Below are 55,362 nucleotides of genomic sequence, written 5' to 3'. Positions count from 1 at the left end.
AAACACCAGAAGCACACACCAAATCTGCAAAACCACACACTAATTCTCTAATTTTCAAACTTTTAGCAAATAACAACACACAATTATAGGTATACCATACATAAATCTAACAGGAATTCATATTATGACAAAGGTGTTTGCAAATATTTGCCTTTGAGATGTGTTTGTTATATTTTGAATGCAGTACTTTTTGTGGAATTTTGCATTTTGTGTGTGCAATTCTTGGATTTGTGTGTAAAGTTTTTTTTTTAAAAAGAGGCAAAGTTTTGAACCGTTTGTAAGCAGTAGAAAAAAAATTTAATCTATATTTTCTATATTAAATCTATTTCTTAACAGTTTCAGATGGAATATTGTTTAAGATGTGAATAATACATGCTGTGCTACAAACAGACAGTTCAAATTTTATGTTTGTTAAAAAAAAATTTGGTTTTCGTGACAGAAGCTCCGCAGTGCAACAGAATGACAGCGATAGAACAAAAAACGCATAATAAAAGAATAAAAAATACAAATAAGTAGATAAGAATGACAATATACAAATGACAGTTGTATGGCAGGTATATTACAATAAGCAGTTATGTATGTATATTATGTGCAAAAGATTTAAGTGTACAGTAAGTATGTGTGTTAGATAAATAAGTGTATGTGTATATAAATATAGTGTGTAGTGTGTTCCACAGTTATTATCAATTGTTCATAAGATGGATTGCCTGAGGGAAGAAACTGTTCCTGTGTCTGGTCGTTCTGTTGCTCAGTGCTCTGTATCGTCGACCAGATGGCAACAGTTCAAAGAGGGAGTGTGCTGGATGTGAGGGGTCCAGAGTGATTTTAACAGCCCTTTTGCTCACTCTGGATAAGTACAGTTCTTGAATAGATGGGAGGGTTGTACCGATAATTCGCTCAGCAGTCCGGACTACCCTCTGTAGTCTTCTGAGGTCAGATTTAGAAGCTGAGCTGAACCAGACAGTTACTGAAGTGCAGAGGATGGATTTGATGATGGTGGAGTAGAACTGTTTCAGCAGATCCTGTGGCAGGTTAAACTTCCTCAGCTGGCGAAGGAAGTACAACCTCTGCTGGGCCTTTTTCACAATGGAGTCAATGTGAATGTCCCACTTCAGGTCCTGAGAGATAGTGGTGCCCAGGAACCTGAATGACTCCACTGCAGTCACAGTGCTGTTCATGATGGTGAGTGGGGGGAGTGCAGGGGGGTTTCTCCTTAAGTCCACAGTCATCTCCACTGTTTAGAGTGTTAATCTCCAGGTTGTTGAGAGTGCACCAGACAGCCAGCTCTTTAACCTCCTGTCTGTAAGCAGACTCGTCACTGTCCTGAATGAGGCCGATGAGTGTGGTGTCATCTGCAAACTTCAGGAGCTTGACAGAGGGGTCCTTAGATGTGCAGTCATTAGTGTACAGGGAGAAGAGCAGTGGGGAGAGAACACAGCCCTGGGGAGCTCCGGTGCTGATTGTACGGGTGCTGGATGTGTATTTTCCCAGCCTCACTAGCTGCTGCCGGTCTGTCAGGAAGCTGTTGATCCACTGACAGACGGAGGTGGGCACGGAGAGCTGAGTTAGATTGGACAGGAGGAGGTTTGGGATGATCGTGTTAAAGGCCGAGCTGAAGTCCACAAACTCACATAAGTCCCCGGTCTGTCTAGGTGTTGCAGAACATAATGCAGTCCAGACCTGTTTGCTCTTTAGGAAAACTGAAGAGGATCCAGCAAGCGTCCAGTGGTGTCCTTCAGGTGGGCCAGCACCAGTTTTTCAAATTACTTCATGACCACAGATGTTAGAGCCACAGGCCTGTAGTCATTTAGTCCTGTAATTTTGGATTTCTTTGGGATGGGATGATGGTGAAGCATGAAGCATGAAGGGACTTCACTAGGAGTGACCCCAAATAGTCGACGATTCAGTGCTTTGATTCAAGGAGCCTGATTCGGCTACCAATCTCACAGTAAAATATTCATGGGCTGTTATGATTATGCCATTCTGACTATATGTAAGTGCTCAAATGTCTGATTTCAGATAGAACTTGCAGTTTTCTCCCAATAGGTTAATATGCAGCCTATTATGATAAAGGCGTGAATAAGAATCTGAAAAGATAGAAGCTTCAAATAAATATATTAAAGTGCGTGAATAAATCCAAACACCCCTATAGATTTATGTTTCACTTTCCATAATCCGTGACCGACAGAGGAGCATCTTGGCGGCAGGGTTTTAAAACTTTACCAAGACTCAATATGACACAGGCAGAGACTGGATTTTTCAGCCGGTGTATGTATATTAAGTATATATTATTAACCTGATATAACATGCATTTGGTTTTGAGTCAAGCACTTCATTGTAGTACTACAGTGATATCTCTTCAGCGCTCAGCGCAAGCAGGTCAAACTACAATGCAGAATATTAATAAGTATGACTGGACTGTCACATTATAATGAGAACACCATTATAATAAAACGCTGTGAATTTTTAGAGTTTAGCTGCCGTGTTTCTGCACATTGTTTCATGAAGAATGCGTCCACAAAAGGAGTTCGCATTCAGAGCCGTGTAGATATGTTCATTTGCATTCTGGCTTTTTTTGCAGATAGCCTATAAGTCTTAATATTAATGTTTTGTTGTATAAATAACAAAGTGTATTCTATATGAAATTATGAGTTGAATCCCATTGATTAAAACCTTTCTATCAAATGCTCACTCTACTGGTCATCTTCAGCGATCACAGCTCAAAACAGAAATGCAGAACATTAATAACTACTGTCATATAGGCTAACTGTCACGATATCCACACACAAGAACGGAAGACAGGTAGATCCAAGTGCAGGTATGTTTTTATTGGGGTAATCCAAATCGTAATCCAGTCCAGGCAGGGGTCAAAACCAAAATAGCAAATCAAACATAAACAGACACAAAACAAATGGGCAAGAACAAGACTAAGAAGTGGCGTGGTAACTACAAAGACTCCGTGACACATACTAAAACAGACAGGGTATAAATACACAGGGAAATGACAATGCTAATGGGGAATTGGCTGAGTGCAAAGATTTATGACCAGTGACAGCTGAGTGCAATGAGGAGACAGAGATCGTGGGGAATGTGGTTCAGGAAGTGACAGACACCGTGGGGAAGGAGGACATCTAGTGGTTAACCAGGGAACACAAACCAGACACTGTGACAATACCCCCCCTCTATGGAGCGTCTACCAGACGTGACTGACAAAACAAGAGACCAGGAGGGAGGTGGATAGGTGGAGGCTCAGGGGGAGGGACGGAGGGCCAGGTAAAATGGGGAAAACAGAGACAAGAGGAACATGTAAATTGGGGAAACAGAGACCAGAAGGGCAAACTCAAAAACAGGGAGCCCAGGAGGGAGGTGAACCGGCGGAGGATCAGGGGGAGGGATGGAGGGCCAGGCTCACAGAGGGGAACAGAGACAGGAAGTGAACAAAAAAACAACAACACCACATGAGACCAGGGTGGGTCAGGGTTTTCAGGGACCCAGGACAGTGCCGACCGGGCAGGATTCCAGGGTGGAGCAGAAGACCACCATATCCGTGTGGTCGAGACAGAGGCCCACCAGGGGGGCGCAGAAGACCACCACATCCGTGCGGTCAAGACCGAAGCCCACCAGGGCGGCGCAGAAGACCACCACATCTGTGTGGTCAAGACCAAAGCCCACCAGGGCGGAGCAGAAGACCACCACATCCGTGTGGTCGAGACCGAAGCCCACCAGGGCGGAGCAGAAGACCACCACATCCGTGTGGTCGAGACCGAAGCCCACCAGGGCGGAGCAGAAGACCACCACATCCGTGTGGTCGAGACCGAAGCCCACCAGGGCGGAGCAGAAGACCACCACATCCGTGTGGTCGAGACCGAAGCCCACCAGGGCGGAGCAGAAGACCACCACATCCGTGTGGTCGAGACCGAAGCCCACCAGGGCGGAGCAGAAGACCACCACATCCGTGTGGTCGAGACAGAAGCCCACCAGGGTGGAGCAGAAGACCACCACATCTGTGTGGTCGAGACCGAAGCCCACCAGGGTGGAGCAGAAGACCACCACATCCGTGCGGTCAAGACCGAAGCCCACCAGGGCGGCTCAGAAGACCACCACATCCGTGCGGTCAAGACCGAAGCCCACCAGTGTGGAGCAGAAGACCACCACATCCGTGTGGTCGAGACAGAAGCCCACCATGGCGGCGCAGAAGACCACCACATCCGTGCGGTCGAGACCGAAACCCCCCAGGGCGGCGCAGAAGACAACCACAGTGGGATCGAATTGACAGGAGAGCAAGTCTGGTTATGCAAGTCTGAAACAGAGAACATGAACAAGTTAAGGGTGGCCTCCGTGGCCACGACAGCATCAGTCAGGCGCTCAGAGAGTTCAGCAGAGACGTGGAGAGGCTCTGGTAGTTCAGCAGAGACGTGGAGAGGCTCTGGTAGTTCAGCAGAGACGTGGAGAGGCTCTGGTAGTTCAGCAGAGACGTGGAGAGGCTCTGGTAGTTCCACAGAGACCTGGAGAGACTCTGGTAATCCCGTGGTGTTTAGACTGGATTCCAGAAGATCAATGCTGACTTGACTCTGCTCATGAAGATCATTGGTGACTTGCATTTGTTCATGAAGATCATTGGTGACTTGCATTTGTTCATGAAGATCATTGGTGACTTGCATTTGTTCATGAAGATCATTGGTGACTTGCATTTGTTCATGAAGATCATTGGTGACTTGCATTTGTCCATGAGGATCAATGGTGACTTGCCTTTGTCCAAGAATTTCACTGGTGACTTGGCTTGACTCTGGAAGGTCAACGGTGACTAGCCCAAAACAGACACAAAACAAATGGGCAAGAACAAGACTAAGAAGTGGCGTGATAACTACAAGGACTCCGTGACACATACTAAAACAGACAGGGTATAAATACACAGGGAAATGACAATGCTAATGGAGAATTGGCTGAGTGCAATGATTAATGACCAGTGACAGCTGAGTGCAATGAGGAGACAGAGATCGTGGGGAATGTGGTTCAGGAAGTGACAGACACCGTGGGGAAGGAGGACATCTAGTGGTTAACCAGGGAACACAAACCAGACACTGTGACACTAACTTTATAATGAGAGCACTATTGTAAAAATTGTGAATTGTTAGGGTTTCGCTGACGTTTAGTGTTAACTATCTTTTAATCAAAACATGAAAAAATTATTTAACCCGTGTGTATCTGTGAGGCATTTGTTATACATTTTCCCTCTGTGTCAACATCAGTAATTATGACTGTCGAATGTCTTACTTGACACAATGTATTTCACCCCCAAATATATGATTCGACTATCAGTCGAATATCAGCAAGATTTGAAAATTCAGATTCGACTATGAAAATCCTTAGTCAGGAACACCCCTAGACTTCACATGGCTCCAGTGATCTGTTGAAGATCTGTGTGTAGATGGGGGCCAGCTGGTCAGCACAGGATTTCAGACTGGCTGGTGTAACACAATCTGGGCCTGGTGCTTTTTTCCTTTTCTGCTTCCGGAAGACCTGGCGCACCGCATCCTCGCTGATCTGTATTGCAGGTGTGGGGGAGAGGGGGGATGCAGGAGGTGTGAATGATGAGAGCAGTTGATTGGAGAGGTGTTCAGGGCAGGTGATGGCTGGACAGACTAGTGAAATTGTGGTACTGTGACAACAGTAATGTAGGAACATCAGATTTCAGCACTGGGAATTTGAAACTGTGATTTTACATCTTAAATCATTTGAAGTCTGGCAATTTGAGTATGAAAAAGTATGGAACTTTGTGAAAATTGTATGAAAAGTGTGTGTGTGTGTGTGTGTGTGTGTGTGTGTGTGTGTGTTGTGGAACAGAAGAGAGGTACAAAAGTTTATTTGACAGATCCCTTTTTTTCAGCCAGGAAGAAGAGAAGATTCTTAGTTGAAGCTCTCCGAGAAGTAATAAAACCAGACTGGGTCAAAGGTGATTTGTTCCTTAACTTTGTTCTTCAGTTGCATCAAGATGACGAGTTTGATCTGTGTACAAAATCAACTTCCTGAATCTTCTGAAAATAGTAAAACCACTCTTGAGAAAGGAGGAAGAAACCCACCTGATGTCAAATTAGATTTCGTACTTGTGGATTTATTAAAATATTTTAATAAGCTTGAGATCTTGTGTAAAACTAAAAAAGAGATTGAAAAAAAATATGGCATTTACAAGGTACGAGATGATTGCTGGTCAGAGGATGATATCAAACGAGCTTGGGGAAAAACACAAAGAATTGATTATTACTTAAGAAGAAATTGCTGGGCTCTTGTGATAGTGATGCAGATATTACAAAGACAAAGAACAAAAGAAGAAGAGTCTGATCTGAATGAGGGTAGAAATCTAGTCCAAAGATGCGCAGAGTTGAGTTTGAGTGATACGCCTGACCAAATGAAAGCTGAAAGAGAGAATGGAGGAGGAGAAGATGTTATTTGGTCAACTGTTGATATAAATCAGGCTTGTGGAAAAGCAGAAAGCATGAAAGTAATCTCAGAAGACAGATCAACTCAAAGCTGTGATGAACTAAAGACACTGGGAGCTGCTGGAGGAGATGAGCAGATGTCTGGAGCAGGAAAAAAAGTATCTAGTCTTTCAGAGGATTCTGGTGTTGCATCAGGAAGTCAACTTTCAGCTTCTAGCACAGATGTAGCTCCTTCACCTACTGAAGTAAATCCAATTGCTAATTTAAGCAACAGTGGAACCAAGAATGCTGCATTGATGAATGAGGATGAGGATACTTTAGTTAACAACTGTGAGCAGCAGACATATGTTGATGACTATGAGTTGTATGTAGCAAATACACTTGATCCAGAGGATGAAACATGGGAAGATAGTCTTGGGTCAACTGATGATATAAATCAAGCTAGTGGAGAAGCAGAAAGCATTAAAGGAAACTCAGAAGACGGATCAGCTAAAAGGAAAACTGAACCTGAGACAGTGGGAGCTGCAGAGGAAGTTGAGCAGGTGTCTGGAGAAGGAATAAAATTATCTAAAGTATCTAGTCTTTCAGAGGATTCTGGTGTTGCATCAGGAAGTCAACTTTCAGCTTCTAGCACAGATGTAGCTCCTTCACCTACTGAAGTAAATCCAATTGCTAATTTAAGCAACAGTGGAACCAAGAATGCTGCATTGATGAATGAGGATGAGGATACTTTAGTTAACAACTGTGAGCAGCAGACATATGTTGACTATGATCAGTGCTTAGCAGATGTGCATGATAAAGAGAATGCAAGATGGGAAAATGGTCTTCGGTCAGCTTGTGGCATATCACAAAGAATGAAAGGAAACTCAGGAGAAGGATTAACTCAAAGCAATGATGAACCACAACAAACTGAACAAACGAAAGAGACAGCTGGGCAGCAGTCAGGAGCAGATTCCGGTGCAAGTAAACGCAAATGCAAAGATATAGCAGGACCAGAAGATTCTGGTGAAAGAGATGATTCAAATGAAGTTCCAAAGAGGCGTAATCTTAAAAAAAATGATGATGGAAGCTGGACAAGAGAAATTGCAAACAAATCAAATTCTCAAACCGTCTACATTCGGATCCCATTCTCAGTGATGTCTGGCAATGAATCACCGTCTAGCATAGATACAGTAGTTCAAAATGATAGCCCTACCTATAAACTAATAGACAGAGTTCCTTATATTACTGAAATAAGGAAGAGAAAATCATATGCTCTGTTATACGACAATCGAACTAAGAATGCTGCATGGGTGTATGAGATACTGAACAGTGAAACGTTGAAGGAAGAGGTTAAGAGGGAAAATGATAAGTTTAGTGTGGATCAATCGATTCATCCATTCTACCAAGCATCTAATAAGAAGTATACACATACCTATGAACGAGGTCATCTTGCTGCAGTTGCCAATCACAAGTGGTGTCAGGAAGCCCTTGATGACACTTTTTTAATGAGCAATATTTCACCACAGCATAAATACATGAATAATGGCAAGTGGAAATCGTTGGAGACATATTGTAGAAGTAAAGTAAAGGACAATCAAAATGAGATCCGTAATGTCCATGTGTACAGTGGACCACTTTACCCACCAACAGATAATAGTGTGGTTGAGGAAGTGAACTATAAGGAGATGAGAGGCCAAGCAGTGCCAACTCACTTCTTTAAGGTGATAATTGAGGAGTATAATGATGGGACAGTGAAGATGGAATGCTATAGGATGCCCAATGAGGGGTTAGATTACTACAAAGTGTCAATTGAAGAGATTGAAAGAGCCTCTGGGCTGATCTTCAGGGAAAACAGTTGTAGTAAAGGAGAGACTGACAGTGACCGAGAAATAACATGGACAGGAGAAAATGAACATGGAGAGACATGTACAGTTAAAACACGAGTCAGAATAAGCACACCATGTTCATAATGACTAGTGCATGTGCTGACATGTGTACAAGAACTCACAATATTAACATGATAACACAGAAACACACTGATTTTCCCTTATATGTGTGTTAGGAAGAACTGACTATCTGTAGATGAAAAGAGGAAAGTTTGATTGACTAACCCTGCAATCGTCTTACTAGTGATACTAGTGGTTAAAACCATACCCCATATATGTTAAAGTTGAATAAATCTCAAAACTGTTATATATTACTGTCTTCAAAATAACCGACAGTAAATTTCTTAATGTTTCACTTGGAGGCTTTTTGAAAAATATTGGAGTTACTGCATGTGCATGTCGACTGCTTTTCTTAGCTATTTGCTATTCGGTCTAATAAATATATGCATATTATCAGAGGTGGAAAGAGTACAAAAATATTCTACTCAAGTAAAAGTACCATTACATTAATGAAATTTTACTTAAGTACAAGTAAAAGTACCAGTCTAAAAAATCCACTCAAGTAAAAGTAAAAAGTAGCTCATTTAAAATTTACTCAGAGTAAAAATTACTTAGTTACATTTTAACAGTGGGAGGGAGTCAAAAATGGGACAGACCAAGGGTGTCAAACTCAGTTCCTGGAGGGCCACAGTCCTGCACAGTTTAGATATAACCCTAATTAAACACACCTGATCAAGCTAATCTAATCATTTAGGTTTATTTGAAAACTACATGATATCTGTGCTGGAGCAGGGTTAGGGCTATGGCCCTCCAGGAACTGAGTTTGACACCCCTGGGATAGGTCTATTAATCTCAAACTAGTTGTTTTTAATTAAAGGAATCAGTTATTTAGAATAATAAAACATTTGGGCTGTTATCTGGCAAATCAGTATCAACAAACTCATCTTTTCAATACAGAGGAAATGCAAAAGCTTCATCGGACGTGGCATTTAGATGTATTACACTGTTTAGTGCAGGACAAGAATGCATTTAACCTGCAGTTACAAATGCATGAATAATGTTTTGATATGCCAGACATAAAATGTTGAATACTCATTTGAAATTATAAAAACTTAATTATAAAAAAAAAAAAAATCAAAAGATACTTTAAATGTGAAATTAAAATGGCCAGTATGTGTCAGCAAGTCACTGTTAATAAGTGAGTCATTGCGATTGAACCAAATCATTTAAACAGTTGATTCATTCAGAAACGAAACACTGTCATGTTGCTCAGAGATGCAAAATTTTGCTTTGGTGGCTGTGTTTGGAATAAATTTTAGTTGTAGAAATAGAGCAAAAACAATGGCAATATGGTGTCTAAAACGCAAGTCTCTTAGTTTACTGTCCTGTTGTAAAAAAAAAAAAAAAAAAAAAAAATATATATATATATATATATATATCAGTGGCGGCTGCTGGTCTTTCAAAGAGGGGAAGCTCATTTTCGGCCTACATTATAACCCTCTGATGGTCTTCATTTGTAGTGACACTCGGGGTCTTTTTGACCCCAGACAATAACATTTCATTTTGTAATAGTAAAATATTTAAATTTTTTACAAATATAATTTTACTCTGTTCATTTATGTTTTTACTAAACTTTGTACAGTTTTTGGAGGATTAAAATCTTTTACATTTCTATAAATAAATAAATATTTATTTAAATAGGCTTTTTTTTTTTACAAAAAAAGAAAAAAGCATTTCAGGTAAAATTCACTTCATAAAAGACCCAGATTTCTAACTTTCATACATGGGGATACCATGGATAATTTTATAAGGTTTAATGTAAGATTGTTGCCCATTTTTGGGGAAATTCAGTTTAAAAATTGTAATAAATCACTTTAACCACTAGATGGCTATAGTGTGTGTGTGTGTGTGTGTGTGTGTGTGTGCGCGCGCACATTTTCAATCTGTCTTAGTTACCAATTTAATTTTGTGGTGGTTCTGCATTTTACAAATATCAAGAAATATTGCCGCAGTTTGTCTTTCGAATACACTTGAGAAATCCGCGATCATGGGACTGAGCGTGAAACAGCTTCGCCGACTTCTTATGGTGCAGACCGCTGTCAGTCAAAAGGAGATCGACAGATCCTCCAATCATCACGCGGAAGCCCAGTCTTCATTCACCTCCAGAGACGCTGAGCGTCCGTGGGCGGGACATAATCGCAGCATTTATCCAATGACCGTCTAGCTTTGGAGCTCTGAAAAAAACTGTTCAAAGCAGCCCCATCGAAGTCAATGGACGCTCGGCTTCAACAGGGAAGTGCACTGTGACGCTACGGGAATGTATGAGAAGAAAATCGAGTCAGCCGACATGTAGCTGATTAACACAATACATAATACACAATAGTACATATTTGACCGTTGGGTTTTTTTTACATTAGAGGGGAAGCTGAGCTTCCCTTGCAGTCTTAAAGAAATCCCCACTGATATATATATATATATATATATATATATATATATATATGTGTGTGTGTGTGTGTGTGTGTGTGATTATGATTTTTAGAGGAAAAGACAGCATTCTTTGTGTGATTTTGATTCTAAATGATTTTGATTGATTTCATTCTAAATGCATTTCAACAGACTGAATCACACAGTGAAAGAACACTCTAAATGCGCGCGTACATCATTAAAACAACAATTATGATATTATCGCAGACAATATATATCGCACACTCCGCACCAGTCTTTTTGGCTAATTTGTGCAAAACCTCTTGCTAAAATGTCAAAGCATCATTTTAACCACCAATGCAATGACGCAATTATTTAGCTCACCTCTATATGCTTACGTGGGGTTGATGTCTTGTCGAGATTTTATAAACTGCTAGTTTGGTCTCCCTAGGCAAGCACAGCATACACAGCATAATAGAGCATACATATGGCCAGGGGTTCACTTCATTTCCTTGAGTTCAACTTCAGAATATGACGGGGTTTCGTTTTCAGCGGTGTCTGCACCACTAACGCCTGTTTTGTCCGTCTGCATCTTTCTTGTGATTTTAGCGCCAGTTTGCCCTCCTGCCCATTATTTACTGACATACCTTCCAGGGAGCGATTTTTTTTTTTACTCAGTAATTAATGTGTTTTAAAATGTAGCGAAGTACAATACTTCAAACAAAATATACTTAAGTAAAAGTAAAATTACAGATTAAAAAAAATACTTAAAAAAGTAGAAGTACACAAAAAAGCTACTCAATTACAGTAACGCGAGTAAATGTAATTCGTTACTTTCCACCTCTGCATATTATATATATATATTTTTTACAAATTGCATTCTTTTTAACTTTATATTCATCAAAGTATAAAAAATATGGAGCAGCACAACTGTTTTCAGTAGCCTATATTAGAATGATTTCTGAATGATCATGTGAGTAAAAGTGAAAATTCAGCTGCCTTTGAGCACAGGTATAAATGACATTTTACAATATATACAAATAGAAATATACTCTCCCACAATATCATATCTATCTATCTACATCTATATATATAAGTGTGTGTAAAAAGTAGCTGTTTTCAAACTTTAACTGGTAGATTATCTAAGTTTAAAAACCACATTCAACAAGTCAGAAGCAAAATACTGCCTTGATCAAAATCATTTGTATCCATAATCTTGATAAATGTCTATTTTGCATTTTTATATTACATGGGCCTATGTATTATTTTTATCTTATTTTATTCATTGCATGGAACCTTATACAAATTCTACTTTGTCAACATTTGCTTTTGTTATATATTTATTGTCATTATTTTTTGTGTGTGTGATAATGCTTTGTGCAATATTGCATGCAAACAAAATCATGCCAATAAAGTATCTTACACTGGATTTAACTGAAATTGAACTTAATAGAAAATACATTTCACTTTTTCACCCAGTGAGTAAAAGTCAATTGAACAAACTGAATAAATACCTCTCAGTAAATTATTCTATCTCTTCAGATTTTAAACAAAATATTATTTTAAGATCCATCAGTACTTTCGATTTCTGAGAACATGATTAGGGAGGGATTACACTGTAAAATAACAATAAATTAACAGATAAATTAACAGAACAGAAGGAATTTTTATTAATTTTTTTCCCTTGACTTTAAATTGTATTTATAAACTGTAAAACTGCTAACAATATCTGTAAAATTAACAATTTGGCTGTTATTTTAAGTATTATATCAATTCACATTTTAATGGTGTGATAATAATTTTAGTTTTTTGTTTGGGTCATTTTGACCCTAAGAGACTTTTCTTTCTCCCGAAAATGTAACTTGATGTTATCACATTGGACTAAGATTTAGTGACTTTGTTCAGATAGGGTATAAGTACCTCCACCACAAAAATTGTTAATGTACGTAAAAAAATTTTTTTTATTTTATTCAACCTTGTTACACTTGTGGTGTTCTTGTTCAAAAATGACTGGCCTAAAATAGCTCATAAATCTCTTGTTATGCAATATTATCATCTAATATTGGTATCAGTCTTTTTGTCAACTAGTTTTCCTTCAATAAGGACTGGTTTTGTGTTTAATATTGATACTGACTGATTGTAGGCCCTATAGATCTTAGCTTTATTGGTCAAAAATGACCATCCATTATAGAAATATTCAGTGTTCAGAAGCATGTTGATCATGTTCACATATGTATTTGTGCCTGCAAATACAATACTCAAAAAATGAAGGGAACACTTAACTAACACATTGGATTTTCACATTACACCTTCACTTATTACAAACCAGTTTGACTTAATTTCATACAAAAGAATCCATTGTCAGATTTAAATAAAAATGTATTTCCTAATAAAGTCAAAGAAACTCATTTTAAAACAATGCATAGATATTATCCATGTAATGATTTTATCAGTAAGTTTAAAGAATGGTTCTTGCCCTTATGCTGATTTTGTAAAGAAATTCGGAAAACCATTTTTTATTTATTTTTCAGTTGTAATTATACTAAACCATTTTGGTGTCAAGTTTCTTTTTTAATTGTTTTAAATGTTTGTCACTATATGTGATGTAATGGTCTTGTTTTTGGATTGTGATACAAGCCAAACTATTGGATATTATTGGAAATGGACACTATAATTAAAATATTTTTTTTTATTAGGGAAATATCACATACACAAAGCAAAATGTATGTTAACTGTACCAAATGGTAGACTATTTTCCATTGATTTAAATATTTTTTATGATTCTCTAACTTCAACACAGAACAATTAAAGCTGTTAAAATATCTCAGCTATTAAACAGGATACCTGATGTATTAGATGTATAGTTCATCTTTGGAAAATGCGAAATATTTGTATTGTATTGTTTTATAGACTCATGTATTTTTGTACAACTTTGTATTCCCCTATTGTTATTTCAAATAATAATAATAATAAAAATGACTCTATTTCGCACAATTATTTGCCTGGCCTGGTCTTCTGTTTGCCCCTCATTAGTTCCCATGGTGTTTAATTAGCTCCTCCCTTTGTTACCTTTCTAGCCTTTGTTTGTTATGCTGCATGTTGATTTAAGATCAAATTTAGATTAAGTTTTAATAATATATATTTAAAACCATTTAGTGTAACAAGTTAAACCATATTTGTATTCTTAATCAGTGAGTTGTTTTCAAGTGCAACTGTAATGTTGTTAAAGCCATAGGGTTTTTTTTTAAATTGAATATAATATAAATTGAATATAATTGTAGAGACATTGTTTATCATCCCGTTTTTTGTCACCTGTTTGGCAAGGAATACAGATATATTATTATGACCACCTGGATATATTTTAATTCATCAATAATATTACTAATAATTACCAAGCCAGAACCAGTTAATTCTCTGCATGCACATTTTAAATGTTATTTATGTGTATATTAGACTTAAAGGTTAAATGATCATTTGTTCATTGCTATAAATGGATGGTAAAGTTTCTCATTAATCCACAAAAAATGCATATAAAATTTGTATAGAAATCAGTCAAATGCATTGGTCAAAAAGGTGAAAATCCACTAATTTATTTTTATTAATAATAAAAACACTTCGAAATGGATCTATACGTAATTATGGTCAATGAATAAATTGCTCCAGGGAGCAGTGCAGACTTCAAACGAGTTTGAGAGAGGCTTTGCTGATGTAAAATATAACTCCATAAAACTGTACATATGCTTGAAATAATACAAGACAATGAAACTTGTACGGTCTTGGTAAGGAATTAAATTTTTTATTTTTATTTTATAATGTTCAGTGAAGGAAGACTTGCTCGTAGTATTCACTGATTGCCACCAGTATTTATGTAGGCTAACTTACAGAAAGAGTAGGCTACATCTAAGTTTCCAATATTAGATTACTTTAACAAACAGTATATATATATATTAGTTTTCAAGTCTTTTGGTCAACTGAATCAAATGATTCGACTCACTGGGATGAATCGGTTCTGAACCTACCGCGTTCGGCGTGTACAGAAGCGGCTCCGCCCTCTCCCACTGGAGTATTTGAGGTGGACGGGTCTTTAGAGCGCTTTGAGACTTCTGATTGGCCAAGATCCAGCCTCGCGCGCACTGCGCATGCTCAGTGACCCCACAGTCTCATCCTGTATATTTACTGCTAGTGAAAATGGCCGCCACAAATGCAGCCGAGATTTCACACAGTGAGACAAAAAACACTCTTACGCTCGACTAAATGCAACGGATACCACGTGAACGCTGCGAGGGAGTCTTATATAACGCAAAACCTCGTTTCGCACCCGATCCGTCGCTTAAGTAACTGTTTAACAGTGTAAGCGCTAATTTTAGCTCAAGCTAACAGTCCCGAGCGCGCGTGATCGAGCTCGAGCAGAACCGTAGAGAGTCGGTCCAATGGCGGATCCGAGGAAAGTCCCGTTCGTCACGCTCGCCTCGTTCAGCAGCACACCGGCGGCGCCAGAGTCAAAGAAGCGCCGACGCGAGGACGAAGACAAAGAACCGAGTCCCGGTGTCACCGGCGGCGGGGGGCCCTTCGGTACCGGGAAACCGGCATCTGACCCCGGCGAACCCAAACCCACCGTCCGCCTAAACCTGAGCCTGTCAGAACCGAGCGAGCAGAGATCCGCCGAGTTCAACTACAGCGAGCTGGTCCAGTCCGACCTGCAGGTGAGAGCACGAGACAGATCCGCTCAGAAAACCGTTACGAGTTCAAACGTTACATTGTGTGATACTTTCATAAGTCCAATACTTTATTACAACAGACTGATAGACGTGACAAGTGTGTGGTTTAGTGTTTGTTAATTATCTGAGCTGGAAACTGAGAGTTTTTTTTATGTTCTGACACGTTTTTCTTTCACTGAACCTGTCATTAATCTAGAAGTTTGTTTAAAAAATCCAGTTCGTAGCCTTCAGATCTGTCTTGAATGATGTTGTGGTGAAAGATCCGGGCTGGGGAAGGTTGTAAGTTCAAACACAGGCTTCTTGATGCTTTTCTTTACAACCTCTCCTGATTTTTATAACAAAAACATCAGTTATTTAGCCATATATATAGTTATATGTATAGATCAGGTGGTATTTGGTTATTGACATCAGCTTGACAGATCTGGTGTTTTTGTTTTATGTCAGTAGTACTAAATGTAAATGTAGTGGCAGCTCAGTTTTGCCATGTATTGTGTTAGATATGTGTTATTTCATTGTTGCATTCAACAGGGCAGTAACCTTCAGAAAGTGACACTTAAGTAACATTTATCTATGTAATGCTTTTTAAAATAGTTATATTATTTACAGTGCACTGTAAAATCTATGCGAACATTGCACCTGATTTAGGAAATTTGTACATTAAACACTCAATTTAAAACCATTGCATGAATAAAGACTATATTGCACATTGATGAGCGTTAAGCTGAATTTTATTTGATGTGAATAAACAAAACTGCATAAGAGTATCTCGTCTCATTTGGGACTGTAAGTGACTATCTTTATTTGGGACTGTAGTGGATTGGTTCTGTCTGACTGGTTTCTGTCGCTCCTAAAGGTGAGGAAGGTTCCTCAGGGTCTCGCTCCAGCTCTGGACCCCAGCGACCCGTTCGCAGATGAAGACAAAGAGCGGCAAGAAGTCGAGGCTCTCGCCAGGAAATTTGAGAGCAAATACGTACGTAATCTTTTGTTTAATTCGGTTTTTTAATCTTTATTTGATCTTATATTCATCTGTCGTGTGAATGCACATCCCCGCCTGTGTTTTTATTCACAAAGAAAACTCTTAATCCTTATCATGAAGTGTTGAAGAATATTCTAATGTGTCATGTTTATAGACGTAACATTGAGGTTAGCGTGTTGTTATTTCAGGGATGCACTGTTAAGAAGAAGCGACGAGACCGGGTGCAGGATCTCATCGACATCGGTTATGGCTACGATGAAACCGATCCGTTTATCGACAACTCTGAGGCCGTGAGTATGAGAGATACGATACGATCGCCACATGAGAGAAGAAAAGAGTCAATTCAGACGCAGCTGTAGATTAGCTTTGTGCTTGAGAAAACACATCATCCTAATGTTAAAATATCTATTAAAGTGTTTTTCTAATAATGTATGTCTCTGTAGTTATATTTCACTCTGCACAATGATGCACATTTTATGTTCAGTTATGCACTGTGTTTCTTTCCTATAGCAAGCATAATTTCTCTCCAAGATTGGACTTGAGTTTTCTCCGAGTGTGTTTGAGGTAGACGTCCTCTTGTCTGTTGTGTGTGTGCAGTACGACGAGCTGGTTCCTGCGTCTCTGAACACTAAACTGGGCGGCTTCTACATCAACACGGGCACGCTGCAGTTCAGGGCCGCGTCTGAATCAGAGGGAGAGGACGGAGGAAAAGACACCAACCACTGCAAGGTGATCCTCCTCTTCATCATGTGCATCCTCATCCTCACTGTTACAGCGGAGTGAACACGTGATAAAGAGAGCCAGAGATGGGCTTTATCACTGCTCATTCACTAATATAGAAATCTAACTGCACTGTGACCTAGTGCGATTATTAAACATCAAATAGTTAAGTAAACATACAGTCTGAATGCATTGTTTCCACACACTCTGCTTCACTCAGGTCCTTTTAGCTTTAATATCTAAACAACAGCAGCTGAACGCATTTTTTGTGGATGTCTCATGTCTTTTTTGCCAGTCTGCTTTTATGCAATAATCACAATAAACAAAATGTAATGTCAAGATTTAATTTAAATTGGTTCAGTATCAGTAATTGGCACTTTTTTATTTACTAGTTTTAGACATTATTGGATATCTATCAGCTGGTATTGGATATTTAATAGTTTCAACCCATTTTAAGATTCATCTTGCTCTAATTTAATTGGAGAAGGATTGATAATGGCAAAGGTTTACCCTTGAAATGACATTAAAGTGTGCATTTTACAATAGTTTTTACTAGTTTTAATAGTTTTTAATCAAGTAGTTTACCAAAGTAGTAATATTGGCCTATTGATTTATTTATTTCTATCAGCCATAACATAAGTTACATTCTTTGTTTATTGTTTAATCATATCACAGTTCAGACTGTAGTTTTAGTCGTAGTAATCACAATATGTGTTGTTTGACCAAATCATGCAGTCGTTATTCTTGTTCAGGAGTGTCTGGTGATAACTGTGATGTGCTGATCTCTGAGTCTGTGATGTTGGATTGACTGAGATGATGTTCTTGGCTCTGGTTGACAGAAGGATGGAGAGGAGCGGGTGATAAAGAGAAGGAAGAAGAAGCAGGATGGCAGCCTGGAGGAGAAGAAACCCAGGAAATTCAAAGTACCCAAACCAGGGTGAGTTCAGACACGGTTTGTGTTTGACTGTGCTGCTCCGAGTCGTTTCTTCAAGCACTAGAGGGACGTTGTTGATCATTACGCTGCACCTCGCTGCTTTTATAAAGAAGCTCTGACAAATCAACCCAGTGAAAGTTCAACTTTTAAAAACAGTCTCTAGACCCCGACGCCTTTTCCATTCCTCACACTGCGTCGGATTTAAAAAACAAAGCAAAAAAAACTCAAAAGCATGTTCTTTGTGTGTTCATTTACTGTTGCTGATGGGACGGTTTGGTTTTGAGAGTATTTGTGTTCATAAATGTTTAAAGAAATTTGTAGAAACTGTCATCAGCCTGTTTTATGATATTGCAAACCTGCATAAAAGTTTCTGTGAAATATCAAATATATGTATGATGTGATTATAAAAATGTGTTTTATATGTCAGTATGATTTTTAAATTAATAATTATATAGTAGTTATTATATGTTGTAGCATTGTATTGTTTGACTAAAATCATAATATGAACAGGTCTATTTAAATTATTGTTTTTATTGCTAAAATAAAATGCTAAACAAAATGAGAAAAATAACATTTAAGAATATTATAATAATATTAATGTATTATTAATTTTACAATACAACTATACAATTGCAATACTTATATTTATGGCTATTGTAATTTCTTAATGTTCATATAATCAGACTTCAGATAATCCCAGTTTCAGTTTTATTCCAGTTAATCGTGCAGTGCTTCTAGGTGAAATGAGCATAATTTATGACCACTAGATAATTCAGTTTCATAAGTTATATTTATTTAGCAGAATTATTTGTGTGTTGATTATCTCTTTTTGATTGATTACATTTTCCTGAGTAAATTTCAGTGTTTTATTTTATAAAGTGGAAAGCAGATATAAATTATCATTCAAAAGAAAGCTTGTACTGTCTGTACTGGAAGTCCTGACACTAAGACCAACTCTTTTGTGTCTAAACACTTGGCCGTAAAGCTCTTTCTGATTATTATCAATGGTGAAAACAGTTGCTGCTTCATGTATTTGTGGAAACTGTGGAACATTAGATTTTTCAGGGTTCTTTGACGAATAGAAAGTTCAAGCTAACAGCATTTATTTAAAACAGAAATCTTTGGGTCAGTTTTCTTCCTGACCCCAAACTGTTGAGTGTCTGTGTATTTACCCTTCTGTGTCTGTGTCTGCTAGTGTTTCGGCTCTGAACCGGCCAGAGAAGAAGAAGAGGAAGAAGCTGATGAAGGACTCTCTGTCTCTGGCCGCTATGATCCGCCGCTTCAGCCGTGAGAAAGAGGAGATCCGTAAGAAGAACCCGGCGTCTGCGGTCAAACTCGTCCGCGCTCCGCCGAACACCGCTGCAGCCGCGGTCACCCCTGGCAGTGACCTGACCATGGCCGACCTGACCTCTGACCCGGCGGTGATGTCACTGCTGGGCGGAGCCACGGAGAACGACATGCTGCAGGAGCTGATGGGCGACCTGGACTTCGGTCTGCTGGACTCTCCCGGGCCGTCCAGTCCGGGGCAGAGCGAGAACGGCTCTGCGGCGGGACAGAAGGCCGGAGCGGCGGGGCGAGTCCAGAAGACGGGGCTGATGCCGCCGCCTCCACCTCTTCCCAGCATCCTTCCTGCTCCGCTGCTCAAACGCATCGAGGACCTGCGCGTGGTGAGTGCTCTCCTCTACATCCACATCACAGAGCTGTGTTAGCTCCAGCTAAACTGATTCATGAGCCGCGCTTATTACCGTTCACACGGGACACTTTCAGAGACGCGAGCTTAACGGAGCCGAGGGCTTTTGACATGCAGTTTGAAAAGCTGAACAGTTTTTAATCTGTCTGCATGTTAATATAGTTTAATAGTAATACAGCCACTAAAGCAGCACTTGTGTGCAACAATATACTTCAAGATAATTACTGTCTGACTTCTGACTAGAGCTGTGCGATTTGGGAGAGAGATCAAACTCTGATTTTTCTCGTAAAAAATAAATTGTGCCTTTTTTGTATTTCTGCAAAAACTGTTGTGATTTATAAAAAAATGTTAAATTGTTAAATTGTAATACTAAATTACAGTAATTTTGAATTATTTTTTGTAATTATTGTAATAAATTTTTTATAGTTCGTGTATTTAAATGTTGTAATAATGTGAATGTCAAGCTTTATTGTATTATTATTATTATTATTAAAATATTAAGCAAATGAAAAAACTATTTATTTTTAAGAATAACACATAGTAATTAAAAATAGTATTAATAATTGGAAAAAAAGTATTATTCATTGTCTTGCCTTTCTTTCTTTGTGCTTTTTTGTATGGGTGCACAATTAATGTTTGATTTATATATCAATATGACTATAAATTAATTAAAATATTAAATTAATAATATATATACATATATATATTTATTAGGGGTGTAATGATACGCGTATTCGTATTGAACCGTTCGGTACGAGGCTTTCGATTCGGTACGCGGTACGCATTATGGACCGAACGGTTCGTTGGACTAATTAATTATATTTGGAAAATAAAAAAAATAGTGAAATATAATGATATGCGTTCAACAAGGTAGCCCAATAACCCAAACAACGTAACAGGCAACGCCCCTGACACCCCCGAAGAAGAAAAAAACACCAACTTATATGTTTATGTTAGGCTACTCAGTCAGGCGCTCGCTCACTCAGCAATACAGGCTGAAGGCTCGTTGCAAAATGGCCAATGCGTTTAACAGACCAGAAATAGAAGATCCTCCAATAACCAACAGGTCTGGTGTTTGGGTGCACTTTGGATTCCCTGTTAGCTATAATGGTGATGGCAAGAGAGTGGTGGATAAAAAAAACAACGATATGTCGCATCTAGGGTACACCAGCGGGAATACAAAAAAAAAAAACACCAGAGGGAATACTTGAAACATGTCAACTCATTTACGCCGACATCACCTTAGTGTGTCAGTATCTGGGAAAAGACGGGAAAAAGGAGAAACATACACGCAACAAAACTATCCCCGCAGCATTTAGACAGACATTTCCAACGGATTCATTAGGCTACATTTACGTTATAGCCGCGGATATGAGACCTTACTATTTACCATTCATTCTATCATCACCATTATAGCTTACAGGGAATCCAAAGTGCACCCAAACACCAGACCTGTTGGTTATTAGAGGATCTTCTATTTCTGGTCTGTTAAACGCATTAGCCATTTTGCAACGAGCCTTCAGCGCGTACTGAGTGAGCGAGCGCCTTACTCTGTAGTGGAAAACGTAGGTTTTAAGAACATGCTTAATGTAATTGAGCCCCGTTACAATATTCCTTCACGAGCCCATTTCAGACAGACCGTAATTCCTGCTTTGTTCCAAAAAACATAAGCCCTATAGAGAACCAATTGAGTAAAAACACACTCAATATAAAGAGTTATAGAGTTCCATATAAAAAGTTACATCTTTGTATTTGTTCATAACTAATATAACATTTTCATTTTTTTTTTTATAAGGAGCTGTTTTTGTTTTATACAGTATGCTGCTAAGAAAACACCATAGAAGATGGGTAAAGAATAGCTCCATCATTGTTCAATGTAAAAAAAAAAAAACATACTTTGTTAGTTTTAATAAATAAAACGTTTTTTAAAAATCAAGGATATTTATCTGCCAACTTTTTCTTTTTGCTGTATCTAAAACGTACCGAACCGTGACACCAGTGTATTGTATCGAACCGAACCGTGAATTTTGTGAACAGTTACACCCCCGATATATATATATATATATATATTAGTATGCAAATAAAATAAAACGAGTCTTTCAATGTCTTTCTCAATACCTTTTTTATTAACAACTTTGCAGATTGTTTTCATTTAAGGATAGCTACTTTATAAACTGCAAAAGAGATATTTTTCAAAAGCCCAGAAGACCTGCTCTTTAAGAATTATATAATATCAAATACTAATACTAGTATTTATCCCAATTCTTTCGCGTTACTGTTGATTGTCTGGTTTTGATTATTTTCGTTTTCAGAGTGATTTTCAGTATTTTCTTTAAAAAGTGTTTTCTCCTGCATTGCACAGACCTGACTAATCAATAATGACTGTTGTAAGTTTTCATAATAATCTTCAGTAATGTTATGAATGTATAGTGTGTGTGTGTGTGTGTGGTCTTTTCTTTCCAGGCAGATTGTGAAGGAGAGAGAGGAGGAGACGAGGTAGAGAGAGGTGTAGGAGGAGCAGACCATCATGATAGAGAGAAAATAGACAGAAACCAGTCAGAGCAGGAGGAGGGAGAGGTTAGAAAGATGGAAAACAGGGTAAAATAGTGTCCGCGAATCAGAAGATGCTGTTCAATTACTACAAAACTAAATACAGTGTGTGACTTCAGCAGGGAGGTTTGAAATGCTGCAATATACATGTTCTCAAACACGATGCAAACAGCGGTGAGATCTGGTATAGAGCTGGTATTAAACGCTTGTTTTCGTCCCAGGCGTCTCGTCAGTTCGACATGGAGGGCAGGAAGAAGTTTTTCACACTGGACATGAACAACATCCTGCTGGAGTGAGTTAATTCGGCTGTTGTGTGTGTCTCTGAGTCTCTCTCTGTCTCTGGTGTTCATGAATCTCTCTCTGTGTATCTGTAGCATCGAGCTGCAGGTTCAGGAGCAGCCCGCGTCCGTGCGCACTGCAGTCTACTCTCATCTGGAGGCCTTCGTGCCGTGTAATAAAGAGGCTCTGCTGAAGCGGCTGAAGAAGCTGAGTCTGAACATCCAGGACGACCGGCTGCGGACACCGCTGCACAAGCTCAAGCTGGCCGTGTGCAGCGTCATGCCCGAGCAGATCGCCCGATACAACATGGACTGCATGGCCAAAGTCGCCAAGTGAGAGCCTGATCCCACTTAAAATAAGCACATTTCAGGATTGAGGAGAACTCAGGGATTTTAAAGATCGCGCTCTTTTTATTTTTATTTTTTTATGTTTTAAATATTTTAGAGCTTGGTGTAACTAGAAAAAAAATTTATAAAAAAACTGATCAATGAAATATAGAAATTAAAATCTATTAATGATAAGCATGCCCACTTGGCTATACGTTTTTATACATTTGCATGACTTTTCCAGGTCTAGAAATCTTATTTTTTTAAACGAGGCTTTCCTCATATATGCTAGTTTTCCAAGACCATGGAAATCAGTTTTTCAAAGAATTGAAATCTTCAATCTCTTGATGTTTGGTTGTTTGAACGCTTGTTTGGCAGGCAGCAGACGGAGGACGGCGACAGAAACGGCTCGGAGGACGAGGATGATGAGAAGCCAGGAAAAAGAGTGATGGGCCCCAGGAAGAAATTTGTGTGGGACGACAAACTCAGGTGAGACTCAGAGATCACGCACAGATCAGGAAGAGTCAGTAACGTGAGAAACCAGCTGCTCAACGATTCTCAACCTGTTTCACTCCAAGACGGTTTTCAAAGACAGCACAGCGGCTTAACTTCTTGATCTTCGCACTCAGTGAACGGCAATATGTGAATGTGATTGGATCAAATTATTAAAACTAATGAAATTCTGTAATTCCAGTAGTTTCAAGGATTAAATGTTCTTCAGGATTCATACCAGGGTTATTATCCATAACAAGAACAAAAACCCATTTTAACTTCAAAATAAAGCATAAAAAACTGAAATAATATATAACAAAAAAAAATCTAAATATTATTAGTTTAAATTAATAAAATATACAATGTTAATATATAATATAATCTATAAATAATAATAAATAATTAAATATACTTTAACAGTTTAGGGTTGGTTTAGTATTATTAATTTATTTTAATAATACAGAATTACTATTATTATTATTAACTTAATAAAACGTTTATTTTTTATTACAATTTCCAAAACATTTTGCCGATTTTATTTTACAAATCTATAAATTACTCTTAAATGTCCCTCATATGTGCAGGTTTGTGACAGTTAAAATAAAAGACTGGCGTGTTGTTGATAAAGCTCGTCTTGTGTTCTTGCAGTCATGTGAGATGTGTCTGTGTTTGTTTGCGCAGGTCTCTGCTGTGTAATCTGGTTCAGGTGAAGCTGGGCTGTTATGAGCTGGAGGGTCAGAGTTCACTCTCCCCTGAAGATTACCTGAAGGTCTTCATGGAGACGGAGGTCAAACCGCTCTGGCCCAAAGGATGGATGCAGGCCAGGTGGGTGTCTGCAGTGCTGCTGAAGTCTGTGCTGGGAAACCATGTTTGACTTTCTCTTTCTCTCTGTTTCTCAGGATGTTGATTAAAGAGAGCCGTGTGGCTCACAGTCACCTCACAGGAAATACGTGAGTATTTTTCCCTTGGTCATTTGTAAACACAAACAAGTTGTTTTGGCCTATTTAAAGGGATCATTCACCCAAAATGAAAATGAACTGTTATTTTTCCTCGCTCTCGTGGCTTTTTTCCTTCAGTAGAACAAGTAAAGATGATTTTATGTTGAAACCGTGCTGCTTGGTGATTCATACAATAGAAGTCGATGGCTGCCGTTACTTTGAGAGTCAAAAAAGCATATACAGACAACACTAAATTAATACCCATGGATCCTTATGATTATTTTTTTTTAGCTCTTAAGAAGCAAAACAATCACTCTATGCAAGAAACTGAACATTAAAATTAACGCCTCAATTTGTGACCCTGGAGCACAAAACCAGACACAAGTAGCACGGTTTATATTTGTAGCAATCGCCAACAATACATTGTATGGGTCAAAATTATCCAGTAAATATCACGTTCTATGAAGATATTTTGTACACTTCCTACCGAAAATATATCAAAATGTAATTTCAGATTTTCAAATAGCTGCATCTTGGCCAAATATTGTCTGTTCATAATAAACCATTCATCAATGGAAAGCTTTTTAGAATGATATCAGATGATGTAAAAATCCCCCCGCCCTCAAAAAAAGACCTTTATGACACACACATCATCAGAAGCCATAGGTATTGATTTTTATTTTACCTGTATGTGCCTCCTTGGCTCTTAAAATGGCGGCACCCATTGACTTGCGTTATATGAATCACTGAGGCCCACGGTTTCAGATAAAAATCTGTACTGTTACTTCTGAAGAAAAAAAGTCACCTATATATATTGAATGGGCTGAAGGTGAGTTAATTAACAGCATCGTTTTCAGTGAACTAGCCCTTTTACTTTTTAACACTTGAGTACAATTTAAAGTTGTACTTCTTTACTTTTACTCAAGTTTGTTTTGGGGCAGATACTTTTACTTGAGTATATTTTTTAAGTACTCTTTTACACCTCTGCTCTTGTGATGAAGCGGCACCTTTCTGTTTTCAGAGTGAAGAAAAGGATGTTACCAGCTCCGAAAGCGAAGCCCAAGCCTCAGGACAGCAGTGTGCTCCAGCGTCCGTCCGTCTCTGTGGACTCCACACCTCCTGCAGTCGTCCAGCGTCCAGTCGTGTCAGTAGACGCCGCTGCTCATGCACCCGCGCAGCTAGCGATGTCCCCGCCGGAGCCCATCTGTCTCTCAGACTCTCTGGACGAGGACCTGACCGCCCCGTCGCTGGACTCCATCTCTCACGCTCTGGCCATGCTGAGCAGCGTCGCCAAAGACCTGGCCCAGTCCCACAGCCCGCCGTCCGCCGAGCCGCCCAAACAGCCCCAGCTGCTGCTCGCGTCTCCACACCTGGCCAAAAAGAGCGGGAGCACCCCGTCTCCGCCTGCTTCTGCTCCCAGTGTGCTCTCCTCGACGCCCGTGTCTTCAGTCGTTAAAAGTGTGGGCGTCCTGCCGCCGGTTCAGAGACACTCCGTTATTCCCGCTCAGCGACCATCCTTGACTCCGGCCACCAAGATGGGTGGGTCTCAGGTGAAGCCCCGCCCTCCTCCGACAGCATCGCCTCTTCACGCCCCTCAGAAGATTCTGGCGGGGAAAACAGTAGGCACCATGCCGACGGGCCTCATCAAATCCAGCAATACCAGCTCAGCGCGCGTGCTTCCTGCCGCTTCCTCACCGTCGCTGTTAAATGTCAAATCTGCGCAGCCTTTCCACGTGACGCCGCAAGCCAAAAACCACGAGTCGCCCAAACCGGGCTTCATCACGCACGTGCAGGCCACCCTCACCAAGTCACCTCACAACCCCAGCTCTAACATAATCAAGCTCACACCCACCGCCTCGCCCGTCGTCTCCAGAACACCCACACTACCCAGCATGCACCAGCACACCTCCAAGAGCCCGGTTTTCCACACGGGCTTCATTGCCGGCGGCTACAGAGCTCCCGTGGGGCAGAGGAGTTCATCTCAGGGCAACAGCATCTCCGGACTCACCACCACGACCGCACCTGTCACCAAGCCACCGGCCACCAGCGCCTCACTGGTGACGGGGACAGCCAATCACAGTCAGCGACACAGACAAGTGGGTGGAGCTAATCAGGGAGTGAAGACAATCACATCTGTGTCTACGGCCACAGCGTCTCCACTCTCACAGGTCTGTCTGCTCACGATTAAGACTTGTTATTTGCCTGTTATATTTTTAATTGATATTAAATATTAAAAAAAATATTTATTTATCATTTATTAATTTCTATTTAGTACTTTCAAACTTGAGAACTATTTTTAGCACAAAATCTCTTCACCAAGAGCAATGTAAAAGTGTCTCTTTCTCAGGAAAGTTTACTAGCATAATTATAATATTACTTCTAGAAACATCCTAGTCCTTAAAAAAAAGAAGAAAAAAAGAATATCATCTAAATTTAATACAAGAATTTTAAATCACCAATGTAATTATTCTTTTATATTTTTAAATGTAAATTGTTATTAAAATATTATTTAAAAAATATTTATATTTTTATTATTTTATTAATTAAGGGTAATTTGTGAAAATGTAAAAGAAATAATTTCTTTTAATTAAAATTAAAGTTTTCTTTGGTAAATTTTAGTAGAATAAGTACTTTTAAGTGATATTTTCTAAATGTGTAATTTTTTTTTTTTTTATTTTATTTAAAATAAATAAATATATATTTATTCAGGCAGCTTTTTACAGCAGTTTTTTTCCCTTAAAGGAATAGAATTATTCCATTATTCGCCCTAGAATTTTTTTTAATTACTAATTATTTATTTGGTATGTCATTATTTATGCCACACATTTTGTAACTAAGCTTAACTTAACTCAAAATACAAGCCACTACTCAAATGTTGTGTTTTTATGAGTTGTTTTATTAGTTGGCAGATTTGTTCAAAAATTAAATTGATACTCATAGGGATGTTGTTTTAACCCAAGATGAGGTGTTTGTAAAGGTGTGCTCTAACAGTGTGATGATGGTGATGATGATGATGATTATGATGATGGTGATGATGATGATGATTATGATGCTGGTGGTGGTGGTGATGATGGTGATGATGCTGGTGATGATGCTGGTGTGTTTTGCAGGTGTCGTCCTCCAGCGCTCTGCTGGGTTCGACCGGTCCGTCTCTGCCGCTGGGCTTCGGGATGCTGGGAGGTCTGGTTCCCGTCTCTCTCCCGTTCCAATTTCCAAACCTGCTGAATCTCTCTTCCTCTGTGGTTTCCACGGCGACCACCGGCGCCTCCACCAATCCCAGCAGCTCAGGGTTCAACCTTTCCCAGAGTGAGTCGGTGTGACCAATGAATATAGAGAAGTTCATTAATTATCATGATTACTTAAGTCTTAGAAAGGTCATTCTATCTACTTTTGTAAATCCCCCATCATCTTCATCACTCTGATGTTCCTGATTCACATTTGTTTCATGAGCCTCTGTTAGTGAATGAACACTATTAAACAAAAGTTTGGGAGCAGAACGATTTCTAATGTTTTTTTTACAGGAGTTTTCTTCTGCTCAGCAAGGCTGCATTTATTTGATCAAAAATACAGGAAAAAAATAATAATGTGAAATATTATTACAATGTAAAATAAAATTTTTCTAATTTAATATACATTTAAAATGTAATTTATTCCCATGATACAAAGCTGTATTTTCAGCATCATTACTCCGGTCTTCAGTGTCACGTGATCCTTCAGAAATCATATTAATATACTGATTTATTATCAGTGTTGAAAACAGTTGCTCTGCTTTATATTTTATTTGAAACATGTGATAGTTTATTTTCGTGATTCTTTGATGAATAAAAAGTCAAAAAGAGCAGCATATATTTAAAATAGAAAACGTGTTTACCGATATACACTACAGTTCAGATGTTAGAAGTCTGTAAATTTGTATTCTTTCTTTCTTTCTTTCTTTTTTGTAAGAAATTCAAACTTTTTTGCAGCAAGGATGTGTTTAATTGTTAAGAAGTGATAGCAAAGATTTATATTGTTAGGAAAGATTTATATCTTGAATAAATGCTGTTCTTTTGAACTTTTTATTCATCAAAGTATCAGTTTCCAAAAACAATAACAAATCAATAATAAGTATATTAGAATAATTTTTTTCTCTGTTTTTTTGATCAAATAAATGCAGCCTTGATGAGCAGAAGACACCTCTTTAAAAACGTTGAGTCTTACTGATCCCAAACTTTTGTCTGGTGGTGTATACGTGTGTGTTTATTGAACAGTGAAGAATAACCACTATAACGGTCTAACTATAAATCAGATTTTATTGGACTCTCCAGCTTTAAATGATATCAGGCAACAGAAATGTCACTATTTGACTTATTAAAAAATACTACCTAACAAATAACATCCTGAAATGCTTAAATATAATGTTTATATATTTTTTATGTTTATATTGACATTTTCATTATATAAATGATTGTTTATTATAAAATTAATACATTTGCATTAGTGGTCTTTAAGTGACACATTTACATGCATTCATAATTCAGACTATATTTTTAGGTTTTTCTTAGGTTGTCTATTAGACATAGGCTCGTATGACCCCTCTTTAGTTGATGTCTTGTGTCTGTGTTTGTGTGTACAGCTGCAGTAACTTAGTATTTACTTATTTAGTACATAATTTATTATTTTATTATTCATTTTGTTCAGCATTTCCATTTCTGCAAGTGATGCTGTTGTCATTGTTGAACTTAAAGGGGTCATAACTGCCTCATATTTTTATTTTGTACTGTTCTCGGAGGTCCACTTAAGATTGTTACATCAGAAACCATCATAATTAAGAAGTAATAGGCTATTTTGTGTCCTGTTTTGGAGGATTGTAGAAAATCCACGTTCATTATCAGTGTGGATTTGCAGTGAGAATCGGTGGGCGGGGCTAAACAAGCGGTGACGTAGAATCGGTGGGCGGGGTTAAACAGGCGGTCACGTAGAATCGGTGGGCGGGGTTAAACAGGCGGTGACGTAGAATCGGTGGGCGGGGCTAAACAGGCGCTGGTGTAGAAGGCGTTTATGATCTTCTGTGAGGCGGTGTTTATCAGAATCAGAATCAGAAAGAGCTTTATTGCCAAGTATGCTTGCGCATACAAGGAATTTGTTTTAGTGACATAAGCTTCCAGTAAACAGAGACAACACACAGACAAAAAAAAAAAAAAAAACCTTTACAGGAGATTTACAAATTGGCAAATAAATAGGTGTATAAACAATTGTGCTATAAATGATAATGGAATAGGATTGAGTGAGATGCAGGAATGTTCTAGGATGGAGGGGTAACAAATAAATATAAGGATATTGCACATTTTTGCATAAGTTTAAGTGGGAAACATTTAACTGTTCATGAGGTAGATTGCCTGGGGGAAGAAACCATCCTTGTGCCTTGCTGTTCTTGTATTTGCGGCTCTGAGGCGCCGGCCAGATGGCAAAAGTTCAAAGATGGGGTGACTTGGATGTGAGGGATCCAGAGTGATTTTCTGAGTCCTTTTCCTCACTCTGGATGTGTACAGTTCTTGGAGGGTGGGCAGGGGAGCACCAATAATCCTTTCAGCAGTCCGAACAGTTCTCTGTAGTCTTCTGATATCTGATTTTGTAGCTGAACCAAACCAGACAGTAATTGAAGTACACAGGACTGACTCAATGACGGCTGAGTAGAACTGTTTCAGCAGCTCCTGTGGCAGGTTAAACTTCCTCAGCTGGCGAAGGAAGTACAACCTTTGTTGGGCTTTTTTCACAATGGAGCCAATGTGATTGTCCCACTTCAGGTCCTGAGAGATGGTGGTTCCCAGGAATCTGAAATACTCCACTGCAGTCACAGTGCTGTTCATGATGGTGAGTGGGGAAAGTGCAGGGGGGTTTCTCCTAAAGTCCACAGTCATCTCCACTGTTTTGAGCGTGTTCAGCTCTAGGTTGTTAAGACTGCACCAGACAGCCAGCTGCTCAACCTCCTGTCTGTAAGCAGACTCGTCACCGTCCTGGATGAGGCCGATGACTGTAGTGTCGTCTGCAAACTTCAGGAGCTTGACAGAGGGGTCTTTAGAGGTGCAGTCGTTGGTGTACAGGGAGAAGAGCAGAGGGGAGAGAACACATCCCTGAGGGGCACCAGTGTTGGTGGAGCAGCTGTTTGACATGAATTTCCCCAGTCTCACTAACTGTTGCCTATCTGTCAGAAAGCTGGTGATCCACTGACAGATAGAGCTAGGAACAGAGAGCTGGGTCAGTTTGGTCTGGAGGGTTGTTGGGATGATGGTGTTGAAAGCCGAACTAAAGTCCACAAACAGGATCCTCACATAAGTCCCTGTTTTGTCCAGATGTTGCAGGATGAAGTGCAATGCCATGTTGATTGCATCATCCACGGACCTGTTTGCTCGGTACGCAAACTGCAGGGGGTCCAGTAAGGGTCCAGTGATGTCCTTCAGATAAACCAGAACCAGTTTTTCAAACGACTTCATGACGACAGACGTTAGAGCCACAGGTCTGTAGTCGTTAAGTCCTGTTATCTTGGGTTTCTTTGGAATGGGGATTATGGTTGAGCGTTTGAAGCAGGAAGGTACTTCACACAACTCCAGAGATCTGTTGAAGATCTGTGAAAAGATGGGGGCCAGCTGGTCAGCACAGATTTTCAGACAGGCTGGTGTAACGCCATCTGGGCCTGGTGCTTTTCTTCTTTTGTTTTTCTTGAAGACCTGGCGCACATCATCTTCACAGATTTGAAGAGCAGGAGGTATGGAGAGGGGGATTGCAGGAGGTGTTAATGGTTGTGTAGGGAGATGGTCAGAGTGGGTGTTGGGGGTTTCAAATCTACAATAAAACTCATTCAGGTCGTTAGCAAGTCGTTGATTAGCCTCAGGGCAGGGGGATGGTGTCTTGTAGTTTGTGATGGCTCTCAGTCCTCTCCAAACTGAAGTAGAGTCGTTGGAAGTAAACTGGTCTTCCAACTTTTTAGCGTAGGTCTTTTTAGCCGCTCTAATCTCTTTGTTCAGTGTGTTCCTGGCCTGATTGTACAAGACCCTGTCCCCATTTCTGTAGGCATCCTCTTTGGCCTGACGAAGGTGTCTGAGTTTTACTGTAAACCATGGCTTATCATTGTTGAATGTTAAATAAGTCCTGGTAGGAATGCATATATCCTCACAGAAACTAATATAGGATGTTACGGTCTCTGTGAGTTCATCCAGATCGGTGGTAGCAGCTTCAAAAACGCTCCAGTCTGTGATGTCAAAACAAGATTGTAAATCCTGCTCTGTTTCGCTGGTCCATCTCTTCACAGTCTTTACTACAGGTTTAGCAGATTTTAGTTTCTGCCTGTAGGTCGGTATAAGATGAACCAGACAGTGATCAGAACGTCCCAAAGCTGCTCGTGGAACAGAGTGATATGCATCCTTTATTGTGGTGTAACAGTGATCCAGTATATTACTGTCTCTGGTGGGACAGGTAACATGCTGTCTGTATTTTGGCAGTTCACGGGAGAGATTGGCTTTATTAAAGTCCCCAAGAATGATTAAAACAGAGTCCGGGTGTTGTTGTTCTGTGTCTGTGATCTGATCAGCGAGTTTCTGTAAAGCCAGACTTACTTGCGCTTGAGGAGGGATGTAAACACTAACCAGAATGAACGAGTGAAACTCCCGCGGCGAATAGAACGGCTTGCAGTTGATAAACTGCGTTTCTAGATCAGGACAGCACATCTTCTTTAATACAGTTACATCTGTACACCACCGTTCATTGATGTAAAAGCATGTCCCGCCGCCGCGCGATTTCCCTGTTGATTCTGCTTCGCGGTCCGCTCTGAACAGCTGAAAGCCCGGCAGATGGAGTGCGCTGTCCGGTATGGCGTCATTCAGCCAGGTTTCCGTGAAACGCAGAGTGAGAGAAATCCTTATTTGTCCGAGAGAGCAGAAGGAGTTCGTCCGTTTTGTTGGGTAGAGAGCGGAGATTTGCGAGATGGATGCTAGGCAACGGCGTTCGAAATCCGCGCTTCCTGAGTCTGACGAGCGCTCCCGCTCGCTTTCCCCGTCTGCGCGTCCTGAAGCGCTTGATCAGCGCCGCTGCTCCTCCGATAACAATGTTCAGTAAAACGTCTGTATAATAGAAATCCGGAAAAATATCATGTGGTGTGTTCTGCCGAATGTTCAGCAGTTCATCCCTGGTGAAACTGATCGTGTTTGTTAAACAAAAAACAGGAAAAACGAACAAAAACAGTACAAACACTGGAGAGCCAAGCACTGAAGCAGCCATGTGCGGCGCCATCTTGGATCTGGACCAACCGGGAAGTCGTGGCCTAATGGTTAGAGAGTCGGACTCCCAATCGAAAGGTTTTGAGTTCGAGTCCCGGGCCGGCAGGAATTGTGGGTGGGGGGAGTGCATGTACAGTTCTCTCTCCACCTTCAATACCACGACTTAGGTGCCCTTGAGCAAGGCATTGAACCCCCAACTGCTCCCCGGGCGCCGCAGCATAAATGGCTGCCCACTGCTCCGGGTGTGTGCTCACAGTGTGTGTGTGTTCACTGCTCTGTGTGTGTGCATTTCGGATGGGTTAAATGCAGAGCACAAATTCTGACTGCTTTTTTTTTTTTTCTTCTTTTTATCCACTCTTTTACATCATAGATAAGAACAGACTGCCTTCAGTATAAGCTGTTTTTAGACTAATGAGAAGGGTTAGAGTTCTGAAACTTATAGAATGTTTTTATAGCACAAGGACCTCTTACATGTGAAAAGATCAGGGGGATTCTGGTTTCTCAGTTCATGACCTCTTTTAGACACATTAGATGTCGCAGCTGTGTGTGTGTTCATCTGCTCTTCATCACGTGGCTCGTCATGAATCTGCTTCCTCTCATTGAATCTCTGTGTGTGTCTTGTGTGGGGTGTGTGTCTCTCTGTCCCGTCTCTCCTCAGATGTGTTAAAGGGTCTCATGTCAGGGGCTCAGGCCGCTCTGCCGCCACACTTACAGCTGGCTTTCTCAGGTAAACGCTGAGCGTGCGACGCTCCCGCTGCCTGCATGTGTGCGTTTGCTGCTGCTTCATCATCTTCAGTCGGGACGAGTCACAGTGCTTCATTACTAACTCGCTCTCTCTCTCTCTCTCTCTCTCTGTGTGTGTGCAGATGTCAATCAAACGCAGGGAGATTTGCAGAGGAAGACCTTATGACATCACAGAACCTTGATCCAGAACTGACTCCGCCCACTTTTATGCATGATTTGCTGGCCGTCCAATGAGACGGAGCTGTTTTATAGTCATTTGAATATTGATGCTGATGAGTAATGTTATTTGTTTGAATAATCCGTGGGTTGTACATATGTATCAATGTTTACACAGACAGACCTGATCACTGTGACGGGGAGGGAAACACCGAGTGTGTGTGTGTGTTTGCATGTCGATTAGCCCGCAGCTTCTGTAAATGAGTTTTTTTCTAATGTGTGGAGCGTATGAATCTTGATGAGTGAAGGTGTTCCTCCCTCTCTGGTGTGGGTCGGTGTCTCTGGTGCTGTTTACCAACGAAACGCCCTTTAAATTGTTCAAACCAAATGAAGGGCGGGACGGCGGCCATTGTAATATACTTGAACTTTCAGGACACGAGCAAAATAAAAATGCAGAAGCCTTAGTTAAAACTCTCGCTGTGTCCGTGATGATTCTGGCGTTTGTTCTCATTGATTTTTACTCTTAAATCATATTTTAAGAGTAAACATTTAATCTTAGAGTCTTTAGTCTTGAAAACAAACTTTTCATAAATTCAATCTCTCTCTATATATTGAAATTTACATTTTTTAAATTCAAGTTTTGAAACATTTCTCCTGCTTTGACATTTTCTAAAGTACAGCAAAAGCTTGAAATGCTGCGAAAGATCAGATGTTGACTAATTAACTTCATATTCATATACAGAGATCCAATCAGAGCAATGAAGAACCATGAAGAGATGAACTATTAAACTAGTTAGAGCCATTTGAAAAATATGCATCATTTTCAAGAAGCACATACTGCTAATTGAAAATGAACACGAAGCGCATCCTGACTGAGGTAAAGTGTGTAAAATGGAGGCAGTCAAGTGGATGTTGAATATGTGATCAGGTGTGGGACGTTCAATAATCTCAGTGGGACAGGAGCTGTGGTACTGTGAGTTTAATTCGTCATCGTCAATCTTCATCAGGTGACATTCAAGTAGCAAACATGTAGAGTACAAAATATCAACAAGGTGAACAAGAATGGTAACTAAATCATAACCACTCAAAAAGAACCAGAATCCAACAAATGAGCAAATACGGCACACGGGATGAGACTGGAGCTGAGGGAGAATGGCAGTGACGGCATCTCCACAGGAAGCAGTTCAGTCTATTTGACCAGCGGTCTGGTCTTATCATCGTCTCCACACTGCTGCGCTTTATACTTCTTCACTTCTGCCATGTATGAAGTCCAGGCGTCTCCCTTCCCAGCCTCCACCTGCATCCACACACACACACATCAGATACACATTCATGAGAAGCACTGAACTGATCACAGGTGACAATAAAATACATTTATAATGTCCTGACAGATCTCTCTTTTTATTCATCAAAGAACCCGGAGAAATGAAATGCATCACTGATAATAATCGGATGTGTTTTTTTTAGCAGTGAATCTGTATATTAGAATGATTTCTGAAGACCGTTACTGGAGTAGTGAGTGCTTCACAATAGAAAACAATTACATGCAAGAATATATGATTGAATTATTTGTATGAATGCATAATCGGAAACTGACTTCAGAAAAGTTTCAATGGCTTTTGCTTTCCATCTTTTTTCGGTGAAATTCGTAATAAAGCAGTTAATGGCTGAAGTGTTAGAATTTTATTAAGAAATAAAAAGTCAAAACTTTACTTAAACATGATTTTTTTTGTCTGTTTAAAATCTGGCCATCTTCTTTATATTTCAATGTTTATGCATAATATGCTGCTATTTTTATTTCTTGCTTTTAGTCATAAAACTTGGTAAAATGATTTCAGTGTGTGCCTCAGTACTTCACTTAACAATCCAGCACATCTGCACAATGCCATGTATAACAGTCTCTTCTGATATTCATTATTTAGGAGATTTAAGTCCTGTATGGGCAGCCCTCAGCCGCTTTCATTTTTTATAAAGTAGCTTTCGAATGAATTCATGTTGGAAGCCCCTGATGTGTATATCAGATGAATCGACGGTTTGAATCTCCACACAGCGTCACAATGAGTTATGATGGTTATTGTGCTGCTGGGTGTCTGTCTCTCACCTCGGAGTCGGGCTTCTGTTTCTTGGCCACCATCCCGGTCTTGAGGGCGAGTCTCGCGCCTCCTCTCCGCTTGCCCACCTGAGACAGACAGGACACACTGACAGCGTTACACGGGCTTCAGAAGCGACAGTGACCCGATTCTACTCACTGACACCCCTCTCTCTCTATGTGTGTGTGTGTGTGTGTGTGTGTGTGTGAGACCGCTGCTGCTCTTACAAAGCTCGCGCTCAGCGGCTTCCTGTCCGGCGGCGCAGCGGAGCTCCTCGTCTTGTCCTCCTCTTCCTCTCCCTCTCTTTCTCTCTTCATCCTCTCCTCCTCCTCCATCTTCTTCTTGAACAGCTCCATGAAGCTGCCGTCGTTGGCGAAGGCGTTGGCCGCTCTGGGCGCCCCGTGCGCCGGGCTGCTGCCGCCGGACTCCCCGCTGCTGCTGCTGCTAGAGGACTGCTGAGGAGGAGGATGATGATGATGAAGATGGCGGTGAGGTTTGTCGGATTTATGCTGCTTTTTCTCCATCGTTTTACCGTTCGGTGAAATAATACATAAAGCCTTTACTCTCACTCCTGCGGTGTTTTGATTTCTGCGAGGATTTGCCGTTTAATGAAGAGTTAAATGTATTTATTTTAAACGCGTAATGAAGGTGAAAACGAAAGAATAATACGCTAGTTTGCGTTGTTACGGGATCGTAAAGTGTCGCGACGGAACAAAAACACCTTCGGCGACACACAGAGAGCGCGCGATTATCGAGCCGCGGGTCCGTGTGTGTTTATGATCGCGGAGCGGCCGGATTGTGCGGTGAATCGGCAGGTTTTCGGTGTTTTATCCCGATGTTTTTAGCACAGGTTTGTTGTGCTTTAGCATCGCTCCGCCATACTGCACTTCCTCTGCAGTCAGCGCCGAGCCTCGAGCCCGCGAGAGACGCGCCACCGCCGCCTGCAGGCCGGAGGAAGAACCGCAGCGCGGCGCCGCGCACAAACACCTCAGTTATTGATATGAACGCGCTTTAGAGGAACACACTTTTTAGTCTTTCTGCTTTATAATTTCATGTTTAATTCACTGCGTTACTTGCCGCTGAATTATTTACGAAATTCACTAGCAATTTCGAAGTGAAAATTACTTATAACAACCTTTTTTATTGTGAAGTTATTTTACTTATTTCATAGCTTTAATGTCCATGAAAACACGTTTAAAAAAAAAATCACAGAAGAAACACAATGGTTATTTAATCCAGAAAGTATTCACGTGTGGGCTAATTTAGTTTTAGAAAGATCGGTTCATTTTTAAGTCCTCACATTTAATAGATTAAATGACTTGTTCAGGGGGAAAAAGTTAAAAGATATATACATGATCAAATAAGATTTGACTATTTTGTACAAAAAATACATTAGAATAATTAAAAATTTAATAAAATAAATACAATCTGATTTGAATAAAAATACATGTAGATAAAATTAAAATGATTTGATTTTAATTTTTGAAAGTTCAGTGCTATAAATGAGAAAATAAGATAATCTCATCTAGCTGAAATGGATTAAAAGAAATACTAAATAAAATTTGATTAAAACTACTAAACAATTTGATTTCAATAAAACGTTGAAAAAAAAGTAATATAAAGTGATTTCAATAACACATCTAACAGTACAGTACCATAGTAAGAAAAAATAATACAACATAATAGTAACTAATTTCCAAATTATATTTTACGCATTTATTGTACACATTTTTCACAGTAATGCAGTCATTTACACGTTAGCAATCCTGCATGATCATGATTATATTTTGAATCATTAGACAGTCATTATTATTTTTATAACTTTTCAGCAAATATTACAAAACATGGAGTCACAGACTATACATCTAACAATAAATGAACTTAATTATTTGACTGCTAATTTATCAGACTTATTCAGTATTTCAAGTACTGATTTGTGGATCAGGTTTAATAAGGTTTTTTATCAATCCATTTCTGACTGGCGTCTAATTTATTGCAAATAACACAAAAGCACACACACAGACTCAGCTCTGATATTTTGTACCTAGAACCTCTTTTATTGTAGTGCAAAGAGAAGAACAGTGAGTGACTAAAGTGATTCATTTCCGTAGTGACCCCATCAGTCCAGACTCAGAGCGAACGAAGAAAACACAGTGAGAAACACACAAACAACTCCTAAACACAGCACTGTGACAAACTCTGGAGAGTGAAGAACAAATGAAGCTCAGTGTCCGGACTGATGAGGACCAGAACAGTGTTCACAGTCAGTAGTGTTTCTGCCTCAATAAATACCAGCGACAGACTTTGGTGACATTACATCAAAAAAAAAAAAAGGTCAAGCAGCATCCGGTGGAAACTTCCATGATTAGTGTCATTAAAACACAGCAGCTCTCTGGGAAACTCATTATAAAAGCACTTGATTTGTTCGTAGCATTAAGGGCTTTCAGCATTCAGCAGATGATCGACGGATGGCAGAAGGCACCGGGGGTGTAAAGTGCGCTCACATGCACCCTAACCCTGATCAACACCCAAATCTACAGTAAAAAGACATCATTAAAAGAAGAAAAGGTTGATCTACTTCATTAAACGCAGTGGTTTCTGAAGCTAATTAACACTAAACTAAAACTCAACTACACACTGACGCTCACATCAACTAAAAAAAAACAAAACCAGCAAACTTAATCTAAAACACAATGATAAAAGACACCAGGCCGATGGCAGACAGACAGATAGAGGAGGTGTGAGCGGTCTATCTGGGCTGCAGGCGGGACAGGCCTCTGCGGGCTTGTGTCCACTGTCTCTGCTGGGCCAGGAAGGACTGAGCCGGAGCAGAACCGGGTCCTGATCTCTCTCCGGCCACCTTCTGATGAAGAGCCATCCCCTGAGACACACAGAGACAGAGATCAACTCCAGTCCACTAAACCACCTCAACTCGGCCCGCAGCGTGACCAGATACATGGAAAACGGGGTTTTTTTTCCCTAAATTCTAATTTTTTTTTTAAGTTCTATTTATTTTTTTATTTTCTGGATTCCATTTTAATGGTTGAATACAATTTTTAGTGATTAAAAAGCGTGTCTAATTAATTATGAGATGTAATTACAGTTTATTAAATGCTTCACAAACATTCCATTTTTAGAGCCCTATGAAATATGTGTTATATTCTACTCCAAATTCTTTTTTTTTAAGTGGAATTAAATTATTAATCTAATTATACTTAGTATATAGAATTTAATTACAATTTATTCTAAGTTTAACAAACTAATCTTATGGAAATGTTTCTTCCCCCTGAATTCAGTGTTTTTAATTTTTCTGGAATCGGTTTTAAAATGTTCATTAATTAAAAAGCATGTTTAATCAAGTGAATTTAGAAAAATGTAGAAGCTTAATTCATTTACATTTATACAAAAATACGGCCCTATGAAATGCTTTATTCTTCAGTAATTTTGTCGTCTGTTTTAATTTTTTAAATGGATTTAATACAATTATTTTTATTTATTTTTTAAATGGTGGCATAAAAAAACTATTTAGTTAATCTTTTAAAATGTAACCATTCCATTTATTTTTGGCAAACAAAGAAAGTTAAACCTAGGATTGATCAGGAAGAAACAAAATTGAGATATTCCTCAAAAATACATTTTCAGTAACTTGTGTTTACTACTTTCTAAAATCATGCCACAGATCAATATAAAACATAATAATAAAAAGCAGAAAAATCCTGCAAGTCTTTTAACAAAGCTATGCTAGTATTCTTTGGGCTCTGAAGGGTTTCCAGCAGCATGTAACAGCGTGCTCCTGTGGTTCCTCACCATGTTGTACCAGGCTGAGATGATGAGCTTCTCCTCCTGGTCGTGTCTGGAGCGCGTCCTCTCGAAATCATGCTAAACACACAGAGACGAGCGTGAGATCATCATCACATTAACAGCAGTCTGTCTCTGTGTGTGTGTGTGTCTGACCTCCAGGTGCTGGATCTTCCGGTCCTTCTCCGTCAGCTGGTTCTTCAGCACCTGAACCTCAGCAGGAGGAGCGCTGGACTTCTGCTTGGGGTCCAGGGTCTTTATGACCTGAAACACACACACACCTGGTGTTCAGGGAGACACAAGCTGGACTCTTCTCTCACTACACAGCACTATCTGTCTACAGTCTGTACTGACGGTGCGAGCTTTCTCCACATATCTCTTGTATCGGTCCTCCATCCGTCTCATGTCTTCATCCTTCTTCTTCAGGATCTCCTGCAGCTCATCAATCTTCTTCGCCACTGACACACACACAGATTTTTGAAATATTCATGAATATTTACAGATTTTATTCAGAAATCTTTATCATCACAGCAATCTTTGGAACTTCATCTGATGAGTAGCTTGCAGTTTGATGAACTAGCTTCAGAGTAGCTTGTTGTGTGTCTGTGAGCTAAATCAATAAAGGTGTCATCAGAATGACCTTTGACCTGCGGCTGGTCGTGTGTGTGTGGACTCACTGTTACTGTCCGCATGTGGCTCCAGATCATCAATCACCTCCCGCTTCCTCTGCAGGTCAGAATGAGCCTCGTGGAGCTTCTCTCTGATCACACACACACACACACACACACACAGAGCATTAACACAACATGTGATGATGACGCAGGCTCAGAGAGGACAGACGGAGACACTCACAGATGCTCCTCCAGCTTCTTCTTCAACAGAGACGACTGTCAGGGAAGAGAAACAGAGCAGTGAGACGCTGACCGATCACACACCATCACTGATGATCACAGCACATTAACAAGCAGTGTCCAATCAGAAAGCAGACGGGCCGGGGGCGGTACTTACAATGACCTGAGGCGGCAGATGATTGGTCGATTAGGAGAGGTGGGTGGATGAAAACAGACGAGCAGGCGTTAATTTCAGCACAGCAAACAAAACAGTTACAGATCTCACACATCAACCAACCAGAGAAAGACACTGTGTGGTTTAACATCAGATCACATGATCAGGTCAGTCATATTAAATCAATCAGATGGAAATCACTCAGCCGCTGCTGTCCGAGGAGATACGCCTCCCACTACACATTTGACATCATTTTTAATTAATTGTTGATGTTACTAATTTTAAACAATACTTCCATTTGAATTTCATTTGACTGGATGTTATTATGATATTATTGATTAATATTATTCAGCTGCGCCCACACTGACTTCATCTTCTCATGTCAAATCATTTACGAGGTGAAGCAAGTTATTACTCTCAGAAGAAAAGATAAAGATTAATCATTTTTAGACTGATGTCATTCATGAATCATGCGCAGTAAGAGCAGAGATGATTCGGTCTTAAATGAGACGGCAGCACTGAGTGTTGAGCACTGAACGGAGAGATTTTAGCTCAGACACAATCATGACGCGAGGAATCAGTTTTCAGTGAGTGTGTGTGTGCGTGTGTGTGTTACTGACGTCCTCGGTCTTGCTGTCCTGCTCCTGTAAAGCTCTCTGCAGCTCCTCCACCTGAGCGCTCAGCTCGGAGATCTGCTGCTGACTCAACCTGACACACACACACACACAGAGAGAGAGAGAGAGCGTCACACTCCGTACACTGATGTACCTGACACACACACACACACACACAGACCGGTTCTGCGTCTCGAGTGTGTTCTGGCTGCGCTGTGAATCCTCCAGCTGCGTCTGAAGCTCCTCCAGTCTGTGTCTGTACGACTCCTCCTGAACACACAGCGTCTTGTTCTCCTGCTGCAGACGCACAACCGTGTCCCTGACACACACAGAAAACACATTCACATGTCAGACTCATCTCATCTACACAAACAAGTTCCAAGGATCATGTGACACTGAAGACTGGAGTAATGATGCTGGAATAACATATTAAAACCTTTTACCGCTAGTGTGTGCGATTAGTATTCAATGTTGAAACTGCTCAAATGTTTTACTAGTAAAGTCCAGAAACACTACAAGCTACATCTAAATATAATCAGCACCCACACTGACTATCAGATTAGTTTATGTAATTTATCAAACTTATTTTAATTGCCAAGCTACCATTACTCATTAATTTAGTGAACTGAATAACAAAAACTGAAAGATGCATAACACATACAACCTTTTTTAATACAAATAAAACAAACAAAATAATTTCAAAATGGTTAGTAAATAATGTAAATGCTCAAGCGATGAATCAAGCTGTTTGTAAGGTTTTCCCCCTGACTAGTGCTCACCTGAGCTCTGTCGGCATGATCTCTGCTGCCAGGCTGCCGACCGCTCCGGATTCAGTGCTCAGAGAATCTACAGACACACAGGGAGAGAGCTGATTGGCTGAGTGTGTGAGAGAGGGCGGGGCTTATGTCTCTGTCTGTAGATGCTGTGTGTGTGACCTGTCAAGCACTGCTGCTGGACCTGAGCACATCTCAGCTCCTCAGTCGTCTCTCTCAGCGTGTCACGCTCACATATCAGCTTCTGCAGCACACACACACACACACACACACACACACACAGAGAGTCATTAATGCTCAGTCACAGAGTCCCTCTGCTCTGATGTGAGGGATCAGTGTGGTACCTCTCTCTCCTTCAGAAGCGTCTCGTATTTGTCGTTGAGGTTCTTGTACTCAAACTGCCATTTCTCAGCTTTCATGGCCTCGTCCGAGTGTTTGGCGCTCATCTCATGAGCCTGAGGAACACAAACATCCCTCAGTCATTCATCTGGACTAAAGTTCATCTGACGTTCTGATTCACTTAAAGCTGCTTTCTGATTTCACATCAGTGAATCCAGCCTGTGTCCACAAGGTTCATGAGGACTCAGAGCTAGTATCAAAGTACTCTGGTGGAAGTGGGAAAAATTGATAGAATTTATGATTTATGAACATCTCTTTGCTGCATAAATTAAGGCATTTGCAACAAAGTGCTGTTGTTAATGCATGTTAGAGAGACTGCGTCTTATTAGTACATGTATAAAAACTTTATAACAAAATAAATATTAAAAATTAAACTCGCATAAAAATTATATTCAGACTAAAACTAAAATGATACAAACTTAAATTAACTAGTGCTTTCAAATGATTAATCACATCCAAAAGAAAAGTTTGTTTACATAATATCTGTGAGTGTACGGTTTATCTATTATTTATATATAAATACACACACTTGCATATATATAGGAAATATTTACATGCATATACATTTCTATATTTATATTCTTATATTTTATATTATATATAATTCTATTTAGTATCTAAACATAACACTTTTCTTAAATATATACATACAAGTGTTTGTATTTATACAAACACAATAAATATTCAGTACATACATATATTATGTAAACAAAAGCTTATTTTGAATGCGATTAATCGCGTTTAGTCATTTGACAGCACTGATTTGAACTAAACTCAAATATAAATAATTATTATTTGTTTTGGTGGATGGGGGGGGGGACAAAAAGTCCAGTTCTTTGTGATCTTTTTGGTAATGAGATCAGGGTCAAAAACAGTGGTTAAAAAGCGATGTGAACAACAGTTTCTGGGATCTTGATTTAGTTCTTTAGTGATACACTAATGTCAGCTCGTGTGTTGACGGGAGCAGTGTAAGCAGCACTTCTTCACCTGTCTCTTGTAGGTGTCGAGCTGCGAGCGGATGGCGTTCGCTCGGCGCTGCTCCTCCTCCAGCTCACAGGTGCGCTGCATGTAGACGTGGTTCCTCTCCTCCAGCAGACGCACCTGTCTGCGCAGGTCGCCCAGATCCTCCAGCTTGCGCTTGTACGTCTCCACCATGGCCTCCAGTCGACTCACGCGGTCAGACGAGTGCCTGCAGCAGGAAACAGCAGTGATGAACACCGAGAGAGCGTGTCACACAGCAGGCAGCGAGGCGTCTGGCGTCTCGGACCTGAGGATGTCCATCTCGTCTTTGAGGGACTGGGCCTCCTGAGCAAGGCTGGTGAGCTCCTCGTTCCTCAGCTGCAGGTCCGTCACCTCTCGCTCCAGAGCATCTGCTCGCACACGCAGGTCGTCTCGACTGCTCTCCAGCCTGAAACACAGCAGACGCTTCAGAAGAAGAAAAGTTCAGACGTGGCACTTAAGACGCTTCTGCATCTGAACTCTTAAGATGTTAACATAACAGTGCAGAAATATAATACTACACTTCTTTTTGTATGACATATACAGAATTTAAGTAAAAATAATTAATCATATTAATTTTATTGATAATATTAATATCATACAATTTAAATGATAATATATTTATTTTCAATTAATGATAAATATTAAATTTGTAACAATGAAGAAATTACATAAAATAACAATATTATATTATTGATAAAATACTACATAAATACTATACGATATTTCAATTATTTATATAATATTAAAGTTAAACATTTTGTATTTGTATGAATGGATATAGCCAGAATTCAATTAAATAATAAATTACACAATTAATTACAATAAATTTTATTCAATACAATATAGAAATAATATTATCATATATTACTAATTTAAATCACATAAATATAATGTTATAATATTATAATTATTTACATTATATAGAAATATTTTATTTATAAACGGATATCAGCAGAATTCAATTAAGTAATGATTTAGGTATAAGATCATTATATTGATATAATGCTACATAAATTATAACTATAATATTACAAATAATAATCATATAATTTTTTTATTTGTATGAATGGAAAACCAAAAGCTAATTATTATGACTATAAAATATATAGTACAAAAATTATATTAATATTATGACATGGTAATAATAAAAACAATACAATTTTTAATGTTTATTTTTATATAAATATTAGTTGTTTATTTTTATTTTTTTACACTTTTCACTGTCCAGACCACAGAGGCCTACGAATGAGATATGGAGCCTCAGTGTGATTAAAGCCTGAGTGAGCAGGCCTTGTCGTGGAGCTGCGCGAGGGGCCTCCCACCTGTAGCTCTCCTCCTGCAGCTGCTCCATCTGACTCTGCAGCAGCAGCAGCTTCTTGTTGGTGATGGTGGAGGAGACGTCAGGTGTTTCGCAGTGATTGAGACGCTCCCGCAGTGACTGAAGCTCCACCTGCAGCGAGGACTTCTCCTCCATCAGAACAGACACCTGAATCACACACAAACATCTCTTATTACTCAAGCCAGCCTTGCTGCTTTCATCTCCATCGTTCAGTTCAGCGCTCACCTGCTGCTGGAGCTCTCGGCAGCGGTGTGTGTAGTCTCTATTGTCCGTCTCTTCACTCAGAAAATAATACTTCCTGGACTGAGGATCAACAGGACGAGAAAAGGTGAGATAACGCAGAAAACCCAAACCCATCGGATCCTAAACCCCACACACTCACCTGACTGTCGAAATCCCCGTACGTCTCTGGAGTTCCTGCCTCCACGGGCTCTTTGGTGAGCAGCTGAGACACAAACACAGTGAGAGCTTCATTAGATCAACAGCACAGCGGTCACATGCTCAATCTGCTGCTCTTTACAGATCTACACACGGCCTTCTGGGAGAACAGAGACACGCTTTCACACAGATCAGTGGAGAGACTGTCTTCCTCATCGTTTGAATGGAGGAAGTTACAGAGAAATAAACATTTGAATAAAGCCCAAAAGTATTTCACATTCACTTCCTCCACGGGCACTTCTTTTATGTATTTTGGAGAATGTGTGCAAAAAAAAAAAAAAAAAAATTAGTTCAGTTTTCTGAAATTTAATGTCATGTCTAATGTTTTTTTTTCAGTCTCTTATGCTTATCAAGGCTGTATTTATTTGATCACAAATACAGAAAAAACGAATATTGTGGAATATTACAAATTCTAATACCGGTTTCCTATTTTATATATAATTATATATTTAATATATAACTAGACTGGAGTAATGATGCTGAAAATTCAGCTTTGCTTCACAGGAACAAAATATATCTTAAAGTGTATTAAAATAAAAAACTGTGATTTTAAATTGCAATAATATGTCAAATTATATTTTTTTCTGTATTTTTGATCAAATAAATGCAGCCTTGGTGAACATAAGAAATGTAAAAAAAAATGAAACAACATTAAAACTTTTGAACGGCAACGTATCTTAAATGGTGTAACATTATGTAAATAGAGGATATGATGGTAGAGTGAATACTTCATCTCCATCTGTTCTAGTGTTGTATTCGTCAATGAAAATTATGACTAAATATCGTCGTCAACGAACCTTTATCACGTGACAAAAACGAGACGAGACGCAACGTAAATGCTGGTCATGTGACGATGACTTATTAAATGTATAATGCAATATAATTGAATAAAGACGAGACTAAATGTGGTTTATAAAATAAAAAATGTGCTAAAATTATTTAGCAGTATTTGTGTTTCCTGTGTCTCACTTCAGGCGCTGCATCAGGTCACACTGCGCAGACGCATGTGACATCACTTCCTCAAGCCCCACTCATGGCATTAATTAGAAGATGAATACAAACAAAGTCAAGTCTGACAAAGAGAAAGGAACTGATGTGTGTACTTCTAACATGTTTGGTTGGTAAAATAAATGTTGTAAATTTAAATCAGAGCATCTTCCGAGTCTGGAATGGATGTATTCTTGAGTCTGTAAGGTAACAAGTATATAATAAGATAACCTTGTTTGAAATGGGTTTGGCTCAAAGAAAACTTTAGATTCGTCTATACTACTAGCTACTTATACTATATTGACTGGTTAAATAGAATTGCATTATTAAAAAGAGACTAAAATAAAAAAATGTTTTCACTAAAACTAAACTAATATAGTCATGGATAATTCTGACTAAAATAAGACTAAAATGCTCAGACTTTTAGTTGACTGAAACTTGACTGACTAAACAGAGTATGAACATGACTAAAACTGATAAAAACTAAATTGATAGTGTCACACAAAGACTAGACCAAAACTAAAATAAAAACAGGCCAAATTAACAGACATTTTAAAATAAGAGTCATTTTGGGCTTGTTTATAAGTCCAGCATTATGCATCAAGTTTTTTTTCTCATGGTTATTAATGGTATTTTGGTAACAAAATAAAACTAATATAATTGTAACTTATATATAAACAAAGAGTGTAGTTTAAAACTAAATATTTAAAAAACCCAGTACAGATTTTCCATTCTGCATGCAAATTTCTCCTTTCATCCCTCTACTGAGGGAAATCTTACATTACTTGCTCAATTTTCTCTGCATTCTTAGTTTTTTTTAATATGCTACTAAATTTTTCAACTTCGCAGCACAAGTGCTTCTTTTGACATGAGTGTGTAATGTGTTTTGCACCTCTTGTATAGCCGCCATCACCACATGCTGCACTGATTCCTCCAGCGTCATGATCTGCTGGATGTGCTCTGAGACAGAAAACAAAATCATATAGTTTAGGCCGATGCTTAATTACAGACTCCACCCAAAAAACTACTTTTACAGATAAATTATTCTCAAGTCATTTGAAAATACATGAACTTAATGAAGTCATTCTTTTACACTGAACCAGGAAATTAAATAAAAATATTAAGGCTTAAAGGCTAAACAAATACGGCACAGAGTTAGAATTATTTAAATTATTAATTATAATTTATTAAAATACACACAAATAAATTATTCACACTGTATATTGTACAATATTTTATAATCTAATTTATTATTTTATATTTAATGATATAGGTATATTATTTCATTGGTATATCACAATTTCATTTACTATGATAAATTAATTATGCATCACTGAATAATTGTGTTTTATATAAAACAAAACCCCGAAGACTTTAACAGGCAGAAAGCTTCACATCTGTTTCTCATAACTTGTAACCATCATCAGATTACCAAATGTTTTGGACCATGACTGATCATGTGACCCAGGGCTAGTGATCTCCTGTGTACCTTGTTTCTGATCGCAGCTGACGGCGCAGCCCAGAACCAGCTGAAGCAGACGACCCAGTTCAGTCACGTCCCCCATCTCACCGATCAGACACACGTCAGGAACGTGTTCGTCAGACACCTGCTGACTCAACACCTGACACACACACACAATACGCCACTTAGCTTTTAACAGCCTCAATTATGGTTAACACAGCTAAACACTTCAACAGAGAACATGTTGTAAAGAGTTCAAAAATAACAGACCCATTGTACAGACACAAGTGTGTGTATATATATATATATATATATATATATATATATATATACACACACACACACACAAATATATGCATGTCTGTGTATGTATTCATAAACGTGTACAATGGGTCTGTGTTTACTTAGCATCACTGATATACTACTAAAGAGTTTGGATTCGATTTTATTTTCTCCGTTCAATTTTAGTGTTTTAATATGTAAACATTTTAATATAATGCGTTTGTGTCGTTAATATTTGTAAAATCTATCTATATAGTATTTATTAAGTTATGTGTATTTATGCTTTATTTTATATAGTTTATGTGCTTAATTTTTGTTGTAGTTTTTTTATGATGTACTACTACAGTTCTAAAATTTTGAACTCGATTTCATTTTAGTATTTTCCCTTTTCACTTTAAGTAATTTTGTTGTGCATTTTTACTTTTAGCAATTCCTATTAGTTCATTTAATGTATTTATAGCATTTATTAGTTTTATTCATTTTGTGGCACAAATCCAAAAATACTACTGGTCTTAATGTGTATCAGCCGCTCCCATCTTCCTTCTCTGCTAATGTTTCCACTGCTCAAAGGACATACTACCAAAACAAAATTAACAATTCATCTAACTCTCGCATGCTTTTTAAAACATGTTCCTCACTTCTTTGTCCTCCTCCTCCCCCTCCTGCTTCATCTCTAAAAGCTCACAACTTTGCCACGTTTTTCATTAATAAAATTAAACACATCAGTGCACAATTTCCCACACCACAATCCATCAAGCACATCTCACCAGCAAACATATACTTGTTTACATCATTCCCTTCACTCTCTGAGGGATAAGTCTCCAAACTCATCCTTTCTAATCACCCTACTACTTGCCTGCTTGATCCTATTCATCTCATCTCCTTCAAGCCATTTCTCCTGCAGCTGTACCTGCACTCACTCACATCATCAACACATCCCTCCATGCTTGTGTTTTTCCCTCATCATTTAGACAGGCTTGTATAACCCCACTACTTAAGAAACCCACCCTCAACCCATCTGTTTTAGAGAACTACAGACCGGTTATCCTTCTTCCTTTCATTGCAAAAACATTGAACGAGCTGTGTTCAACCAAGTCTCTGCATTTCTCACAAAGAAAACAACCTCCATGACAGCAACCAGTCTGGCTTCAGAAGTGGACATTCAACTGAGACTGCCTTGCTCTCGGTTGTTGAAACTCTAAGACTGGCAAGAGCGGAATCCAAATCTTCAGTACTTATCCTGCTTGATCTGTCCGCTGCTTTTGACACGGTTAACCACCAGATCCTCCTATCAACCCTACTGGCAAATGGCATCTCAGGAACCACACTTCAATGGTTTGAGTCTTACCTATCAGATAGGTCCTTCAAAGTATCTTGGAGAGGGGAGGTGTCCAAGTCACAACATCTAACTACTGGGGTGCCTCAGGGCTCAGTTCTTGGATCACTTCTCTTCTCTGTCTACATGGCATCATCAGGTTCTGTCATTCAGAAACATGGCTTTTCATACCACTGCTATGCTGACGATACTCAACTCTACTTCTCATTCCATCCTGATGATCCGACGGTAGCTGCTCGCATCTCAGCTTGTCTAACAGACATTTCTTACTGGATGAAGGACCATCACCTTCAACTCAACCATGGCAGCAAGATGAATTTTTAATGAGCCGAAAAGAATACACGTCACACCTCTGTTTATCAATTTGTACTGGCTACCAATAGCTGCTTGCATAAAATTCAAGGCATTAATGTTTGCCTACAAAACCACCACTGACTCTACAACTCTTTACCTAAATTTGTTACTTCAAGTGAACATTCTGCAAGTGAACGTTGCTTGATTGTGCCATCACAAAGAAGCACTGTGACGAGTGGGGCGGGGCCGAGGGACATGGGAGCGAGGCCGGGGGAGTGATTGGAGATGAACTACACCTGTTCGTCCCACCGGTCTCGAGGCCCATGGAGGAGATGGAAGGATATAAAACTGGAGCGACGACAGTGAAGGACGAGAGAGGACCAGGCCTGGGCTTTTAGTTGTGTTTTGGGTTTTATTTGCGCGCACCAGTCGTCCGTGAGGGGCTGGTGCGCTGTTTTTGTGTTTATTTTGTTATTAAAATGTTTTTGATTGTCCGCCGGTTCCCGCCTCCTTCTTCCGGATGAATATGAAGGTTTATATCATTACAGTGGTGCCGAAGCCCGGGAGAAGGAGGGACGCGCTGCTGAAGATCCCTCGCCGCTGTGGTGAATCCGCAGTGCCATCGAGGTGGCGAGGAGTGTGCCGCCATGGACGCTCGAGGCGGTGGGCTGGAGCGAGTTGCTGGGGACGGGCGAGCTCGCTACCAGCCGCCCACGATGTGGAGAGACGGCTGCCGTCCGTGAGGGAGCGGAGGAGTCGGCGCCGTTCGCCAGGTGGCCGGAGCCTGCTGCCTCCGCCGGAACGGGGAGGAGCAGGGAACGGGGGACTCCTGCCGGCTGCCCAAAACCGGAGGAGCCGTCGCCGTCCACCGGGCGGCGGAGGAGTGTCGTGCCGTCCGCCGAGGGCCGTCCAGTGCCACCGCCAGGCACCGCGGAGGAGATCACCCAGCTGGTGGAGGGCCGAGCAGCGGTGCGTCTGGGAACCGGAGTTTTTTTTTTTTTTCCCTCTCCCCTCTCTCGTCTCTGTCGCTCCTCCTTCCATCTCCTTTTCTCTCGCCTCGTCTGTCCTACCCCCAGGTTCCCGCAGGTCCCCGTGAGCGGCCCCCCCCGGAGGGAGGGGGGGGGGTAGAGCGCAGTCTCGGGAGTACCCCCCGGCCTGCGAGGGGCGATGGGGGTATGTGACGAGTGGGGCGGGGCCGAGGGACATGGGAGCGAGGCCGGTGGAGTGATTGGAGATGAACTACACCTGTTCGACCCACCGGTCTCGAGGCCCATGGAGGAGATGGAAGGATATAAAACTGAAGCGACGACAGTGAAGGACGAGAGAGGACCAGGCCTGGGCTTTTAGTTGTGTTTTGGTTTTTATTTGCGCGCACCAGTCGTCCGTGAGGGGCTGGTGCGCTGTTTTGTGTTTATTTTGTTATTAAAATGTTTTTGATTGTCCGCCGGTTCCCGCCTCCTTCTTCCCGACGATTAGGAAGTCTTTTATCATTACAAGCACAAAGTCACTTTTACGGACTTTTACATTAAATGTTCCCTCCTGGTCCCCTCCTTTTCTACTCTATCAGTTTTCTTTTTATTTATTATATTATTTAAAAGCCCTTGCTACGTGTTCTGCATTTAAGCTAACTGAGACTTGTTATAGCACTTGCATATAATTGCTGTTTTGTTGTTTTTGATTGCTTCCACTGTCCTCATTTGTAAGTAGCTTTGGATAAAAGCGTATGCTAAATGAATAAATGTGAATGTAATTTTTAATTACGTGGGTTTTCAAAAAAATGGTATTCATTTATTTATGTAGTTTTAGTTCAATATTCAGAGTAAAATAAACAAATGTTAGAAATGTTGCCTTGGCATTATTTCATTATTATAATTCTTTTTTTTCTACTTGATTTACATAGTTATTTATTGTAGTATTTAAATTTAAATTCCCAAAAATTAGAAACAAAATAACAATATCTAAATATATAATAGAAACATTTTATACTTTATTTACTGTATAAAAAGACATTTTATCCTTCACTTGTTATTCAAGTATTACGCACACACATAAACATATGCCATTTAGGGAAGTCGTGGCCTAATTGTTAGAGAGTCGGACTCCCAATCGAAAGGTTGTGAGTTCGAGTCCCAGGCCGGCAGGAATTGTGGGTGGGGGGAGTGCATGTACAGTTCTCTCTCCACCTTCAATACCACGACTTAGGTGCCCTTGAGCAAGGCATCGAACCCCCAACTGCTCCCCGGGCGCCGCAGCATAAATGGCTGCCCACTGCTCCGGGTGTGTGTTCACAGTGTGTGTGTGTGTGTGTTCACTGCTCTGTGTGTGTGCACTTCAGATGGGTTAAATGCAGAGCACAAATTCTGAGTATGGGTCACCATACTTGGCTGAATGTCACGTCAATTTCGCTTCCACTTTATGTGAACCTCTGGTTCAAAGGTACGAAGGAAAGTAGCTTTTGATAGACTTCAATCACACAAAAACATAACTTACATCATGATAATACTCCATCATGCTCTGAAGGATCTTCTTGAGGTTGCTGACCTGTCAGAGCACATGTGTTTACTCAGACCCATGAACATCCTATATACTGTACAGAAAACATTTACTAGAAAGAAATCGAATAAAACTAAAGTACCTTCAGCCTCCAGTTTGTGCCGCCATCCTCTTTTATCCTGCTGAGCCACGTCTCATTAAACCAGGATGAATCTCTGACAGAAACAGAACAGAAACGCTCAGAGCTAACACAACTGATCATGCATCATGAAGGAAAAGGTCTGTCAGTGGTCTCGAGGGCCAGTGAATGAGAAGTATTCATAATCAGCTGTCATTTTTTACATGCATGTGTGCTGGTGGCTTAACAGTGTTTCAGACATCCAGTGCATCTGTCAGATCAGCTTTCACATGAATAGTTGACGTTCCTTCATAAACATTGTAGAAAGTCAAACTCACATTTTATTGAGCACATGTGCGATGGCCACACCGCTGGTCAGCTCATGTTTGCTCGTGCACGACGGCACCTGAAACGACTGCAGCTGAAACACAGAAGGAGACAGAGAATTAGACAAATATATAAAAACAGGATCCGTTTAAAACTTGTCATTTAGCGTCCAAGACACCTTTCAGAAAAAAAAAAAATCAAATAAATAAGACAATGATAATAAAAACAAACGTTCATACCTACTTTGATATATTCGACAAAGTAATATCTATATACCGAGTAATTGTAAAAAAAAACAAGACTGTCAAAGGTAAATCATAATTTATCTATTATTTTGGTACATATATTACAGCAGTAACTTAGGTCTCAAAAGTGAGATCAAAAACAATAAGTTTACTTTTTCGGGCATTTTTTTTTTAATTCGAGGAGGATATATTGATTTCATGGGAGGTTGTGCTGTTTTGAACTCTTATAATCAGTCTAAACTCATTTCAGGACCTTTGGTAGGTTACATAATGAGTTTAGCACACCAAACACACAAATACAGAGCTGTATAAAGCACTAATAAACTCGCCTGACTGATATACGAGCGAATGATAAACAGAAAACGGCGATTAATTCATTAAAAGTCATAAACTGAGTGTAATGTGAGATTCCACCTGCTGCTAACAGGCTAGCGCGCTAAACACAAACAGACGACAACTGCTTCATTCTCAGCCAATACAGACGGACACTCTTTAAATATCAGTTGTATTGAAGGGAACGGGTTTGTATCTTACCCAGATGAATAAAGAGTCACTCAGTTGGTGTTTTTTGAGGCTCATGGTGGCGGTTTGAGCTGCTACACACTAGCAGCGCTGCTAAATGCGCGCACACGAACTGAACTGACGCGTCACCGACGCACTTGTCTTCGCCGCGAGAACTTTAGTAGCCATAGCAACACAGCGACGCGCTCGCGGCATATTTAAATTAAATATACGTTAATATAAACGTATTTAAATCACATTTATATATGTAATTTACAAAAATATTAGTTTACCCAAAAGTTACAATTCCGTCATTTACTCCAAAGTTTCAAACCTGTATCAAATCCTTTCTTCGGTTGAACACAAAAGAAGATATTCTGAAGAATGTTGATGACCAAACAGGTTCCCGGTAGCGTTTTACTTATTTTTACTTTTATCATTTCACACATTTTTATTATTATTATTATTATTATTATTATTATTATTTTATTATGCTAAATTTCGAAAATATATATTACATTTAGTTGCAATTAAGTTAATAAGGTCTGTATACAGCGGTTTATAAATGTAGAGAATTGGTTAAAATGACAAAATAAATAAATAAATGTAATAAATAAATTAAACCAGTGTGACGCAGATCTGTTGTGTGATCACTAGATGGCAGATTCCAACAGTCAAAGTCAACTGTTATTTAAGTTTTTTTTTTCATTATTATTATTGACCAGAACGAATATAAAATAGTATACAAGAATGTATATAACACATACCAGAGTGTACAAACAATTGATTAATTAATCAAAAAATGTTTATTCGAGAAAAATAAGAAAGTCTTCTTTGCTTTTTTATTATTATTTTATTATTATTATTAATGATCAAAAATCAAAAACAGTGTACAAAAATAATACCATCATCAAAAATAAATAAATAAATAAAATGAAGAAAAAGCGGGGTGTTTAATACACTACAAACTTGCTACTTAAACTTGGACCCACACGTCAATAAATAATCTTTGCTTTTTTATTAACAATGTTCTCAAAAGTGGTGCTGTAATCCTTAATATTTTAAAGAAAATGAATGAAATTTGACGTGGATCCTGACCATTTCTTCTGAAGAATGTGAAATTTTCTCAAAATAATAAAAAGTTGTAGGCTGCAAATAAAGGAAAATTATTATTATTACTTTCATTGGAATAATACATAAATATATCAAAATTATTCAACTTAAATATACATTTTGTTTTACCTCTAATGAAACTTTCCACTTCCACCCAGGAAACCCTTGTGTATACGCACAATTACAAACCAGATGGACAACAGACTCCGTTTCAAGCGTTGTTTAAGGTTTTATTAACTATGAATTCTTTGTCATCATAAAGCGGGAGAAATCTCTGGAAGACAATTAAAATGAATTAAAATCATGTCTTTAGTATTAGATAACAGTCAAGGCTAAAGTACAAAATAAAAAAATCATAATGGTGGAAATCTCAAAAGGCTGCAAGTAAACATCGTGGATAATTAATTATTCATATTCAAATGTGTTTATAGAACATTTTAAAATATATTTAGAATATTTTCATCACATATCGATCCTTTATCAATTTGTAAGACACTAGACAAAATATTTGGAGAAATAAGTACTAATTATCATGACTGAAGCTCCCTAAACTCACACATGACACTTCACACGTAAACCTGTGTTTATATTAGGCTCTTTGACATCACTAGCCCAAACTTTGACACGTTCACACTTATACACTCTATGGTTCACACGCGCCTACGTCACTTCCTTCTCCTCCCATCCGGCCTGTCAATCACCTGCGGTTACCCAACATGTCTTATTGCAGTTACTGTAAGTGCATTGTGTAACTTATGTATATGTAAATAAATTCTGCATAAAGAAAAAAAAGGCTCCGTTTATTTTGGAAGGGTTGGAGCTCGGCTGTTATCTGATCCGCACCGGAAGCGCTCCGAGACGCGGACGGAAACTCGAGGGTCTCTGGTTTACATGCTGCTCTCTGGTTATGGTTAGTCATCCTCCAGGGCTTCATGACTAACAAGCTGGCAAAAGACAGGGAGGAGGGGTTTTCACAAGAACCGAAGGAAGGCTATTTTCATTCAGGAACCTTCCTCTTCTCTGAGCTAGACCCTTCTGTCTATCCAGAGGTGCTTCCCAAAACTACTTCCGTTTAATAACTGTGACACACTGTTTTTCTTTCCCCTGCTCTCTTGTACATTTAACATGTATTTTGTCAAAGCATCAACACACAAACATACAAAGAAGAAAGCGGAAATAATGAAGTGGAAGTAATGATTATTAATTAAAAATATAAATAAATACATTTAATAATGTTAAAAA

At 39.4% G+C, this 55,362-nt stretch overlaps 3 protein-coding genes across 7 annotated transcripts; 1 reads left to right on the top strand and 2 right to left on the bottom strand.

The window, feature by feature from the left end:
- Positions 1-14,890: 14,890 nt before the first annotated feature.
- ubn2b (ubinuclein 2b) lies at positions 14,891-33,975 on the top strand. 5 transcript variants are annotated; one of them, XM_059562340.1, is made up of 16 exons: positions 14,891-15,432; positions 16,301-16,417; positions 16,612-16,713; positions 17,021-17,152; positions 17,986-18,080; positions 19,273-19,744; positions 22,231-22,344; positions 22,539-22,609; positions 22,692-22,928; positions 23,301-23,411; positions 24,096-24,239; positions 24,314-24,364; positions 25,374-26,520; positions 27,463-27,658; positions 33,263-33,331; positions 33,471-33,975. In XM_059562340.1, the coding sequence occupies exons 1-16, from the start codon at positions 15,160-15,162 to the stop codon at positions 33,512-33,514; spliced, it is 3,375 nt and encodes a 1,124-aa protein (XP_059418323.1). In that variant the 5' UTR covers positions 14,891-15,159; the 3' UTR covers positions 33,515-33,975. The 5 variants fall into 5 exon arrangements, with proteins under 5 accessions (XP_059418323.1, XP_059418314.1, XP_059418332.1 ...); XM_059562331.1 differs by having other exon boundaries at positions 17,983-18,080; XM_059562349.1 differs by lacking the exon at positions 33,263-33,331 and having other exon boundaries at positions 17,983-18,080.
- Positions 33,976-34,468: 493 nt separating this feature from the next.
- Positions 34,469-36,565, bottom strand: LOC132153243 (telomerase RNA component interacting RNase-like). Its single transcript, XM_059562631.1, has 3 exons — positions 35,822-36,565; positions 35,606-35,683; positions 34,469-34,801 (listed from the first exon to the last, which is right to left on the bottom strand). The coding sequence occupies exons 1-3, from the start codon at positions 36,116-36,118 to the stop codon at positions 34,694-34,696; spliced, it is 483 nt and encodes a 160-aa protein (XP_059418614.1). The 5' UTR covers positions 36,119-36,565; the 3' UTR covers positions 34,469-34,693.
- A 1,060-nt stretch (positions 36,566-37,625) lies between these two features.
- Positions 37,626-53,183, bottom strand: LOC132153151 (protein Hook homolog 2-like). Its single transcript, XM_059562458.1, has 22 exons — positions 53,041-53,183; positions 52,273-52,355; positions 51,959-52,031; positions 51,814-51,864; positions 47,439-47,571; positions 46,842-46,909; positions 44,907-44,969; positions 44,750-44,827; positions 44,508-44,671; positions 43,451-43,591; positions 43,171-43,372; positions 42,129-42,239; positions 41,947-42,028; positions 41,791-41,857; positions 41,193-41,330; positions 41,018-41,105; positions 40,245-40,279; positions 40,070-40,152; positions 39,747-39,850; positions 39,549-39,656; positions 39,402-39,473; positions 37,626-38,475 (listed from the first exon to the last, which is right to left on the bottom strand). The coding sequence occupies exons 1-22, from the start codon at positions 53,083-53,085 to the stop codon at positions 38,344-38,346; spliced, it is 2,121 nt and encodes a 706-aa protein (XP_059418441.1). The 5' UTR covers positions 53,086-53,183; the 3' UTR covers positions 37,626-38,343.
- Positions 53,184-55,362: the final 2,179 nt, after the last annotated feature.

The sequence above is a fragment of the Carassius carassius genome, chromosome 1, assembly GCF_963082965.1.
Source record: "Carassius carassius chromosome 1, fCarCar2.1, whole genome shotgun sequence".
Classification (NCBI taxonomy): domain Eukaryota; kingdom Metazoa; phylum Chordata; class Actinopteri; order Cypriniformes; family Cyprinidae; genus Carassius; species Carassius carassius.
This window is presented reverse-complemented; position numbering and strand designations above follow the sequence as displayed.

Excerpts from the sequence above, each read along its gene's own strand:
- ubn2b (XM_059562331.1), top strand. The coding sequence starts at position 15,160 with ATGGCGGATCCGAGGAAAGTCCCGTTCGTCACGCTCGCCTCGTTCAGC. Across the intron at positions 16,714-17,020 it reads TTATCGACAACTCTGAGGCC|TACGACGAGCTGGTTCCTGC; the intron begins GTGAGTATGAGA and ends GTGTGTGTGCAG. Across the intron at positions 22,610-22,691 it reads ATGAACAACATCCTGCTGGA|CATCGAGCTGCAGGTTCAGG; the intron begins GTGAGTTAATTC and ends GTGTATCTGTAG.
- LOC132153243 (XM_059562631.1), bottom strand. The coding sequence starts at position 36,118 with ATGGAGAAAAAGCAGCATAAATCCGACAAACCTCACCGCCATCTTCAT. Across the intron at positions 35,684-35,821 it reads AGCCGCTGAGCGCGAGCTTT|GTGGGCAAGCGGAGAGGAGG; the intron begins GTAAGAGCAGCA and ends TGTCTGTCTCAG. Across the intron at positions 34,802-35,605 it reads AACAGAAGCCCGACTCCGAG|GTGGAGGCTGGGAAGGGAGA; the intron begins GTGAGAGACAGA and ends GTGTGGATGCAG.
- LOC132153151 (XM_059562458.1), bottom strand. The coding sequence starts at position 53,085 with ATGAGCCTCAAAAAACACCAACTGAGTGACTCTTTATTCATCTGG. Across the intron at positions 44,828-44,906 it reads ACGGGGATTTCGACAGTCAG|TCCAGGAAGTATTATTTTCT; the intron begins GTGAGTGTGTGG and ends GTTGATCCTCAG. Across the intron at positions 41,106-41,192 it reads ACACTCGAGACGCAGAACCG|GTTGAGTCAGCAGCAGATCT; the intron begins GTCTGTGTGTGT and ends TGTGTGTGTCAG.